The sequence below is a fragment of the Vanacampus margaritifer genome, chromosome 15 (assembly GCF_051991255.1).
Source record: "Vanacampus margaritifer isolate UIUO_Vmar chromosome 15, RoL_Vmar_1.0, whole genome shotgun sequence".
Lineage (NCBI taxonomy): Eukaryota > Metazoa > Chordata > Actinopteri > Syngnathiformes > Syngnathidae > Vanacampus > Vanacampus margaritifer.
Window position 1 is genome coordinate 13,495,669 of NC_135446.1, and position 72,089 is coordinate 13,567,757.

The window sequence follows — 72,089 nt, forward strand, 5'->3', positions numbered from 1 at the left end:
TGTCGGTTTCATCAGCAAGTGCTGGTGCACTTGCTCCTCCGGAGAAGGTACCTGCTGTTCTCATCTTGGAAATTCGCAGCAGCCCCCCCCCCGTGATCAATCACTCGCTGTCGAGAAGGCCGAGCCGTATTGATCGGGGCCGGTAGGGATCGGATGCTCTGTTCCAAGCTTTACAGTACTGAAGTTGTTTATTGTTCTCTTTGTTTAAACATCCATTTGTCTCTTTTGTCCGGTTAGGATCAAGCAGGGGCTGGAGTCCAATCGGACTGACCAAGTAGATCCTGGACTGGTAGCCAGTCAATCGCAATGCCCTTGTGGCAGTAGGACATGGTGGTAGGAAGTCAGGTATGTGAACGACTACACTTTTCATGGCCTGAGGAATAGATATTTCCCCAACATATTCAGCCCGGGTCCCATATTTGGCATTTGTGAAATTGCAGTGAATTTTCACAATGTCAGTTATGCGACTCACTATGCTAATGATGGTCTGAACAAAGATACCGGAAAAGGTTTTCCCAAACCTTTTTAGCTGAATGCCCAAATTTGCCATTGGTGAGTTAGGGAAAATGTTTGTAAAGCATTTGTAAAAAGTATAAGTCAGTAAAAAAATTTAAAACATTTAAACCACAGAACACACTGTGCTACTTTTGTGTACAATGTCAACATTAGAAATAAATACGTCCTGCCTGCCTGATAAGAGTGTCACTTTTTGGTCGATATACCGACGTCTTCATTTGGTTCAGTCACTTCATCCGTTCTGCTATTTGATCGTAAATTCCTTGGCCTCAATGGCGTTTTTGGCACACGTGTGTGCTCCTATTAATCTCTGTAATTTCAACACACATAAGTGGCGGGAGGGCCAGGGGGGCAATCTTTGTAACAATTTGAAGTGCTACTAAATATTTCAAATGTTCTCAGGAGAAGTGAGTGAATTTTTGCCAATTGTTTGTGGAACTTCAAGTCAATGATTTTTTTTTTCCCCCCACAGCATTTTTTTTAATTCAATGAAATAAGGTCAGTGAGTTTCTGCATTCTCAGTTTCAGTTTCTCATTTGTGATTCCCACCCCCCCCCCCCCCCAGGCCGTTCGTGAAATTTTAACTGAATGCTTTTTAAATTTTGAATTTCTTGGTCCCTCCAGCTACATTAAACAAACATTGATTGTCCCCGACGCTCACCCTAGTTCTAATGCGAAAAATAAATACCACCATCAATTCCCCCAGTAGATATTCCCTTCCGCCGCGCCGAATGTGTGCAATCAATATATGCTTTTGGGTGTAAAATAATCTTTTCATGACCGGTACGGAAATGCGTTGGCCATTCAGACCATTTCTCATATTGAATTCCCCATCTGTTTTTTTCCTGTTCCTGTGGCCGTTGTCTTTATTCGTCACGTTCAGTGGTAATCTTCTGTATTTACAGCGCACACCCAGCTTGCAGTTTTACTGGAGTGGAGGCGCACGTGTGTTCGCATTGATGGTTCGCTTCCCCTCTGAGAGGACCAACGTGAACAGAAAGTCCAGCAGATACAGGCCAAGGAAATTCTTCCTACTGAATTGGACACAGTAAGTGAATTTGGAACGCGTTTGTGTAATTTCGGGGGGTTTTTGGGTTTTTTTTCCCTGGAGAGCTCAGTATTGTTCATTTGGTAATTTTACTGATTTGACATGTCATCATCATTGCTCTCTTTTTTTTTTTTTTTTTTTTTATGTGGGTGAGTATGTGTATGTGTGTGTGTATTCATTAGTTCACCTAAAACCTATTAAAAAATCCCATACCGTTCACCTAAACCCAACACTTCCAGCCAGAGTCGTGAGGCCGTCAGGAGACCCGAGGAAGGACTAAAGAAAAGAAAGGAAAGTGAAATTTTAAATGAAAAAACATTTGAAATTTCATGCCGGGTTTGTGAACATTCTAGTGGATTTTAGCAAAGCATCTCTTTAAATTTCAAGTCAGTGATTTATTTATTTATTTATTTATTTATTTTGCCAGACCTGTGCAATTTCAAGTGGCTGAATCCTGCAACAGACATGATACCCGAGCCAGATGGAAACTTACATGTGACTAACCTACTAGGCATCTAGCAAGCTAACCAACAGAGACCATTTTTATTCAAAAATTTTATTCAAAATTATTCCCCCCATCACCTCAGATTAGTTTCAATCAGCACAAACATCGCCCACCAGAACTACAGAGCAAAAAGGCCCTTTTTCCACCATAATTTCTTCACAACCAAAAAGCCCATTAAGCTAATGCAGCTCAGGTGTCAGAAGGTTGGTGATATTTCAAGGGCAGTGGCAAAAAAAAAATGGGCGGGGAGTCTTGCATAAAACGTTTACTTCGTGGCCAGATTTATGACGCTTTTAGTTGTGTTATATGTGATACAATTAGCGCCGGGTGCCAATAAGCCTCGTGGCTCAAGGACGTGGTCATCGCCCGGCCATCTGTCATTATTCGCGGGCTGGTGCTATGCGGCAAGCAACGGGCAAGACCGGAGGGAAGGGGGGGGGGGGGGGTGTTGGTAGGTTCTCACAGGACCACAGGTGTGAATCGTACATTTTCGGTCACTCTGGATCTGCTGGTGAAAAATGAGGAGCAGAGTTTGGAAGAATTCTGAAGGATGTTAGATATTGTGTAGCAAGCTAAGAGCACCTGGACATACATAGCATTTGCCGCTACTAATATTGGTGTTCTGAGTGCTTTTTAACAGCTTGTTTCCGTGCCCCCGATGACGTGACTCTAACACCCTTTATGAAGAGTGTTAAGGTGGATTGCGAAAATTGGCAAAGCAGGTGTGAAAAGCTTCCTGCGGGTCAGATAAACCCCAGTTGTGGTCTATTCTTATACCGTCAGACGTGTGGTCATTTGAACCTCTATCTACCTCCAATCTTCAATTCAAATAGAAAAAATTCAGCCAGACAGCCTGTTCTTCTTCTACACTTTCGAAATATTTATGTTCTCTCAAAGTGTCTCTGGTGAGCGTTTATTCCATGATTGATTAAAAGGATTAAAACAAATTTTTTTTCCCCCTTTGATGCCGGGGCGCCGCCGAGCGTTCAGACATCAGCGTGCTGCATTTATTTGCATGTCGGCTGCCAGTTCAGTGAGCAAAACACGTCAATCACGCACACTTTATGCACCACAATGAGGACAAATGTACTTTTTGACTTCCAGAACCCCAACAAAGGCATGTTGTAATGTTACCACATTGTTCTTTGAATATTTGGACTCATTTCTCCTAATATTGCCACTTAATTCTTGTAAAATTGTAATTTAAGATTGCAAATTTTGACACCGTTAACCTGGTATGGTAACCTAATTCTCATAAAACAATTTACAACAGTATGAGCATGGCTAATATTATATTCTGTCTTAACCCTGGAGAACCCAAGAACCCTTTTCTTCTTTGGAAAATTATGAATTATACATTAAATGACTGCTATAAATTCACTGAACACCAAAATATATGTTTTTTCAATGTTTTTTTCAATTTATTCCCTCATTTAGGATTAGGGCGAAATTTGACCCTTTGGGATTTAGGGGTATCATTTCGACAAATCAGAATAAGAAAAACTGTCATTAAACTATTTAGAATTTAAGAAAATAATCAATCAAATACATAAATACATAATTTTTTTATTTTATTTGTTGCATTTTAGCCATCTTGTCACCACCACTCTGGCTCATGTAAGTGCAATATTCATCCACTAGATGGCCCCATGCAGGGGTCAGAAGTGGCACTCTGGACTTTTGAAGTTAAATTTGTAAAAAAAAAAAAAAGGTCTTTGTTATTTGAGTAGCAGAATTTATAGGAGCCAAATTTGACCCCGTGGGTTCTCCAGGGTTAATTCTTGTAAAATAGTTTTTTCTCTTAAAGCTTTATTCTCATAGAATTACTCGTCAGCATCCCCAGTTACGGTATCTACATTTACATTTTCTGTAACCTTTACTTGACTTTACAATGTTCATCATAATGTGCATCTGCGGCCAGTGTTCATGAACAAGCATAAAGGCAGAATTAGTGTAGCGTCACAACAAAGCTATTCCACACTTAAAGTTAACGTCTTTGAAGGAAGGCGAAGTGAGGGGAGGTCAAAGCCGTCATTAAAGTGCAAATGAGTGCTGTGAATGAATGCGCGGCGTCACAGGTCAGGCTGCGAGGGCTTCGACAACAAACAAACAAAAAAATCCGTTAATGAGATTGGATTCATTAGGAGTACAAAGTGATCCCCCGTTAATCACAGACTAAGGTGAAAATATACAGTAGAGAGGTAAATGTTTCTTTATATATGGCTTCAACTCATTCATTGCCATTGACGGCTATAGACGTCAAAATTTCATTTGAACTATTAGTTTCACATTTTTTCCCCACTTTTGTTAACAAGAGTATGAAAACCTAGAATTATTTTTTACTGTACATTTAAAACAGATATAAAATTTGTGATTAATCGTGAGTTAATTAGTGAAGTCATGTGATTAATTACAATTTAAAAATTTAGTCGTCTGATGCCCCTAATAAAAAAAGAAGAAAAAATTATTAAAAATTAGGGGTGTGAGACAATTATTTTTTTAAATTGTAATCAATCGCATGACTTTAATAGTTAACTCACGATTAATCACAAATTTTATATCTGTTCTAAATGTACAGTAAAAAATTCTAAGTTTTCATATTTTTGTTAACAAAAGTGGGGAAAAAAAAGAAACTAATGAAACTAATAGAAATAGTTCAAATGAATTTTTGACGTTGTTAATGGCAATGAATGAGTTAATAAGGAAAAATAAAAACACATACTAATAACATTTAAATAGAATGTAAAGCTTAAACAGTTTATGCAACGTTATTTACTGCTGCAATCCAATTTAGTGTGCTCCTCCTTCTGGTGTTCTCTCTGAGGCCACCAGGAGGCAGTGCTGTTTAATACACTCATGCAGATACAAACAAAGAATAGACTCCACTCCTTATTCTACTACTACTGAGTAAGTTGCTGTAATTTTTGTCATTGTTAGTAGAGGATAAAGAATGTACGCATGTGAGTATTGTTCTATTATCTGTCTGCTTCACTGCTTCTGTTTGAAATGTTTGTTGCTTAGAGGGTTGTAAAATTGCGAGTATCGATGTTAACGGTTAGCGATGGCATTTTCCATTATATATTAGCGTGCCACTCATATCGCAAGGCACCACCGCATTTTCATGCTAATTCAATACCACCAAAAGGTGTCCCTGCGGAGCGGCTTTCAAACGCTTTCCAAACTTACTCGGAAGCAGACACAAATCAATAGAAGCAGATGCCCTCTTTTCTTGGAAAAACAAAATCCTCAAAAGGTTAATGCGTGTTCTCTTGGCCCGTGCACTTGAGCCTGGGGGGGACACAAGGGAAGCGGGCATGTGCAGGAAGATCTTTGGCATTTCATCCTTCCTTGGATTTGACGCAACGCACCCTGACGTGACCGAATCTTCACAGAACAGGAAGCAGGTGCATTGGAGAGAAAAAAAAAAGAAGAAGAAAAACGTCGGTCAAAGTGGAGGGCTCGCCTTGGCAAAAATACTAATTCTACTTAGCCAAGTTATGATTTTGTCTTATTTGTGGATCCATAACACACGTTCAGAAGACAATTTTGGCATGACAACACAGTGTCATTACACTACCATTCAGTTTTTTTTACGATCACTCACAAATGTCCTTATTTTACTTATTTTGCTCTATTAAGAATCTCTAGACCAGTCTTTCTGAACCCTGGTCCTTGGGGAACACTATCCAGCCTGTTTTCCATATCTCCCTTCACCAACGCAGGCGAGGACCATTATCAGACTTCTCGTTGGAAACACCTGAGTTGTCTGGTCGGTGCTGGATTTCACTTTCCTTTCTTTTCTTTGGTCCTTCCTCGGGTCTCCTGACTGCCTCACGACTCTGGCTGGAAGTGTTCGGTTTAGGTTAACGGTATGGGATTTTTAAATAGGTTTTAGGTGAACTCATGATTACACACTCACACGCACGCACACACGCACATACTCACCCACATTCAAATTAAAAAATGTATTTAAAAAAAAATAAAAGAGAGAGCAATGATGATGACATGTCAAATCGGTAAAATTACCGAATGAACAATACTGAGCTCTATAATAAAAATAATTAAAAAAAAAAATTAAATTAAAAAAAAATAATAATAATAATAAAATTTTAAAAAAGGAAACACCTGAGTTGGAATAGAGAGAAATGGAAAACAGGCTGGATAGTGTTCCCCGAGGGTTTAGAAAACACTGCTTTACACTGAATTGCTAAAATAAAATAAAAATTGGCTTTTTTCTTCAAAACAAAATTATTAGCTTAAAAGAAATGCAGTTCATCAAAATAGCTAAAAACGTCATTTAAAAAAATGACAATATCAAACTGAAATGTCCCATGAAGAACTCATTTTGTGGCGATCGAGTGAATTCCGGGGCAGAGTTTGTTCACGGCTCCTCAAAAGCAAACACCGTGAAAAATGCTCATTTCCAAAAAAACATGTTTTGTGTCTGCCTCTTGTTGTGGGTGTAAAAGGTTTCTCAGCACTCCCGGACCAAAAAGTGTTAGCTTTTCATTTATTCAAGAAAATGGAAACAAATAATCTCGAAATTGATGGTAATCAATCAATTTCAGCAACTGTTTTTTGTATTTTAGCAACTTCAGCAAATTAGCTATTTTGCAACAGACACGGACGTGTGAAAATTGCTGAAAAACGTACCCCCACCACTCCCCACCCCGCCAATTTATTATTTTTTTTAACCCCCAAGTCTTTGCAAAACAGCAATTTCATACCAAAACGTCCAATTACCTGTTTTTTATACAACAAAGGTTCTCCAGTGAGTTCAGTGTGTAAGACGCTTGTTTTGAGTGGTTGCCATCCTGGCAGGTATTACCGCGCCTCTGACCTATGACCTCTCGCAGTTGATAGCTTTCAAAAGATATGTGTGAAAATGTAGTGCGCGTGGAGTGTTTTTCTTCACCTTGGTGAAAAGGAGCGGAGACACATCTTGAGTATCAGTGCAGGTAGGCATGAAATGCGCAACTCTCCCTCCTTGACCCTCCTTTTTGTCTGCTGACACGGGAACTGAAGTCTTTTCATCCATGACTGAGCAGTTTAATTAAGGTAGTCCTTATCGTTAGTTTGATGAGGTTCGTAGAAGGGTCATATTGATTAGGCTAATTTCACTGATAAAGTTTCTCATTTCCAAGAAGGTTTACACTCGAGGGGAGGGAAGGGTTTGACAAATGATACCAACCGTCGGGACACAATGTCCATATTGAAATCTATTGAATTGTTATCTGTTGAGTTGAAAAGCACATTTGGTCTCATTATCGCTCATAGTGCAGTTGTCTGTTTACAAATATGACAAATCCTTAACTATTTTCCACAATATCCATGTTCTCGCTGACTGCCGTGCGCATTTGGCCATGGAATCTCGATTTATCCCAAGGCAGATAGCGGAGAAGATGTTCTGATGCATTGCAGCAAAGCGAATCCAATCTGACACCTTCCGCTCCTGCCTTATGTCATGATGAGGCATGAGTGGATCATTTACACTCCGAGGAAAATCTTCCCGTCGAAGCTGAAAGGGAGGAGAGAGAAAAAAATGGGAGGGGGGGGGGGGGGTGTTCCTGGGGCGGGGCGCTTGCATTCTCACATTTTCCCAGTCTTCAGCATTATGGATTTCAGATTGAAGTCCTTTTACCTTCATCTTTATTCCACACAAGGTCAAACGTGACAGACAGCACAATAGGAAGAAATATGATGTGCCGTTAGACTCAAATTTGAAAAGTAGTCATCAAAATGTATTCTACTATTTATATAGATTTTTATATACGCAAAGACTCGGTCATATCTTTGTCATATTTGCTTGTTACTGCAATACTAGTGGAGCTCATACTTACAGAGACAAATTCCTTGTGTTTTTTTTTTTTTTTTTACATACTTAACCAATAAAGATGATTCTGTTCTAAAATATGCATGCAAAATATTACTTTTGTCCACTTGGGATTGCCATCCTCGCATTCTACACCTGTGACTTTGAATGTGTGTGGCTTTAAAAGGCCAGGCCTAGCCTGGTAAGCAACAAAGCCAGGCAAAATCACATTATTGCCTAGCACTCACTTTTTTCCTCCCTGCTGTGTTACACTTGTTGATCTTTGACTTTCCCTTTGGTTCATTTCCATTACAAATGCCTGAATGTGGCATCGCACCTGAGCACCCAGGTAGTTTCTAGTAGTTTAACATTTTTCCTATTTTTGTTAACAAGAGTATGAAAATCTAGAATTTTTTTTATTATTGTTCATTTCGAACAGATATAAAATTTGTGATCAGTCGTGAGTTAACTAGTGAAGTCATGCTGTTTGATTTAAAAAAAAATTATCACCTGATGCCCTTAATTTTTAATAATCTTTTCTTTTAAAAAAAATATTTAAAATAAAATAAAAATATTTTTTTTTAAGAAAGAAGAAAAGATTATTAAAAATTACTTCACTAGTTAGCTCACGATTAATAACAAATTTTATATATTTTCTAAACGCACAATAAAAAAAAATCTATTTTTTCATACTCTTGTTGACGTCTATAGCCGTCTATGGCAGTGAATGAGTTAAGATGGATTCACTCTTCCAGACAAACTATTCAATCTATTAGCGAGACTGCTCTTTTCATTGCCATCAGTCGCTATCGCCTCAATTTTCAGAAGCCACTTTTCCACACCTTTAAAGCAATACTTTATTTTGTAGTGAAAGTCCTAACATTGAGACAATTTCATATCTCTTGCGTGTGTTCTCGTGCATTTTAATATTCCAGCCTAGATGTAATTTGGGCTCATCCTGCCCGGATTAAAAGCGACCTCTTCATTATAGCTGGCGACGCGCACTTGGTCGTTGGCATGTGTAAGCCCGTGTCGCCTTTAAAGGCGCTGTCCCTGCAAGACACGCTTTTAATTCCGCAGCGGGAATAGCGGCAATATTTAACAGAAAATGTCACAGAATGTCAAGTTGGAAAATGTCATCGGGGAAGGACTGAAGGGTGACCTGAAAGCTCCCTTGAAGATTAAATAAATATGCCTTGTGGTATTGTAAAGGCAGAGGGTTTTTTTTTCTGCTGTTCATTTTGCAGTCAAAAGAGATTTAAATGATTAATTACTGCTATATTGATAACATTTCCACGTATCATATAACGTAAATTTGATACTTTTCCCCACTCTTATTGTTTAGGTAAATCCCAGATGATTCGTAATGGTATCCTGTATTTTGAATAGATTTTATGAAATGAGAGAGCAATCGTGAAATCATTATTTTGTCCCGCTTCCGTTCGCCTAAATACATTTCTGATAATGACGTATCAATACTGAGCTGGGCCTGACTATGAATAACGAAGGTCTGCTAATTATTGTTGATCACAATAACTTTGCGCCAGGCTGACCGAGGACAATTGAACCAGCTGGGGGAGAAAAAATCCAAAACGGGCTTTCCAAAAAGTCGCACATCGGACCGTACCAAAATCACCCTAAAATAATGGGAATATGTGTGGTCTGATGAGACAAAGTTTTGCAATTATTTATCTTGATCTCTTTTTTTAGATGACAAAACTCTGGAATTTTAAAAGGGTGTGTAGACTTTTTATATCCAGTTGAGGGTGCAAGATTTCATGCTTGACTTTGTGCCAGGCTGACCGAGGACAATTGAACCAGCTGGGGGAGAAAAAATCCAAAACGGGCTTTCCAAAAAGTCGCACATCGGGCCGTACCAAAATCACCCTAAAATAATGGGAATATGTGTGGTCTGATGAGACAAAGTTTTGCAATAATTTATCTTGATCTCTTTTTTTAGATGACAAAACTCTGGAATTTTAAAAGGATATGTAGACTTTTTATATCCATTTAAGGGTGCAATATTTTTTGGACCCGTTTGTATTGTTTTGGTAATTTCCTAACGCCACACCCTAAATGCCTCATTTTTGATTTTGGTTTTGTTGCCAACACCATTACTAACTTACTCAAAGCCCGCCTATCTGCCGCCCTCCGTGGAAATGTAAGCAAATGATGAATTTGTCAAAGCACCGCAGGGGAACTGTAATGAATTTGGTGCTATCTGGAAGACTAATCGTGCCGTCAACAAGAACAACTTGCTGCAGGTGTGCTTCAGTTAACAAAACATAAGCTACTTCACTTACTATCAGCTCTTTTTTTTTATTTATTTTAAGAACAATATTTAAATCCACAACAGTACTAGTCTCCAAAAGCGACATTGAACAATATTACAATAATGTAATAGGCCTACTACTACTGCTACTACAACTGATGATGATGATGATAAAAATAATAATAATTCCTAGATATGAGACTTGATTCAAAAAATACACTAATAATATCTATAGATTTTTATAACTTATAATAAATTACACAACTCAAATTACAAAAAATAAAAATTGCAAGGCTGGTATCAGGCTAATACCCGGCCTTATTTCAAGTTATCGGTAATTAGGAACATAAGGCAGACGCGTCTGACAGGAACCCATTTAGAAATTATTTATTTCTTTAAACTTATTTTATTGTGTGTTGTATACAAAATATGTATTTTATGAACAAATGGTGGGAAAATTGCCATTAATTTCATGTATTTCAAGGAAAAATTATTTATTGGGACTTGTAGGTCTTTCTTTGAAATTGCAAGTATCTGTCATTGGTTTTGGGGAAATTTTGTGTATCAAAAGTACTCTAGTGGTATTGGTAGATGTTATGTGTGACTACTCAAGAGTTGAGTACTTTTACCGGTATTGAATCAATCTGGGGGGCGGGGGGAATGGTATCGAACACCCCTAATAGTAATGATATACATTTTTTAATATTGTATATAGATATGAAACACAAATATTGACTAAAAACATACACATCAAACAAAGTCCAATAATAATATTGAGAAAAATTAGAACAAATTTGCCCAAATATAAGAAGAAGAAAAAAAATGAAGTCGCAGTATAACATGCGCCTGACAGATATCTTCTTGTCTAATCTTCGCCTTTGCCTTTGCCTTTCAGATGTTTGCCACATGATGTCTTAAAACAAAAGCAAAGTGTGCAGTCAACAAGAGGTGAGTAGAATGTGTGGCTGAAGGCACTCCAGTGTGATTCTACTGATCACAGGGTGGGGGGGGGGGGGGGGTGAAAGCAATTTCCTCCTTTTGTTCCCAGCACTGCAAGCCCTATATTGGACACAGCATCCTGACACGGAGGAGATTGGTGGCCAGGATGCTGAATTTTTCATGAGGCGGGAAAGGTTAGATAAGATCCTCCCACACGGTTGTGCACTCACAGATGTGTCTTGGGAGCCCGGCCGGCCGTCCAAGGAAAAATTGTGAATGTGACTCCGGCCGATGAAAAATTATTTTATCGAGGGCCTCATTGCAGCATGTTGGAGTCGCTCATTCTTAGCTTCCAACCGGTATTTAATATTATTACAGTTTCAGTTAGTTGCAATTTGCATTGATGCCACATCGATCCCGTGGCGTAAATCGGCGGCATTTCCCACTGATGGCCGCTCGTCGAAGCACTTTAAATACACAAATCAATTCTGCAGTCTAGCTGGGAGTGCATGCCATAAAATATTGATGCAATGCAGATTGCACTTAAAAAAGGCTTTAAAAAAAAAATTGCTCTTTGTTGGTTCTCATTGCATATTTGTACTTATTGCACTCAAAGCCCTCCCCCAGTTACAATGGATATTTGGCATCTATCGTCGTCTTTAGCATTAAATTAAAGGTTAACTCATTCACTGCCATAAATTCATTAAAATAATTTTTTTTTAAAAAGATTATTAAAAATTAGGGACGACAGGCGATAAATATTTTTTATTGTAATTAATCGCATGACTTCACTAGTTAACTCACGATTAATCACAAATTTTATATCTGTTCTAAATGAACGATAAAAAAAATTATACTTTTGTTAACAAAAGTGGAAACGAATGTTAAACTAATAGAAATAGTTTAAATGAATTTTTGACGTTTATAGCCGTCAATGGCAATGAATGAATTAAAAAAAAAAAAAAAACATTATAAAAAATTGGGGGCATCAGGCGATTAAAATTTGTAATCATAATTAATCACATTTTTAATTTTAAATTTTTAATTGTAATTAATCGCATGACTTCACATAACTCACAATTAATCACACATTTTATATCTGTTCTAAATGTACAATAAAAAAATTCTAGGTTTTCATACTCTTGTTAACAAAAGTAGAAAAAAATGTTACACTAATAGAAATAATTCAAATGAATTTTTGACGTCTATAGCCGTCAATGGCAGTGAATGAGTTAAAGGTTAAATTAAAGGTCAAACCCAACAAAATATCAAGGAAATTGCACCTTGTGTTAAAACAACCACATAAAGTTGCCGTTGGTCTGCTAGCTTAATGCTAGATTATAATGGAATACGCCATAGACAGGCTAACAAAATTACGTGACAGAACTAGATGTAACGATTTAGGGCTTCTGTGTTTGCGGACCGTCGTACTTGTGTCCTGTCCTGTCCTGTATAAACAAGCACCTTGATTGAGTTTCCCTAAAAGCGTATTCCGGGAAGTGCGGTTTGCGTGCGCTCACGTTGTCTCTTGGAGGTCAGAGTTGACATATTGAGAAGTGACGAAGAAAAATGTCACATCCAGGGATGTTTTGAAAATATTGCCGTTTGTCAGTCGCTTGCCCTGAATGACACAAAAGTTCAAGTCGCTGTCGTTGTGCTTACTGTGCCTTTTTTTAACAAAGACAAGGAGCAATTTGCTTATTAGCAAGGGTTATAGCTTAAATGGGTAACATTAAGGCAGCAAAAAATAGTGTTGGGGTCATTTGGCTCTAGTAAGTATTCACTCGCCGTGTGTGTGTGTGAGTGAAAGCGAATACCGGCGAGTCGTAAGCGTCCCGTCTGTGAAAGCGCCATTAAATTGTCAGTTATGATGGATGTTCCGCCTTCCCTGCATTAACTGGTACATTAGGAGTCATTAATTCTTCAGGATGTGCACTGGAGATCAGGGGGCCTCCCAGAGGAGCGGGGTGAGGGGGGGGGGGGTGGCTATGGATCGCCATGATGAAGAAGCGAGAGGGGGAGATGAAATAGGTGGGGTGCTCCGACTAATGCAAATCAGTTTTGTTGTCAATCAACACTGTGAGGAGTCGTTTTGAAAGTCATTCGCAGACGCACACACACTGCTTTGGATGCCCGTTCGCAATTGCAACACCGTTTTAAAATGAGAAACCCCCCCCCAGCTGACAAATAAGTCAGTGGCGGCGTGGTGGAAAAGGTTGTGTTGTGTGAAAACACCTTTTTAAAACAGCTGTGACTCACACGCTAAAATTAGCTCGCCAAAGCTTTGCCTTTAGCAAGGAACTCAACAAATAGTAGGCTCACGCGCGTGCCCAACTGACTGAGTCTATTCGCATGTGCCGTCTTTTTTTTTTTTTTTTTCTCGTCGCACATTGTGTAAACAGACGATGTATCGAAGCCAACCGCGGATCCAATTACGCTTCCGACAATCCCGCAACGTCTGAAAGGGAAAGCGAAGTCGTTCGTTCAAAAGGTCGCCGCGCGTGTTCTGCGAAACGGAAGATTTGCGATGTCAGAAGAGGAGGTATCATCACTACGACATAACACACACATACTTGTATATACACTGGGTGGGGTCACATTCAAGGTGTAGGGGTAGAGTTCGCCAGTCGGCGAGCTGGCGAACTCAGTAACAGGGTTAGCTTTCACTAAGAACGCTGGAGTGACGACCGGAGCCTTTCCCCGCTGGGCCTGGGGTTCGGGGGTGCCGCCCGTCCCCCGGTGCCCCTTGAGGTCTCCCTGATTTGTTGGAATTTAGATGTTTCTGGGGTTGGTGAAGGACTCTGGTTGGTGGCCCGGTGGGTGGTGTCTGGTCGGTGCTGGATTTCACTTTCCTTTCTTTGGTCCTTCCTCGGGTCTCCTGACGGCCTCACGACTCTGGCTGGAAGTGTTCGGTTTAGGTGAACGGTATGGGATTTTTTAATAGGTTTTAGGTGAACTAATGAATACACATGCACGCACACACACACACGTACATACACATACTCACCCACATACAAAATTTAAAAAAATTAAAAATAAAAATATTTAAAATATATATATATATATTTAAAAAATATTTAAAAAATAAAAATATTTAAAAAATAAAAATATTAATATATTAAAATAAATAAAAAAGAGAGAGCAATGATGATGACATGTCAAATCGGTAAAATTACCGAATGAACAATACTGAGCCCTCTAGAAAAATAAATAAATAAAATCAAAATACGACATAACGAGTCCCATTTGGTGGCTCTTTTGGTAGGCTTGGTGCTAGGGTGAGAATGTTTAGAGAATGTTAAGTGATGAATAGGAGATGTTATATTAGCTCTCTGCATTATTTCTCTCATGGGCCATATGCTTGTGAAATCTTTTCGGAAGCCATGTAAGGAGCAGGAAGAGTCAAATAAACCTTCGGGATTTTCCAAGGCACACACGCGCGGTGAATTTGTGTCAAACAGGTGAAAGAAGAGTGGATTGGGGGAATCAGTCAAGCTTGTCGCCTTGACCTACTTGACTGTCGCAGAACAGTGGAAAGCAGCTCTGGGCTCCATTTTTCATTTTCGGCAGAAAAACATGGCATTTCTGATCAAATTGAAATCATTGGCTACAGTCTGATCAAATATTACAGCACAAATCTTTGTAAAGGTCATAGAGGATAGGAAGAAGCTAACATTTTTTTGTTCAATATTTGTTCAAGTTCCTGTAAAGTGAAAATGGAAATGTAATTTTGACACGCGACAGTGAAGTCTTGTCAAGATTTTAATCTGGTTCGTTTTATAATCAGAAAATTGTGGAAGCACTTCTTGAGCTTCATGCGAATCACGACGAGGCCCGAACTCGTTGAACTCAATCAATGGAGCTAAGACAGCTCATCGGTTACAGGTCACGAAAGCGATATCGGCGAACGTTTGTCTCCGTGATTGAAGTGTTCCCCCCGGGTGTACGTTAATTGAGTCCTCCCTGTAATCGCATGCAGCGCCCCGTATGATTGGCCGCCAGGAAAAAAAAAAAAAAAGATGGTGGGGATTATCCTCGAGGCCTCTTGTTAAATTCTCAGGCGGAAAGTTAAAAAATTACTCTTGTTTTCTCGCACATTGTGACGGGCAACTGTCTGTCAAGCTGCGTGAGCTTTGAGAACAACTCCAGAAAGGTTTTTGTGGCAAGGGATCCCGAAATACCGGACCCGATCCGACCTTACTTTTCAGTTTGTTTTGATTCGCAGCCGCACAAATTTGGTTCCTTGGTATGAGGTGGAGCTAAACATGCTACTACACAATTTATCACGTTTCCATCGTAATGGCTTCCAAAATATCTGACACATAATGTCTTGCTTTTTGTTTTTGTAAATGGCCGAGAGCAAAATTCTGGAGATTTTTCAAGTGTAAAACTTTTATTTTTACGTAACAAGTTTTGCGTTGCAATGGTAGCTGTTTAACTCTATTTGCTCCCAAAAACGTATAAATATGTTCTATTTTAAATGTTTTATGTGTCCCAAAGCCGTATTTATACGTTTTTTTACACAGTTTTTTTTAATGCTAGAGCATACAGAAGGCTTTGATGCAGCCTGTCAACTGCATAAAAAATGGTAGTTATTACAAAAACGGCCAGCAGGTAGCAAAAAAAGATCAACCGGGGCCATGTTGAAAAAAAGCTCTTTTACTAACATTTCTAAATACATTTGTGAATAATGATGACTATTTTTTAAATTTTATATTCCAATGCTAATTGCTGCAAAATGGAAACAGATAGAAATACACTTTTTTTTCCTGATGAAATAAGAGACTCTAATCTTTCTTTTGGTAGGTTCCATGTTTTGTATAGCAATAGAACACAATATTCTGTGTGCTTCAAAATCCAGTCAACCAGCCAGGAGCGAAGGGGGTTGCTTCAGTGTAAATGGCTGCGAGTGAATGATTAAGAATGTTCATTCTTTTAGCGGGAAGCAAAGGACATACTTTCATCTAAATTGAACAAAGTGATCCTATTGTTGATCGACGTCAAGATGTCGAGACCTTTTACAAACTTGCATAAATTGGACAACAGCCAAATAAAACTCTGACGTGTTCAGCGCACAAAAACACATCAGACAGGTCAATCTAATTGTATATGCCGCGCCCCTCTTAAGTTAATTAAGTTGTGAATGTCATTTTCTCTGCAAACTGCCATCACTGAATAGTTAATGGTAGCATTACTTGTTTGTTTGACCTAAATGTAAAAAAAGTTATAATAATAAATACTTGGCTCAGTAGGAAATCTTTGCTTTGATGCAAGGGGGGGAAAAAACATCCGCTTGTTTGGTCCAAGCACGTCCCAGCCAACTCTTGATTGGGCTAATGCATAATAAATCACAATTATGTGTCTCTGACGTGCAAGGTCAGCAACACCTTGAGGTGTGTCAAGAGACGTTAATACAACTGCATGTTCTCTTGTCTATATCGCAAGCCCTTTTCTGATTTATAAATGTTCATTTAGGGTGCAGTTTGGCTGAATTACCTAAAAATGACCACTTAATCCTCTCCAAATTATGTATATCAGTTTACCTACCTGTCCACTAGGGGTGGGAATCTTTGAATGACTCACGATTCGATTTCGATTTTGGGGTGTGCAATTCGATTCAGAATCGATTTTCGATTAAGAGCGATTTTTGATTCAAAATGATTTGATTGACAATGATTTTTGCTTCAATCTATAGATTTGAAAGGAATCGTAATAATCTACTCCTGTCTGACTCGCTAATGCTAATTAGTGCTCTACTTGCTACACTTTTATCACTCAAAAGAACGGCGCCACGCTGCAAAAAAAACAACCTTTTATTGGAATAACTTGATTGTAACTTTTTCCTTCTACTCTCTAATGTGGCTACAACTTAACAGTGTATCAAACCGTGTGGAACCACACTGCTCCTAACTGGACAAATCGGGTACAACATGAAGAGCGCTCCCAATAAAGGCACACACAAACAAAGGGAAGACAGTATAAAATAATTTAAATAAAATCGATTTTGGGGCATTTAAAATTGGTTTCTGAATCATACTAAATGAGAATCGTGATTCTTATGAGAACTGTCCACGTATGTCAAATCAAAAGAAGCATTTCATATACACATTTGATACACCAAATTTTGTATATTTTTTTAATATACTGATTTTACATTTTCAGTGTCAAATACAAATGTTAGCAATCTTTCCCTCTTGTTTTTTTATGTTTGTGTGTTTTACCAGAGCTGTAAATGATAAGACCTCACCGTTCAGGCCACGCCCACTCCAGGAAGCATTCGACATACTGGACAGGTAAATGCAAAGGGGGGGAAACTGAGATGAAAAATGATGTGACCGTGCAGACGCTTTCATGCTGTTGCTACATTTAATCCAACGGAGGAAGCACAGCCATGCAAGGCGAGGAGGCCATTGTGACATGCGTTTGCTTTGTTTCTTCAGCGCAATCGAGACGGCGGTCGTAAGGAACATGGTGGACCAAGGTAAGAGTAAGCATGGGTGATATCAATATAAATTTCAGCCCCCCCCCCCACACACACCTTCCCAAAAAAATAATAATCAAATTTCTAGTTCTTATGTTGTTGTTTTTTCTAGGACAATGACATTATTCAAAACACGTGTTGCTCTTTATTGTTCTCACAGTCTTAAAAATCTTAAAATGAAAAGTCTTAAAATTAGAAGTATCCAATGAACTAATTCCCAACTAAATTTGGCCTAGCGTCAACTCTATTGTAGCACATTTTTTTTCCAATCTGTCTGATCTTTGAAATATCATTTTTGATATTTTGCCAAGTCACCGTGGAAAATATGCCCAAAGGTTTTCCTGTAGATTCACCCAAAGAATTGTGTGTATGCTATCTAAATGCTAATGATCTAATTGATATTTGTGAGCAAGGATTAACTCCCAGGGTAGTGGGACTTAAACTTGGGCTGTCATTAAGATGGAAATTCTGCAAATTATCTTTTTGGATTTATTCCAGTCCAACACGCCCCCCCGCCCCCACCCCTTTTGCCTCTCTCGCTCTCTTTTTTTTTCCTTAAATTATTTTAAATCATTTTTATTTGCTTTAGCTGCAAACGACATGCATTTTATTGCTGTTCTCAATATTAAATTTGGCTTAATAGGGTTTTATTTTGGTATTTGTCATCTACATTTTAAAATACTCATCATTAACAAGTTATTAGATTTTTTTCCATAAGCCATAGAAAAAACGTTAAAAAAAATGTCAACAAGAAATGTGTGACTGAACCATTGAACCATGGTCTCGTAAAATATGATGATGTCATTCATAGCCAACCATTGATCTTTTGTAATCTGTCTTTTAAAAAAACACTTCTCTCTCTCTCTCTCTCTCTCTCTTTATATATATATATATATATATATATATATATATATATATATATATATATATATAATGATAGTCAGTTTTACTAGAGTATGCTTAATTGAAATCAAAATTGACACATTGAGTCAATTCAAATGAATATTATGAAGCAAGTTCAATTAAATAAGCAAATTAAGCAAATTCAAATAAAGTAAACATTAAGTTGGACAAATTCAAATTAAATATTATAAAATGATGAAATGTGAAATACAATAAAGATTAAAGGTGAGATTTTTGGGGGGGATTTTGCTGCTTAATTTACATTCCACAAATGTAATATATTCAGAATGTATTTAGACTAGTGGGGTCGCATAAACTATAGAACACTATTACAAAGAAAATGTTTGATTTGACTTTCCCTCAAGTTCACATCATGAGAATGTATATAATATGCTCGCTGAACTGATGTCACGTTAAACAAGCGCATGAACAATGACTGTGCGCTCCCAATTTTTTTTTTTACTTTGCAATGTGGTTGGATGGGCGGATGGATGGATATTTGTACGTTGACTTCAGGAGTCACTTTTTTATAGTTTGAAACTTGACTTGGGGACGGCGAGGGGCGGGGGTATGGGTTGAATGACAACAGCGCCGACCAATGGCACCTTGTGGTGGCTCACAGCAAATAGCTGGCGTGCGTGCGTGCGTCTGATTGGAAGGACGGAGGATATACTTCCGCGTCAAGTGCATGTGTATGTTGAATGGGTGGGGGCGAGAGAGAAAGAGACGGGGGGTGAGAGAGAGAGAGAGCGTGAGAGAGAAAGAGAGCTGTGATACGGCTCTATATATATTCACTGGCAGGACTATGTTCCTTTTAAAGACGAGCTGCTCCGTACGCCGCTCGGCACTCAATGATGCCGCTTGTTTGTGTGGCCCACCTGTAAAAGCGCGAGACAGGCACGAGACAGGGGTTCTTCCTTTTTTTTTTTTTTTTTTTTTTTTTTACTTATTTGATTCCTTTTTATTTCTTCTGTACACTCTCACCCTTCCTTCCCTCCCTCCTTCCTTTCTGACCCCCTTCTCCTTTTGTTCCAGCAAAGAGGTCATTTGTGTGTTTTGATTTAATAAATATTTTATTTCCCATCCTCATTTTATGTCGTTTGTGTTTATTTTATGTTTGAACTTTAAAAATATATATATATAGAACACCATTGGCTACTTATTTGGACTTCCGTAACTTTCATTTATAAAAACGGTAAGATGATGTTGTTATTTGCACGCTGTCTTGTGGCTGTCTCACGGCGGGCCGTCTCTGGTTGCATGTGAACGCCGCGTGATGCGTTCATGGTCCCTCGATCCGACGGGACCAAACAGTGAGAAAGGATGGGATTTGTATTGTGTAAGAGTGCATGAATGGGCTCTGAAACTTTGCTTTACAGCTGCGAGGACGTTTTTCTTTTTTTAAAAAATTTATTCCCCCCCAATACGGGACGTAGAGTAGTCAGTGCAATTTGGTGTTTTAGTATCATAAATGTCTCCCTGGATGCATTTTAGTCACGTGTCAATGCCAAACGGTCTCCTGTATGAATCCAGCTATAATTTGACACATCCTTAATACCAGCGAGTTGTTGATTACCTAATTTATATTACACGTCAATTAACTTGCTTTATAATTTATTTTTTATTATGTTTTGTTGCCAATTTGTCAATTGGGTTTAAATCGTGTGTACGTACACCTGCGGCCAATCAAGTAATTATGCCATTTCCGGGTCGACGCTACGCCCTCTCCGATTGGCTGAGGGCCTAATTAGTTTACTTAGGCCAGCCGTGACCACGCCACCGCCCCCCTATTCGCCCACACGAAGACCGCAAAGTTCTTTGAGAGTAGACATTAACACGCCACGTTGCTTCAACACTTAACGGTAAGACGCCATTGCGTGCTAGTGTCAAATTGTTGCGAAAAAGTAAAAAAAAGAATCATCATTGCTTCATGCAAACTGTCTTCAGCAGCGCCATGTTGCTAGCGTGTGGTTAGCCTCCTCCTTATTAGCCTAAAACATGCAGAAAGCTACCTGGTTGCATGTGTAGTATATTTGTGGCTTAAAGCACACCCGTTTCATGCTGCGTTGTGTACTGCATACATTTAGATATTAAATTTTATATATATTGTTGTCGCTTTTGTTGTCAGAACCGCACCCTTCCATAGAAGTTTCTATGTGGGGTCTGTTCGCTCCCTAACGTGGGGGGGGGCCTCAATGTCTGAAAATGGTCGTTTGCTGTCGTTTTCACATGTATAATGCATTTCTTTTATTAAGTAGTGCCTGTTGCAAGTTTGGCAAACACAAAATGCAAGAAAATGCCAGCCAGGCGAGTCGCCTTTATTTGTTTTTAAAGTTGAACCGAGTTCTTGTCCGTGCATGTTTGCAGCGCACAGGTGTTGCGCCGTCTTCAATTAAGTTTGGCGTTTGAAGCTTCTAGACCTTCTTGAGCTTTAACCAGTCATCCTTTGAGCATTATATATATATAAAAGTATCTAAATGGCTTGTGTGTGTGTTTTAGCTCTTCCTGGCGTTCCTCCTGCATTTATCTGCACATGCGGCGGTGGGAGGTGTCAAAATGTTTTTTTTAATGTAAAAATCAGTGTGTGTTTTTTGTCTGTCGGCCTCTTAAACGTTGCCATGTAACTGGAAGGTGACCACGTGACGTCCTTGAATGCTGGTGTACAGTAGGGAGTTTTTTTTTTTTGGGGGGGGGGGGGCGAAAGGGCGTTTGTGACTACAATTGTGATGGAAATGATTTGTGTACTTAAGGATGTGCTGGAAATCAAAGTAGTAAAATATAAATGTTAATGTAATTGTACAAAATGTATGCATTATGCCTTTAATTGAATGTGCATACAGTACAACATTGCAGCGTTCAGGAAGTATGAATGTATGAAGATCATGTTAGTGACATAAGTATGCATCATAAGTAAGATCATGTAAAATGACTGACCATTTAAAGACGAGCCCTTTTCATACTGGCTGTTTTGCTAACAACCACATGCTACCGGATTTTCCTCACAGCATAGTTTAAAACTAGTCCAAAACGTCCAAATTGTCAAACATTGCTCATAAAAATAAATGGCATGCAGATTGATTTCCAAATGTGTCCTCAGTGCACGTGGCAGTCAAGACACTGTAACAACCCAGGCTTAAAGCTGCTGTGTATAGGAAGTTACCCAAACCTTTTATTTGACCATTTATGACTCGGGTTTGAATTTCCCACCTTCTGTCTGTGGATGTGACGTCATGCATGCCGTGTGTACGCGAGGAAAGGAGTATGCGGTTTGATTTTTTTTGGGCCACAAGTGGCAGTAGCGATTCAGCATTCAATTTCCTGCATTGAGCAGATTTACAAAATGTTACAAGAAAAGTAAAGTAGTCGAGCCAAGTTGTAATATTACACGATTACGGTCATATTGTTGCCGCAGGTGTCACATGTGCCTTCAACCGTGGGGGATATTTTCAACCATCGCTTGTAGGTCCCCTCCCCCCCCCCTCCTCCCTCTTTTTCAAGGACGGACATGCCGTGCGGCAGCTCGTCACGCACACTGGGTCAATCGCGTCCTCGGCGGCGGGTTCGTGCCTCCCTTGCTTCAAGTGCTGGGTCGCATCAGCACACGCTGAGCTCACAGTTTGCCTTGAGGTCGCGCTTTAACGAGTTTGCCGCTTAGTCACAAAAGGCGCCGTTATGGAGCTCGAATGTTTACAAACATGAGCAGGACTATTAGTGGTGCAGTTGAATAAAAAAAAAACATAATGTATACACTAGGGGATGGATGGGCAAACGGAAGCCTTTTTTCCTATGGTAAAATGACATGCTATTTTGTAATGTTAGCAGTATTTCATCCAGCTAATTGCTTGCACTTGACAGTGTAACGCTCCATCCAACGTTTGCGTCTGTCAGTCTGGTCACACGCAAGTCGGTGCCTGCCGGCGTTGCATCTTGCCAACGTTTCCCCATCCAAGTGTTTATCTAATGAAATATTTGTGCCTGCAAGCGGGGACCGTGGCCAATGTTTGTGCTTTTGCGCGGAAAATGAAAGGTGGAATATGCACCAGACGCTGTTTGAATCTTTTTAGGACAATATGTTCTCTTGTTGCCTGCTGCTTTTGTTTGCAATATAATGCCAAATTCACCCTTAATAACAAGGGTATGCGACAATCAGGATAAATTGTAAAGCCACACTAAATAGATGGTCGATTAACCCTTTTTAAAATAATCATAATTGTGCTGGAGTTGTGCCAAGAGTCACTCGGAACGTTATCTTTGTGCCGTTTGTCCACTAGATGGCACTGTGACGCCATTCAATGACATCAATTGACGTGCTTTGCCAGTCATCACGTGACTACACAAACACCAAGCACATTTACTACAGCAATGGCGGATTAGCTAAGCGTGAGATTTTTTTATTTTATTTTTATTTATGAATTCATCCATTAATGCTTTTCTGCACGTGTTAAGTTAAACAAATAAAAGGTTCTGTCTGTAATTTGTGTATTTATTGTTGTAAGCCTTGAGGCAAGTTCTCTATTTTTTTTAATGTAAATCTAAAAAATGACTATTGGATTTAAAAATAAATAAATAAATAAATTATGGCAAATTTTGGAATCGGCCTCCCCAAAAAAATCTGTATCGATCGGTCTCTAAAGAAATTGTTGGTACGGAGTTGGATTTTTTTCTCCTCACAAATTTCAAAGTATAACTTCTTTTTGATGATATCCTACTTTGTTTCCACAAAATTTTGTTGCCATACTAGTGCAAAAAATATTTTAACATATTACAAGTATATTTTCCCGTAACTTCCGTAAGGTTCCAATTTTTATTCTAATTTTTCTGTGTTAAATCTTTTTTCTAACTTAATTGTTGGGGGGGACTAATTTAGTGTGTCCTTTTACTCCATTCTTGCAACACAAACATATTTTCTCTGCAAATGACAGCTTTTGTTTTTACTTGAAACTTTGCAATTTTATTCTTAAAAATATGACAGGTGTTTTTTTTCTACTAGCAATTACCCTTTTCTTTTAACTTAACATTTTGCTGCTAACATAATGCATTCTCAATTTAAAAAGAAAAAAAATACATCTATAATATTGCAAAATATAAAGTGTCATAACATTAGATATGACAACTTTATTTTATTCATTTTGTTTTTATTTTTATTTTAATGCAAAAAAATATGACAGAAGTTCCATATAGCAGGGATGTGATTTTTCCGCTAATTCGCGGAATTCCGCTTTTTTTATCCCCCCCCCCCCCCAAAAAAAAAACGATTTATTTATTTATTTTTTTAGTAGTTCATTGTGTATGCACATGACTCCGACAGATAACATCTTCTGCTATAACAAAGACATTTGTGGTATGCTCTAATATGAGTTACTTTTCATTTGGTCATGATATAATTATTTGGTCATGCCCCCCCCCCCCCCCCCCCCGGCTAAATTTTCCGATAATTTCACTTTGGTCAAATCACATCCCTGATATAGGTATGGCCACTTTTTGAACATGTAGCTTGTCCTTTAAAATGTTTTTAAAGATAGATTTTTATCTCCAGAGTTGTTGTGCATGTCAAACCTCTATTTTTATTTATTTTAAATTTTTTGGTCTACTGTGTCGAGTGGAATTTTGAGCAGATGCAGCGTCAACGCTGAGATGCCGCTTATTGTCCAGGCGACAAAATGGCCGCGTAATGTTGCCTGTGCTGTGCTTTGATCTAACGTGATTCTGTGTCCACATTTCAGACGGTATCTCCGCACTAACAACATGGCAGTCAGACTGTGCGATGTGGCATCTCTGCTGAGAAGTGGCTCATGGGCGTCCGAGCCTTGGACCGGGGTGTGTGACACTTCCTTGTTCTTTTGGCCTTGCCTCCCATCACGATGGCGCTTCTCTCACTCTTTCCCACTCAGCGGTGACTTTTATATTGGTGTGATGAAAAAAAAAAAAAAAGTGACAGACGATACGGGAAGGGGAAAGATGGAATTTAGATGTTTCTGGGGTTGGTGAAAGACTCTGGTTGGTCACCTGGTGGGTAGTAGGTAATGTCTGGTCGGTGCTGGATTTCACTTTCCTTTCTTTTCTTTGATCCTTCCTCGGGTCTCCTGACAACCTCACGATTCTAGCTGGATTCTGAAGTATTCGGTTTGGGTGAACGGTATGGGATTTTTAATGGGTTTTAGGTGAATTAATTAGTACGCACATACAAAATAAAAATAAAATAAATTAAAAAAGAGAGAGAGCGCAATAATGATGACACGTTGAATCGGTAAAATTACCGAATGAAGAATACTGAGCTCTCTCAGAAAAAGAAAAAAAAAGGAAGGGAAGAAAGTCATCTTAGCTTCACGTTGTCCACGTCTTTTTTTCCCTGACTCTTCTTCTCGGCCATATTTAGCAGGTAATTGCCGCCATGGGGACGCAGCTGTCCAACGGGTCCATGTGCAACAACAACAACAACAGCAACGGGCCGTCCAGCATCTCCAACAACTGCTCCTCGCCCGTGGAGTCGGGCAGCTTGGAGGACAGCAAGACCAACCTGATCGTCAACTACCTGCCTCAGAGCATGGCTCAGGACGAGCTCAAGAGCTTGTTCGGCAGCATCGGGGAGATAGAGTCCTGCAAGCTGGTCCGAGACAAAATAACCGGTAACTTTATTTAACCGTTAAGATCTGGGAGTTTCCTCAATGCTCTCTAACTCTTACATGTCAACTTGAGCTGTGTCAACGTTTGGATGTTGAAGGACCAAATTCCAAAACGGGTGCTTGACTTCCCAGGATGGCCATTTCCATGCCTTTCTGTGACTCTTCCAGTGTCTCAGTTGCAACCTGCCGACATACTCGACAAGCTCACCCTTGCGAGGCTTCAAATGGAGCGTCCTCAGAGGGAAGTGGCTGCTGTGATTTGCATCTGCGGGTTGCAACGGAGCTAGAGACTGGGAGAGTCACAGAAAGGTGTACAATTAAAACAAAATATATATAATAATATATATATTGAACAGTATGTGCAAAAACTACTAAAGTTGGGCATGAAAAAGTTTAAAGTAGGGTAGAGTAGTAGTGGTGGGAATCTTTGAATGTCTCTCGATTCGATTCCGATTTCTGGGTGTGCGATTCGATTCAGAATCAATTTTTGATTAAGGGCGATAAAAAAAAAAAATCAAAATGATTTGATTGACAATGATTTTTGCTTCAATCTATAGATGTTCAAGGAATCGGAATGATCTACTCCCGTCTGACTCGCTAATGCTAATTAGTGCTCTACTCGCGGCACTTTTATCACTCAAAAGAACGACCCCACGCTGCAAAAAAAACAAACTTTTTATTGGAATAACTTGATCGTAACTTTTTCCTTCTACTCTCTTAATGTGGCTACAACTTAACAGCGTATCAGACCGCGTGAAACCGCACTGCCCCTAAGTGGCCAAATCAGGTACAACATTAACAGCACTCCCAATAAAGGCACACACAAACAAAGGTATAGTAGGTAAAGTATAAAATAATTTAAATAAAATTGATTTTGGGACATTTAAAATCGATTCTGAATCACACTAAATGAGAATCGATTTTTTTTATAATTTTTTGGGCTCACCCCTATAGAGTAGTTCACCTATTAAAGCGCTAGTGTTTTTTAGCATTTTAGGTTCATCCTGAAATTTCATCCCAAAGCCAAATATCATGAACTGTAAGAGTGATTTCCAAACCTGAATTTCGCAGCACTCCCAGTTAAAAAAAAAAAAAAGGTGTTTATTATTACATCAGTAGCATTAAAGGGTTGGACAAGAATGAGTCGAGCGCATTTTTGAATGAATGCCTACAGAATAATGTATCGAATGTTGAACAAAGGGAAATGACTTGCATTGTGACAAATGACTGCTTGTACAGTACAAATGTGCGGTAATCAAGCAAGTGTGATTTGGCGCTTGCAGGGCAAAGCCTCGGCTATGGATTTGTGAACTATGTGGAACCCAAGGATGCGGAAAAAGCCATCAACACCTTGAATGGCCTGAGACTTCAGACCAAGACCATCAAGGTAAAAATGTCGCCAAAAAGCTTGTTAGCGGCGTAACGAGGCTGGAGGAATAACCCGAGTCGCTAGGAAAAGGCAGCTTATTGTTAATCCGGGCACACAAACGGAGCAGAACTGTTTCTATGGTTTCATGTGCTGTACAAGCGCCAGTATGCATTTACAGGGAGGTGTCGGCTATTAGCATTCATCAGGCGGCAGTGGCGGAGTTGTCGCACTTGCCATGTGCTGCCTGTGGAGGAAGAATAAGGGAGAAGTGGGCTTGAGCAAAAGCAGCTATGACAAAGCTGCAGTGGATGAATGAGAAGGTGGGGGCTCTCACTGCAGACCACCTTGACCGCCTACATTTCTTCCTTCAAACCACACGCAAGCAGCTTTGAACGCATTCATAGGTCAAAGCAAGCAAATGTATTTCAAGAAATGGCTGTATTGTATTGCCATTGGAAATATATGTAGAGGGTACAACAAAAATTGTATCTATACTGCAAAGCACTTTTGTTTTAAGATCATTTGACCCTTTTGAGTGGAAGAAAGTCAGATATTTTCTTTGCAATGTTCTATATGCTCCCCACTATTCTAAACATTGTATTCTGGTTAATATTGTTTTCCATTTTTAGCCATCTCGCTGCCATTTTGCCCTGTACTGCCACCTAGTGGCGACTGAAATTGATGTTGCAGTGCCCACGGGCTTAGCCTGCAATGAGCCGTGACGTTTGCCATTTCAAAGTCGCAAACTTTCCAATTTGTGCTCTTTCCAAGCGTGTTCATTTTACCTCCGCATGGATACTTTCTCGATATGTTCCACCCTTTTTTTTTTTTTTTTTGCCAGCCCTCAGTACAAATGTCTGAACCCGTGTTCATTTTGTCTGCCATTTTTACATTTTGTCTGAATCATTCATTTGAACTATTTCAATCAGTTTAACATTTTTTCCACTTTTGTTAACAAGAGTATGAAAACATCGATTTTTATTTGTTGTACATTTAGAACAGATATAAAAATTTATGATTAATCGTGAGTTAACTATTGAAGTCATGCGATCAAATACAATTCAAAATTTTAATCGCCTGACGTGATTATAGAAAAGAAAAGATTATTAAATATAACTCTTTGACTGCCAAAAACGTTAAATAACATGTAGTAAAATCCTATGGAGGAGTGCCAAAGACGTTAAAAGACGTTTGTTTCAAAACAGAGGGGAAACTAACCATTTTCTATTGTTGATTACTCAAAAACGGAATAAGGTAGAAACAAACTTTTTTTTCTGATGAAAGATGAGAGTCCAATCTTTCATTTGGTAGTATGTGTGTTTCCATAGTCCAAACACAACATTTTCTGTGGACCTTGAAAGATCAGTCAAAAGATCAGTCAAAATGCTTAAATCGGCTGGCACCCACGGCATCCCTTTTCTGAAAACGTCTGGCAGTCAAAGAGATAAGGAGCGTCAGGCGATGAACATTTTTTATCGTAATTAATTGCATGACTTCACGAGTTAACTCACGATTAATCACAAACTTGATATATCTTCTAAATGTACAATAAAAAATTATAGGTTTGCATACTCTTGTTAACAAAACTAATAGAAATAGTTCAAATGAATATTTGACGTCTATAACCGTCAATGGCAGTGAATGAGTTAATGAGGGTTTTAGTACGGTGAAAAATACGAAACTATGTTTGTTTCGTTTTTATTGACAAAATTAACACTAGTCTGAATGTCCATTCATTTCCTCAGCTGCACTTATTTGGCCTTTGGTGATTTATGATGATCCCTTTAGGGGTCTTACAAAAAAAGAGAAATGAATCCATCAGACATTTGTGGAAATGCCAGCGCTCATGCGAAAGGCCGTTTGCCCCGTAGGTGTCCTACGCGCGTCCGAGCTCCGCCTCCATCCGGGATGCCAATCTGTACGTCAGTGGCTTGCCAAAGACCATGACTCAGACGGAACTGGAGCAGCTTTTCTCGCAGTATGGCCGCATCATCACCTCGCGCATTCTGGTGGACCAAGTCACCGGTGAGTCCGATGCTTTTTATTAGATGCACAATTTTATTTTTTTTTTTTTTCACGAGTAAGTTTGTTCACTGCATCCGCGCATCAGCTTTTAATGAGGTTTTCTTCAAACCTTTTCCTCAGAACAAAATGACACAGCAGGGGCCCGCAAAAACGCATCACGGGTGTATCGGTGCGACATACCAAAATGCAATTTTCCACCTGAGATGTTCATAAATATGCATGCAGTGGGTAGAATATGAAATGGATGTAAAAAGTAGCAGGACTCTGGTGCGCCTGTGCCGCTGGTGCGAGGCCTGTTCTTGTGGAGAGAAATGAAATGCATTTGGGCTGTCAATTTCTCCGCCGTCGTGTGAAATGCTCGGCACTCGAATAAACTGAATCTTTCATCAAGACCTTTGTCAAACCCGGGATTCCTGTCGCTGCGCGTTATGTTGCAAATTTGCTTACTGTTGCACCAACACGAATAATCAAGCCCATCTGAATAAACATGCATTTTCCAAAACTTTATATTCAACGTATAAGAGCAGTTTTTAGCAAAACAGGCCTTCTCAAATGTATTTAACTCGTTCACTGCCATTGACGACTTAAGACATTTTTTCATTAAATTTTTTTATGAAAATCTAGAATTTTTTTATTGCACATTTATAACAGATATAAAATTATCGTGCGATTAATTACGATTAAATGCCCCTTATTTTTATTTTATTTTTTTAAGTAGGCCCGTCAGGCGATTTAAAATTTTTATTTTAATTAATCACATGACTTAACTAACGATTAATCACAAATTTTATATCTGTTCTAAATTTGCAATACATTTTTTTCTAGGTTTTCATACTCTTGTTAGCAAAAGTGGATTAGAAATAGTTTAAATGAATTTTTGACGTCTGTAGCTGTCAATGGTAGTGAATGAGTTAACCTGTTTCCACCTGCTTGGCCCCAAAAAAGAAAAAAAAGACCAATCTTGAGGCAATGTAATGCTGCAAGGCTCCCGCAGAGTCGAGCACAGACAACTTGGAGACTGACTAAGAGTATCGATTTGTGGGAAAATATGAATTTGACTAAATTTAGACATTATAGGGTTTTTGCTACATTTCAAACCTATGGATAGTTAAGCGCCTTCCGTTAAATTTGATCGTAAATCGCTTGTATGCACTTTTTCTTGGAAAATAAATGTACAACTGTTCCACATTAACAATGTTAATTAGCATTTGTGTGCTTTTGTTTTGCCCAGTGTAAGTGTTATCAGTGACCTATTTAGAGAACTTTACTCTAAAATATGAAATTGTACTTATCTTTTTTTTTTTTAAATTATGCATTTTTATTTATTTATTCATTTTGCTAGTGCTCAGGGTTGGGAGGGTTACTTTTAAAATGTATTCCGTTACAGTTACAAGTTACCTGCTGCTAAATGTAGTTAGTAACGTAATCCAAGTACCATAATATTAAAGTAATCTAGGATTACTTTGCATTACTTTTGGATTACTGCAATACAGAGTATGCTCATCATCTCTCGCTCTCTCTCTTTGTAGAAATTCTAATCCCCATTTTTAATAGATGTACCTGTAATCTGATTACATGTTTTTTTTCCTGTAACTGTAAGGGAATGCAGTAAAAGAAAAAAAGTAATCTGATTACGTAACGGTGGTACATGTATTCCGTTACTCCCCAAGCCTGCTGGTGCTAGCACCGATTTTGTTGTTGCTGCTCAGGTCTTTCCAGAGGTGTGGGCTTCATCCGATTTGACCGGCGGGTCGAGGCCGAGGAGGCCATCAAGGGACTCCACTGTCAGAAGCCACCCGGCGCCGCCGAGCCCATCACGGTGAAGTTTGCCAACAACCCCAGCCAGAAGAGCAACCAGGCGCTGCTGTCCCAGCTTTACCACTCGCCCAATCGAAGGTACCCGGGACCGCTCTCACAGCAGGCACAACGCTTCAGGTAAAAGGGGCGCAGACAAACACATAGGCATGATCATTCATATTTTCATATATTTACAAGGCTTGAAATGAGTGTTTTGGAACCCAGTGGGCGAATTGGCTCGTTTTTCATTTTAAGTGTTTAAGTGAAAGCACTGCGCGTTCTGTCACTCAAGCAGCTACGTGAATTGAAGAAATACAAACTCTATAAACATATGGTCTTATTTTTAATAAAACCCTTGCTTTAAAAAAAAAAAAAAAAACAGCTCAGCAAAATTATAATGTTGCTCCTCAAATGAAGTCATTGTTTCGGAAAACTGTCCACAAAGCAAATGAAACCATTTCGAGCCTTGTTTCTAATCTTTCCTCAAATAGTCACCGGGTGTCATCTCATCTCATCTCATCTCATTTTCATTCACAAACGCGTCCCATTTGAGTTTTGCTGCTTGACCCTAAACAAGTGCTATGGAGTCAAACTGAATTGTTTTTTTGTAGTTTGCATTAACTTGACATTTCCAGTGCAAATATGCAAATGAATGCAATTTAACATTCACCGTTTTCGGCTGGTGCTAAAATAGCTCAACCCAGTCGCCATGTGAAAAGGAGACATTCCAAATCATGAATACATTTAGGAATATGTCAAATACCGTTTGTGCATTTTAGCACTAACTGCATAAAACCAAAAGGTTTTTGTTCAGTAGCGTTTATCTGCACTGTCAAACCATTAATGTGAATTTGCTGTTGATGGTTTATCGTTATATTTAAAAATGCACATAAATGCTACTTATCAGTCATATTTTTAATTTATTGCTCACATGCACAAATTGACATTTATGATTTTTGATGGGTATTTTAATAATGGATTACGCTGTCAATTATTATTTTTTAGTTAATTAGATTTTGTTTTTTTAACTTTCTATCCAAATTTCCCTCCGCATGACATGTGATGGGGTCAAAAATATTTGCAATGGCTAAAGAAGTCAAGTATCCCTTTAAGTGTGTTCAACCTGCTAGCATGAAAAACGTTTTTGGCGGCTGCTTACATGCGTTAATATCATTTCAAATGTATTTAATGTAGGGTTGGAATATGTGAATGTTTCGATTCACAGTTGTTACTTCCTGTTTACTTCTGCAAAAGTGTGCCGCCCTCGTCTGCAATTGAATAAATAAAGGCACCCCCCCCCCCCCATTTGCAGAATTAGACAAAAAAGGATACTGCTTTTGATATGATTTGAAGTCCGCATGTTGACACGCTGACCTCCGCCTTGTGTTTTTAGACTGGACAACCTGCTCAACATGGCCTATGGTGTCAAAAGGTTTGTGCTTTTTTTTTTTTTTTTTTTTTTTTTTTATTGTATTGATGTAGTCGGGCAACGGATTGTTGAAGCGCCGCGAGGAAATGAGCCAAATGTTTTTCTCCATGTATCGTCACAACATGGGCAGCTTTTCACTTTTCCGGTCCTGGATTGCAGCGCGTTGCACAGGCCGCGTACGCTCGCTCACCTTGATCTTTTATGGACGGCCCCTTTTCAAGTCGCTTGCATCAGACGCCTTACAGGACGCGCTGACAGTAGACGTGCCTGTCACACGCGACCCCCCCCCCCCCCCCCCGTTTCTGCCATGTCTCTGTCGGACAAGCGCTCGCCTTGATGGCGGGGGTGCTCACCCGTCACGGTGGATGTTCCGCGCGAGGCTAACTGGAGCAAGTCATCCGGCGCGACACCGCCGGGAATTTCCGCTACCTTTCCTCAGCGCTTTTGAACGTCGTCCGCTTTGATCAGAGGTAGAAAAATGTTGACTGGTTTTATTGTTTGTAATGAAGATGACAGAAAACGTTGGTCATAGATGAATTTTGACGCGAAAATGTCCGTTTGAAGCTGCCGTCATCTAGCAAGGAACCGAATGTCAAAATTCCCAACTTGTATGTCTTTCTGTGACGCCTCCAGTCATGTCTGTTGCGAGCTGCAGTCCTGGACTGGCCATCTGGCATTCTGGGCAGATGCCCGGTGGGCCGATGCAGTGCCCACAATTGAGAAGGGCCAGTCCATTAATCTGTTTTGAATTTAGATAGCAAACTGAAACCTCATCAATAAACATCAGTGGCAGAACTACATGTTAGGCAAGACTGGCTGGGCCAAAGTCAAAATGCCCGCCGCCACAATTCCTACATTAGATTCATCGTATTTTCTTGATAGCGCTCCGCTTGACTGACTGCATTTCCGCGGACACTCGTGATGTGACGTTCACGGACGAATCGAGTCTTGTGAACGGCTCTTCAATGTGACGATGGGAACCGAGTTTTTATAGACCCGTTAAAAAATTGACTTCATGTTCGAGCAGTTACTTTTCAGGGAATACTTTTTTACGTGTACTTGAGCGATTTCTTTTTTTTTTTTTTTTTTGGACTACTTTTTTACTTTTACTTGAGTAATATTATTTTGAAGTAATGACCACTCAACTCTTGAGTCGTCATACCACTAGTACTTTTGAAACATAAAATTAATAATATAATTTTAAAGTAAGACCTAAATATCCCAATATAGCGCTTTGCCTTAAAATTGTGTGAAATGCACGGCAACTGTCTATTCTAATTTCAAATTTGACCACAAGAGGGCGACTGTGGCAAGAATCGATACATTGAAAAAAGGCCAAATGTCGGTACAAAAAACAATTTAAATTGAATGAACCATTAGAATTTGATTGTGAATTTTGACTTTCAGTTCCTTGTGCGAAAAAGTTCACCAGTTTTGGGGGAAAAAAAATTGTTGCGTAAAGATTCATCCTAAAAGGTTTTTCAATTTTCCCAAATGTATTTAATTTTGTCTCCGCTGCCCTGACCGTGTTGCGTTTGTGGCGCACCCGCAGCAGGTTCTCGGCCATAGCCATCGACGGGGTGAGCAGCCTGGCGGGCATCAACATCCCGGGCCACAGCGGCGGCTGGTGCATCTTCGTGTACAACCTGGCGCCCGACGCCGACGAGAGCATCCTGTGGCAGATGTTCGGCCCCTTCGGCGCCGTCACCAACGTCAAGGTCATCCGCGACTTCAACACCAACAAGTGCAAAGGCTTCGGCTTCGTCACCATGACCAACTACGACGAGGCGGCCGTGGCCATCGGGAGCCTGAACGGCTACCGGCTGGGCGAGCGCGTGCTGCAGGTGTCGTTCAAGACCAACAAAACGCACAAAGCTTAAAAGCGGCCGCCGGGCGCGCTTGACGACCTTTTTTTCCCGTTGGCGCGTTTTGTTTTTGTGCTTCATTCCGTTTTCCTCTCATTTGGTTCGCCGCCAGCGACTTTGCGTGCGCTCGTTGTCAAACATTTATTTGCGTTGTTTCTCGGTTTTGTCTGCGCTTAACGGATGAAAAGACAAAAAGAATTCTTAAAGCAAGTGACTTGCCAAAGAGCACCGAACCTCTTTGATGTGGGTTGAAAAGTGTCTATTTTTATAAAAAGAGAAATTTGGAGAAACTTTTTACAGGACCTGGATGATAAATGATTGGGGGAAAAAAAATTGTCTGAGAGAAATCTTCTTATGACACCTTGTGAACTTGACGAGAAAGTTTTCAGCGGTAGACATTAACGGCCTCAACGTCTTTCTCTTTCAATCAGCCGGCGGCGTCTGAATGCCAAACGCACTCGGACCAGCCGGCCTAGTGGCGGCCTAGTGGCGGCCTAGTGGCGGCCTAGTGGCGGCCTAGTGGCGGCCTAGTGGCGGCCTAGTGGCGGCCTAGTGGCGGCCTAGTGGCGGCCTAGTGGCGGCCTAGTGGCGGCCTAGTGGCGGCCTAGTGGCGGCCTAGTGGCGGCCTAGTGGCGGTGCAGCCCCGCCCCCGCACCCAAAACGCCGCTTTTTTATTGACTAAGAAAAAAACATCACCTAAAAGTGTGTGTTTCTAAACCATTTGGCCAAATTGTACTTCATGAGTTTTGATACCTTAAAATTTTCGTGGGGTGACCGAAGTGGAACTCCTTCTTTAGTTTGCCAGAAGAGGCGTTTACCGTGCGTTCCTTTGTTCTCGTTTTTTTCTGTTAAATAGTGTCGTAGGAAAAAAAAAAGTATTGATCTTGTAAACTTTTTTTTCTTTTCCTTTCTGTATAGCCATTCTAAATATGTGGTGACGTTGTCTTACAAGCCACACGTTTGAACTCGGGTTAGCTTTTTTGTTGGTTAATGGTCACACATCTATAAATATGTACATTACGTGATGCATAAATGAAATTGTCTTCAATGGACACATATGTATAATGACTGACATAGTTGTCAATAATTGGATATTAGGGTTGACGACAAACTAATTATAGAACAGTGCTATATATATATATTTATATATATATATGCATTATGAATACCTTTGCAAGTCTTGTTTAACGTTTCCTCCCAATTGTGTTTTTGTGTCGACTTTGTTTTGACCATGAGGATAATTCATTGGATTTGTGAAGTCTGACTTGATTTGAGTTTTGTTTTGTTGGTTGGAAGCCAAAAACTTGGTTCGGTCTTTACAAGGATGTACGTGTTTTCTTTGAATATTTTGGACTTGAGTTCCCCCTCCCTGCAATTGAGTACATCAATAAAATAATTTTGAAGGGCAAATATTGCTTCTGTCATTCTATTTTAAAAATTGTTTTTATTAAAAAAAAAAATCACGAGGGTCGATGGCATGCTGGAGCCCATCCCAAAAAGACGAACAATCATTTTTAATGTAAAATTTAAAAAAAATGCACCAATGAGTTTTTCCAAAGAATAAATGCAAAAAATAAACCAGACTGCTATTTAAAATAACTCTGTGTGTGTGTGAGAATTTCCCTTGATTTCATGCAAGTCACATTTTGTGTGCCTGCTGGATGCTGCACACGTTTCACCTCGCCATCTTCTGCCATCCAAACATTTGACGCGCACTTTGGTGGTCTTCATACGCTCCACATCCACCACACCAGCATCTCCCAAAACACCGTAAGAGTTTGTTTCTCCCTCTGGTGGTGGAGGTTGGTGTCTGTGGATCTCACTTTGCTTCATCTTTCCTTCCTCTGGTCCCTCCTCTGGTCTCCTCACAACTTCACAATTCTGGCGGGACTCTGATGTATCTGGTGAGGGGTCTTGGGTTTGTAACAGGTAAATCAAAGAGCACACACGCATCAAAAAAAAAAATGATGGCATGGTGACTGGAACGCTGCCAAATGAATAATACTGAGCATAAAAAAATAATCTGACGCGCACGTGAAAGCTGACTGATGAGGCTGCATGGAAATATGAGACTGTCATTAAAATCTGTGAAACCATATATAGCATGGCATTGCTGCCCATAGGAATGCTTTTTTTTTAAGCGTTAAAGCTTATAATGAGGCTTTCTAATATTTGTTTTAATGAACCATTGTAACAGCTTAAAATATAATAATAGAAAGTGAGCTCTTTTTTTTTTTTTAATGGAATTTAAAAAATAGGCCATTTATAGTAAGCCTTTAAACGGCCAGTAAAGGGTTATTAAAAAAAAAAAGGGGGGGGGGAATGTAAATGTGTTGAAAACGGCACCTGCTCTCGTAAGGGCCCCCAAAAATCGGTCATGGTAAAGTTTAAGTACCACTGATTGTCAAAAATGAGGTGTTCTCAGAAAGGTACCCGCAACGACAGAATCTACTAGGGCTTGGTATTAAAAATTGAATAAGGATCGGTATTAAATCGATTTTCCTTTTCAAGCCCGATATCGATTCATAAAACCATAAATTTTTCCCATTAATTCATAATAGAATTTACAAGTTTTTTTTTTATCTTACTGTTTTCTTGAAATTTACTATTCACATGAATTTAAAAGTATTTGCTTACATTTATAAAATTAAAATATATATATCAAAATATATTTCCGGACCACTTCATCCGCCGGCCACAATCCAAACATATAAATTCGTAATTTCGCAAGCATTCCTTAGATGAGCAATGCAACTTGTATACGAAATTGCCCTGGATATAATTATTTTACGTAAACACAGCCTAAAGTTGCGGTTTGTTAGGAAAAAAACAAAAAACATAGACCAACATAAATCAAACATAAACGTGATATATACTCACTGAAGAGAAGCACAATTTTGAAAGTGATTCCCTTTCATTTTTGTGTTGCGAAAACAACCATTTCTAACGGTAAGGCAAAGCGGTCGTCATGACAGGCCACCGGGTGGCGCTAGAATGCAAAGCGCCGGTCAACAAGCAGAAGAAGAAGAAGGTTGCCTTGAATTTGACTGCGTCAGGCCTGCGGCTCGTTTGGAGCCAGGTGTGCGGTGCTTCATCAGCTGCGGCAAGGTGGAGACCGTGTGACGTTTTCTAGGTGAGCACACGAAGCCAATGTTTGTCATGGAAGAATGTTTAGTTTGTTGCAGGATTTTCACACGAGGGACTTGGAACGTTTGAGCACAGTCAATTCACTTTTGTTTGTGTGTAGGACGTTGTGTAATCGTAATCCCTTTGAGTCAAACAGCATGAAATTGCAGTCATCGAATTATTTTGCAGCTCACATATCGAATAGTCTTTTGTAGAGTGATGTAAAATGAACAAGTGTGTGTAATAAAAATGCTGATTTGTTTTGGGCTAATGGCCATACTATATATGGCTGTACCGTTTAAAATAACGATAAAAAAATATATAAGATCTTGTCAATAGTTTTTTTTTTTCCATTGTCGAGTGACGTCAGATTGAAGCTGGGCTCTTTTTGTCCCCCCTTGTGACTTTGAACTGGGAAAGGTCGGACATTCCTCGAATGCGCCATACGATCAGGGGACGTTGCTCAACTTTTGTTGATTGTAGGTTTGAAAAGTGCGTTGGGGTTATACAAATGTACTTGTTGCAGGCTGGAGCAATTTGGGACAGCGCTCAAGTCGGACCTCAGAAGATGGAAGAAAGAAAAAAAAACAGCATCGCACGCTCACCAGACATTTGTCAAAATACCTTTAATGTAATGTAACATTTCAGCTGTGATGGTTTACAACATGAAGATGAACATGAAGAAAGATGAATATGATGAAGACCATCCAGCTCTTGAGCCCTGTAAAAAAAAAAATATATATATATATATATATATACAGTATATAAATCTTGCCTTGTGTTGTCACCTTTGTCACTTGGATTTATTTTCCCTCAACACACATCTGACTTATTGACTCTGACTAACCCAACTAGCAGCTACACAGAGACAGACACCGAGTCGGACGGACAGGTAGACAGTGAACACCTGGACAGACAGACGGACGGGCAGACACCGAGACAGAGAAAAACCTAAATGGGCTTTTTGCACAACTCCCCAAAATTAATACCACTTTTTTGTTTCCTGTCTTTCATGAAGACCCCCTAAGACAACCTTACGTGAGAGTAGCTTGCTTCAGTTTGAATATGTCCACTATTTCTCACGGTGACTCACTCAATCTGCCGCCCCACAACCCTGAAACACAGAGCGGAGAAAGAAAAGGAAGAAAAATCAAGTAATTCGTGTCAATGTCAACTTTTTAGCGCGTAACTTGAACATGGCGTTGCATGCTGGATATTATGTTAATGTTTGGACGAGGTAAAGAGGGACGACGATGCGCTCGCCTGCGCTTGCGGCCCTCCCAGAAAATCACCTTGATAGCGCTTAATGATGTATACGCATTAAGTGTAATTAATTAGACATGTCTCACTTGAAGTCAATGGCAGCGGCCGTGTCAACCTGAACACATTTCAAACGGCATTTTCATCCCATAGCCTGACATTCGCATTTTATGGAGCGGCGCTGGAGTGCGTCTCGAACCCGTTGGATGTGAGGTCATCATTTCCCGGCCTGCTTGCCGCGCATTCATAATCAGGCTGCTCAATGGTGATTGCGGCGCCATAAAATGGACACCTTTCCAGATAATTAGACATGTTTGCTTTTGTCCTGATAATCGTCGCGCTGGCACCGCGGAAGCTGCGCGAGATGTTACGCATTTGCATCCAATTTAGATTCCGTTTATGGCCAAAAGAGAGTAAGAGCGTCCTTCAGAATCGTGAACTCGCTGTACTCAAAAATAGCCTTAATTGATTCATTCTGCCTCAGAAGCCAATTTCACTCAAAACGGGAAAACACAGTAGGCAAGTCTATTGTGATTAAAATTGACAAATTTGTCCCAAACGAGATTTGGTCAACCATTTTGGTTTGTAGCGTAATAAAACTCATATTTGCAATTTTGCCACCGAATGTGCACCATTAGTGATTGCCAGGGAACACAAATGATCGACACCGCTATTTTGGACTGTAGGATACCTTTATCTCCAAACTTGTGTTTGCTAGGTGACCTAACAACAACTGACTTATCACATAAACAATTTCAATCTACACTTGTAGCCCTTACTATTGCAAAAAAAAAAAAACAATTCTTGTTAACTGGAAAAATAAACAAACTCTGAATATCGACCAATGGTCTAACCTCCTCATAAATCACATTTTAATGGAAAAAATATCTGCCTCAAATAAAAACCAAATATCAAAATTTATAGAAACATGGTCTACGTATATAGAATTTTTTAACCTAATTCTGGTTACTTAATTCTGCCTGTTAGCGAGAGCCACCACATAGTGATAGCTTACATTGAAGTTTCTGCATTTGGCAATTTATTATATTATTAGTATGGGATTTTTTTTAATAGGTTTTAGGTGAACTAATGAATACACACACACCCAAAAAAAAAATATATATATATAAAAATAAAAAAAGGAGAGCAATGATGACATGTCAAATCGAATGAACAATACTGAGCTCTCCAGAGAAAAAAAAAATAATAAAAAAATAAAAAAGATCGACACATATAGACAGTAATGGCCATTAAATATCCTACGAATCTACATTGAGGCTCATTTTGGTTTGAGGCAGGCACCAAAATGTCTACTTTTGCTGCCTCTCTGTACCAAATAAGGCGCCTAGAGTGCGGCGCCAGTCACCGGGTTGTTCCATCTCCTGGAACCGCCGCTTTGCATTCTGCCGCGATATGAACGTGACGCACCGCAAAAGGTCAAACAGGCAGCTTTGGGGTGGAAAGACTGACAGCCGAGGAGATTCTAAGTAACAACCGGAGAACAAAGACGGCGACCGCGGAGAGGGAACGCCGTATAATTGAGTGCGGGAGAGTGGGAGGGTCGGGTCGGCCGTGGCGCCGTGAATCACCGCAAATATGACAGACGCGTGACGTTCAGCCAAAAGGACAATAAGGGGGGGGGGGGGGGGAGGCATGGCGACAGTTGCCGCGCTGGGATGTGCGTCGGATGGAACGTGACAGCTCGCCGTATTACAGTTGAAATGTATTATTTGGAAATGACTGAATGCGCTTTGTAAGTACATACCGTAGTGGAACTGCTAAATAGTCACTCTCATAAGGTAAAATTTTTTTTTACCAAACATAATTAAAATGAGCCAAAATTTGGCTCACTATTAGAAGTGTGATATCTAAAGTCATTTCTGAATATTTTTTTACTTGCGACCACTCAAAATATTCTGTGGCATCAGACCTATCCATGCATATAGCTTTTATTATTTATTTGTTAGTTTTTTTATGCCTTTGATGGACAATAAAAGCAATGGGGTAGATGCCACGGACTTCCGACTTCCGGGTTTTACACATTAGTGCCATTTCCGCCACCCCCCGGACTCCCGCTCATCAGCAGGAGGGTGTCTCGGCTATCTGAAATGCAAACCGGAAACGGAAACAAAGTTGATGGCTGAAAACCAGGAAGTCGGTATATGTATATTTAAAACGCATGCCCGTATGCATTATTAGCTCTCTATCGCCATCTGGTGTATTATAGCTTTTATGACTTAAGTAAAAAAAAAAAAAAAAAGTTAGTTGATGCCCCAGTGAAGGGATAAATTGGGTAATCGAGAGAAATGCATAAATTAAGTGTACAGTGCATCAAAAAACATGAAAAATTATGATTTATAATGGGAGTCAATGGGCCAAAATTTGGACATTTTTACTCACGTGCTATAAAAATGTGTTTCCCCACATATAATAATGACAATACTAATTTAGAAATTTTGGACGGTGCCATTTTGAACTACAATTTTGGACAATTAGATGCAATTTCAGCTCACTCAGTGATTTTTTTCATATGCTTTATATTTGATATTGATTCGAATAAAACGCAAAAAGCCCCAATATTGGCCATTTCCTTATGAGGGTCGTATCGCAGTATCATGCCAGGCAAGCACACTAAAACTGCAAATAACTAAAACTGCAAATAAGCCAAGCGACGACGCCGTGTTGCAGCATCGTGACAAAATCATCATAAATCCTGCCTTGCATGTTGTATTTTTACATTTACACTGCACTCTCAAAATGGCTTTTTCTTGGGACTTTTTGTGTCTTTTCGGGCCACTTCCCTTCCATAAATAATGCACGCGGTGAAGATAGCAGGCTCTGCCAACTTGGGCTTCGGGGGGGCTTTTCTTCAATATTGCCTGATGCTCCACAAGAAGAACCGTCAAGCAGCGTCCGATTCCTGCTACTTTATTATTGGCAAAGATCCATTAGTTGCAGGGCAGATCGAGGGCCGCTGGTTTGTGTGTCTGTCAATGTCATATCTTTTCAAGATCGTGCTTCAAGGGTGATGAAAGCGAGGGAGGCGGATGGGGGGCGGGGGGGGGGGTGGTACCTTGCTGGGAGGGTGCTGGTAGGTTCAATGACTTTCAGTTGACTTGATGCTACCGGATAGTCATCTTTTTCTATGGAGCCGCGAAGCAAGAAGAATAACATGAAGAGCAGAGCAAATTCACATGGAAAAATGAACTTGCCTCTCAAACTGGGATCTGGGGAGCCCTGGCGATCCGCAAGGCGCCATCCCGTGAGCCAAATGTTTCTTTTCAAGAATTCTCCCAAAAAAAAAAAAAAAAAAATGTCAAATCGGTAAAATTACCGAATGAACAATACTGAAAAAAAAAAAAGAATTCCACCCTGTTAAGAAAAAACAAAACAATTTTTCACGAGTTGGACAATACAGATGTCAATCATGAAAGTCGCTCAGTTAACAACTGGCATCTTTTTTGGTTCTACCGCTAGATACTAATTGGCTGGCAGCTTTTATTTTTATTTTATTTATTTTTTTTGGGGGGGGGGGGGGGTCGAGTTCTTTGCAGACAGCCAGAGGAGCTCCCGCCCACTAAATAGCCCGGTAACGGGAACCCACTAACCCCCGCTGGCTGCCTCGGCAACCACCTTGGCTTTGTACCTAATTGGCAGCGTGCATGAAAATGATTCCCCCCCTTTGAAGTAAAAATATCGCAATTTATAATTCATCCTGTAATGGGTTGATTAAGGGGAACAGAAGCGAGTGTCTGTGTGGAGTGAGTTCACTCCGTAACAACTGGGCGATGTTGATGAATATGCATGATGATGATGATGATGATGAAGATGATGATGTAACAAACGCCTCAGAGCTGACCTACTTCTGTGTCTCCCCCCCCCGCTCACGACTTCTTCCGGGGCGACTGTCAACAAGGCATGTGGCGCTCCGGACTTTTGGACTCGGGGCCCGATATTGATTCATATAACCATAAATCTATTATTTGAATATATACTTACTTTGCCCATCATTTTCGTGAGAAAATATCGTTTGAAATGTTTTTTGCATGTATTGTTTTTATCTTGCCGTTTTATGAAAATGTACTTTAAAATAAATTTCTTATCTTTACGAAAGACCTGACTTGTTGCACTTCACTCATTCACTGCCATTGACGGCTATAGACGTCAAAAATTCATTTGAACTATTTCTATTAGTTTAGCATTTTTTCTCACTTATGTTAACAAGAGTATTAAAAACCTAGATTTTTTTTATTGTACATTTAGAACAGATATAAAAAAATTGTGATTAATTGTGCGCTAACTAGTAAAGTCATGCGATTAATTACAATTTTAAATAAAATTATCGCCTGACGCTCTAATTTGTAATAATCTTTTCTTTTTTGAAAAAAAGATTATTTAAAAAAAGAAAAAAATTAGTTTGTCAGGCGATTAAATTTTTCGTCTGTCGCCCATAATTTTCAATAATCTTTTTTATTAATAAATTTATGGCAGTGAATGAGTTAAACACAATTTTGAATATTTACAATGTATATTTTTAATTATTGAATTACGATTATGTAAACAGTATTTTACTCTGAACAAAAACAAACATTTGAGCTGTTACTGCCTCTGCATAATTTAATTTGGAATTCAATGTTTGTGGAGTTTTTAATTATACCCTCGATATTTAAGAATTGACGTTCCATTAAGTTAAGTATTGCATTGAATTGAATCCCAAAAAATCCAAATCAAATCTAAATTAACGCTTGTGAATCGAAAATGGCAAATCTGTTATGACAAAAAAAAAAAAGGCCGGGAGCAAAACGTTTAATTGAATTCACCTTACATTTAATAAGCTGCTGAAGCACTCAAAGCTTCACCTGCCGTGCCGCAAATGTGAAGAGAAGTGAGTCTACACACGGGAGAATGCTCGTCTGCACATTCTCATAGAATATCGTTATCCTCCATCTTGGTCGGCTGCCAACCACGAGTTTGCCTCCAGGAAGAAAAAAAAAATCTATTTCCGCCAACATAAGAGAGAAAGATAAGTGGCAAACGCCCCCGCATTGAACTTTTCATTTGACATGTGCTAATTTGGTGTATACCTCCAATGGTTCCGATTCAGTAGATTCCTCCCCCTGGCGACCGAAACATGCGAGTGAGGGTCGGCGAAGGAACACGCCTTCAAATTAGGTATGGCAAGAAGTTTAGGCCGTGGTATCATTCGTCATGAGAATTATTATTACCACTTTTGCAAATAATTCATTGTGTGTTATGTTATATTGTAATTGCTAATCCTCGATCAATAACAAATGCTCAAACAATAACAACTGCAGTAAATAATGAGCCGTACCACTATTTTAAGAAAATACATTAATTATAGCATTCAACAATGAAAGTGCTTAAATGGGACATAAATAAATACGTAGTAAATAATCGGTTTGTGCCGTTTTTAGAACAGTGGAACCGCTCAAATTGAAGACCCACAAATAAAGGCGTCCCTGATAGACGCCTCCGAGTAAATAAACAGCCCAGCCACTATTTGAGGAAGGCCATCATCGTTACAGGGGAACTGCTTTAACTCATTCACTGCCATTGACGGCTATAGACGTCAAAAATTAGTTTGAACTATTTCTATTAGTTAAACATTTTTTTCTACTTTTGTTAACAATTTTTTTATTGTACATTTAGAACAGATATAAAATGTGTGATTAATTGTGAGTTAACTAGTGAAGTCATGTGATTAATTACTATGAAAATTGTAATCATTTTAATAAAACATTTTTTTCTAGGTTTTTTCAAGAGTATTAAAAACCTAAAAAAAAAAAATTATTGTGCATTTACAACAGATCTAAAATTTGTGATTAATCGTGAGTTAACTAGTGAAGTCATGCGATTAATTACAATTAAAAAAATTAATCGCCCGACGACCTAATTTTTTTCTTCTTTTAAATAATCTTTTTTTCAAAAAAGAAAAGATTATTAAAAATTAGAGCATCAGGCGATTCATTTTTTTTATTATTGTAATTAATCGCATGACTTCAATAGTTAACTCATGATTAATCACAAATTTTAGATCTGGTCTAAATGTACAATATTTTTTTCCTCTAGGTTTTCATACTCTTGTTAACAAAAGTGGAAAAAAATGTTAAACTAATAGAAATAGTTCAAATTAATTTTTGACGTCTACAGCCGTCAATGGCAGTGAATGAGTTCATCAAGCCCCCCCCCCGCCCCACCTCCCGGAATAAACCCAACCCACCTGTAAAAATAAGCCCAATATTTGAGGAAATGCGTGAAGTTGCAGCAATTTGCTGCAGCTGGGTAAATATTTCCAAAAACTCAATGTCAAGTATATTTTATACGGCGGGAAAAAACTAATAATTGGGAGAACTGCTCTCCCTAGCTTGTTCGTCTGAAAAACTACAGAGCGCAGTTCAGGGATTTCACCGCACTCAATTCCCAAAACCTCCGTCAGGCTGCGCGTGGGGAGAATGCGCGCAGGTAGTGTGATTTCTCCATAGACGCCGCAACCCAGGGAAAAGTTCCGCTCTATCGTCACGACCATCTGGCGCCCGCGGTGATGTGCAACTTTTAATTGGAAGTGCCGATTTGTAGTCCTCAGCCTGGTCTACTCAACTACTTCATAGGAGAAGTGGACAAAAGTCCAGTTAAATGCATACTTGAACACATTTATGGTTCACCTTGGAGTTAAAAAAGTGAAAGAATGTTTCCTTATCACACAATGAGTTAACATTTGAAGGATTCCTTACTCTGACTCCTGCAGTGTGTGGAAGAACAAAGACCACATTGGCGCCGGAATGTTTTGCGTGTAGACATAGTACATTTTTATTATCATATCTTTTTATTCCGCCATATTTGTCCTTCAACTACTACCACATTTCTCGACATATTCAAACCATGCCAACTTCGACGTGTTCGGAAAATTCACGCTCTGCGGGCTATTATTTTTCTCATTCCTAATTTTCGCCGTTTTCCCACAATTCAATACTTTTCACCTCAAAAATGACCATTCGTTTCGGATGAAACATTCAAAAATTCACTTCTAATTGAAATTCAAACTGTTCACTTTGGGATCTTTTTTTTTAGCACTTTCCCAATTTTCACATAGCAAAAATTCCTAATTGTTCCTCTAAAATATTGTATATTTTTCCACCAACAAGGTTAGGGTTACGACATTGTTTTCTTACCAAACTTCCCCCATAACATAATTACCATTTACAGTATTTTCAATAGCACATTCAGAATAACAGATTCGAATAGTTGCCATTTGAAATTTAAATCATCCTGCTCGTTCGTTTCACCTTGTCAACATTTAAAAATACCAAAAATTCCAAATTTTTCACTCACATATTGCACATTTTCACCAATATCATTTCACCTAATTCCATATAATGAAATGTCGTTCAAGATCAAAACATTTAATATCATCATTCCACATTTCTATATTTTTTCATTCAGCATTCACATGGAATTTTTTCAGAAATGGCTTCAGTGGAACCGCCTATATTGATATTGAACACCTCAAATACCATAGATGTGGAACGGCACAGGTAATCGGCCATTTTGTTTTGTTTGTGTGACCCTGGAGATGGATTTAAAAAATTGGATCTTGGCAGATTTTGCTGTCCCGATACTTTTGGGCGGAAACGTGCTCGCAGATTAACACGCATTACAACCTTAATTGGTTCCGCCCCGCGTCGTTTTGTAAAGCGATTCGGCACGGCGTTGGATCGCTTGTGAAGCCGCTCGTTGCCGTGTTTTCAAATACAACGTTGGATTGTAGACTATTTGGGCTGCGATTAAACGGCTGTTTTCATCCCACGTCACTCGCCGCGACACGCGAATGTACGTCGAGCTCACTTTGTTTAGCTGCATGCGAGGGCTGCGACATTAGGCAAATTGATTCCCCGCGCCGCCGCCGATGACTCCAGTAATCCCGTTTTAATTAGGGAAGATGTAGCGCGCCAAGATCGCGCATGCTCTCTTCCCCGCAGCTACGCCGCGATGGCAACGAATCAATCACCAAGGCACCGGTTGCCGGGGTGATGGACAAAGGGGCGCTTCTGCGCCTAAAGAGGTAAATGAGTGGAAGTCGCTGGAGGATTTGAGAAGTTTTTATCCGGTACGCTTATCCTACGGAAAAACGGCTAGTATAGTATTTTATGGTATTATTTTTTAAATGATAATATTTAAAAAATGACATTTTTTGTACAAAAGGCCTGTTAGTCACATACACACTATTCAATGCATTGTATTGCCAGAAAATGCTATTTCACACCATTTTTATTTTAAACATTTGTTCCTGAAACTCTTCTACCTTTAGTAACACAATGAATTTGATCCTTCTTATGTTGAGTAGCAACAAACCTCCTCTCTCCTTTGAATTCCTTGTTTCAACTTTGCTCGGATGAAAACTGTGGAAGCTAATATCGCTCCCTCATATTAAATTAACTCATTCACTGCCATTGACGGCTATAGACGTCCAAAATTCATTTGAACTATTTCTATTAGTTTAACATTTTTTCCCACTTTTGTTAACAAGAGTATAAAAACCTAGGGGAAAAAATATTGTACATTTAGACCAGATATAAAATTTGTGACTATTGAAGTCATGCGATTAATTACAATTAAACATTTTAATCGCCTGACGCTCTAATTTTTAACAATCTTTTCTTTTTTGAAAAAAGATTATTAAAAAAAAAAAATAAATTAGGTCGTCAGGCGATTACATTTTTTTATTGTAATTAATCACGACTTCAATAGTTAACTCATGATTAATCACAAATTTTCTATCTGTTCTAAATGTACAATAAAAACGTTTTCTAGGTTTTCATACACTTGTTAACAAAAGAGGAAAAAATGTTAAACTAATAGAAAAAGTTCAAAATAATTTTTGACGTCTGAAGTTGTCAATGGCAGTGAATGAGTTAAGCGCTTACATTTTTCTGTGTGTTCATTTCCGGGTTGTTCCATATATCAAAAAAATTTTGAACATTTGGACCAAGCAGATTTAGATTTTAATGAAACTTGGTGTACTTGTTAATAGTGATGGCACAAGACTTAATCTCAAATTTGAAGTCAATCAGAGCAGGTGTTTGGGAGCCTGCCATATTTTGACATTTTCAGCAAAAAGGAGGCGCGCCCGCCAGGAACTACTGGGTCAATCTTCACAACTTATTGCTGGAAAGGGAATTCAACAAGGATTCAAAATCTGCAACATTCTAGCAACCTTTTTGATCGTTTGTTTTAGTTTACCCTTAAATCGACCTTGAGGATCACGTGAGCTTAAAATTTTCCATGAAATGTAATCTCTCAAATTTTCTTAAAGATAATAACGTTTCAGAGAGCTACATTTGTTTGTATCCGCACCCTATATTTAATCAATTTTCAATTAACTCATTCACTGCCATTGACGGCTATAAACGTCAAAAATTCATTTTTAAACTATTTCTATCACATTTTTTTTCCACTTTTGTTAACAAGAGTATGAAAACCTAGAATTTTTTTATTGTACATTTAGAACAGATATGAAATTTGTGATTAATCGCGAGTTAACTAGTGAAGTCATACGATTAATTACAATTAAAAAAAAATAATCGCCGCTTGCCCCTAATTTTTAATAATCTTTTTTTTTAATGAATTTATGGCAGTGAATGAGTTAATGAGATAAAAGGCTTCAAAGGCAGACAGCCACACCCCTTTTCATCAAAATTTTGGCAAAGTTCTGCTCTGATTAACCTCCAATTTGAGATTTCGTGTTGTGTCATCACTATCGACAAGTACACCAAGTTTCATTCAACTCAAAATCCGCTTAAACCCCAGCGGGTGGTTTAGCTTGGAACGACCGTTCCCCGCTGTTGTGAGCGGAGCAGGAAGTTAAACAGCAACTAATTGGCCAATCACTGGTTGCCGCTACTGATAGACAACTCCCTGATGGGAGTAAATAAACGCCCCTGGCGAGTATTTACAGGAATACAGCAATTTTAGTGGAAGCGCTCAAACTGAAAGGCCTCCCCCTGTAGTACGAAACGGGCTCAGTAAAACTTGAGAGGCATCAACAGGGTTAACAAATGGCATCTTTTTCTACTGCGCTACAAGTCAATGAAGCGTTTAATGTTAATGAGAGTTGGCTTTTCCGGAAACTTTTTCTCCGATTACTTTCAGGCCATCTGTCGGCATGAAAGCGCCGCTTGGAACAGACTGTGTTCCTCCACTCTCTGAACATTATTTGGACAATATTTCAGCGCATGCCGCGTCGTAACGGCCAGAACGAGGCCATTAACCGATGAAAACAGACGGAGCCCCCGCACAATTCTGCACTGAAAATTACCGTCCAAGAGGGTGGCGTTCGATGCCGCTCTTATACGGACGGGCAGCTTGGAAGAGCTCATCAACAAAAGATTGGCACACTGGAAAGCATTAAAAAAAACGAACTAACAAAATTGCCTCTTTCGGGGAGGACTTTTTTTTTTTTCTCCCAGTTTTAGGGACGATACCTAATCTTTAACCCATTAAGGCCTAAAGCCCCTGGCAAAACATGCCTTTAAAACCTATGGGTGACTTTAGAATCACCCCCGAAAACCGAAAAACCGAAAAAGTTTTTCTGGATATTCAACAATATTGTCATAGCCTACTAAATAATTGATATCTTGATAACATAATTCCAAACATATTTGAGAGCATTCACACAAACCTTATTATTGTAAACCTTCAATTTACTTATTTTTTAAATCAACAAACAACTGTGTCGCATCGGCGGGTTTATTTACCTTCAACACTGGAGCGCAGTCGGGGGATTGAGTGGTAATTATTCGTCATCCATTCCGTTACAAAGCCGTCAAAATTTTCGTTGGGTTTCCATCCACCCATTTTTATTAACTCTTTGACTGCCAGACGTTTTCAGAAAAGGGATGCCGTGGGTGCCAGCCAATTTAAGCATTTTTGACTGATCTTTCAAGGTCCACAGAAAATTATGTGTTTGGACTATGGAAACACACATACTGTACATACTACTACTATAATGAAAGATTGGACTCTCATCTTTCATCAGAAAAAAAAGTTTGTTTCTACCTTATTCCGTTTTTCAGTAATCAACAATAGAAAATGGTTAGTTTCACCTCTGTTTTGAAAAAAAACATCTTTTAACGTCTTTGGCACTCCTCCATAGGATTTTACTAAACGTTACTTAACGTTTTTGGCAGTCAAAGAGTTAAAATGTTCCAAAAATGAGAAAATAAAACTGAATGGAAACGCTAGAAATTTGAAAAAGGGAAAATGCTCATTTTGGCGATGGAAACGGGTTTTGCGAATAACCGCTGGGAAGACCGGATACACGTCACACGTTTTGACCCGATATTGGGTCACACGTCCGTTTGTAGTCCCAAAGCAATGTCGGATGATAAAGTAAGGTATGTTTGGGGGGATGACGAAACAGAAATATTTTTCGATTTAATGAAAGAAGCAAATATTAAGGCTATTTTAGATGGAAAACGGCAAATAAATGATACGGTTTTATCAAGAATTACAAAAGCAAACTCGTACGTTGTCATCGCACGGCGCAGTAACTTCCTGGTCTTCTTCTTCTTATTTTAAATTACTGGTGGATCACATCTCTATGGAGTATACCGCCACCTTCAGCGGCGGAGTCCCCTGTCAATATTCGCAAAAGGAGAACAGATGGAAACGGGCATAAGTCACATGTCCGTTTTTGCACATTTTCAGTAAATTTGCTTAAAAAAATCTAAACAATTGGATGGAAACCTGACTATTGTCTACAAACATATTTCTTAACGATATGTCCCTGTCAACTCATTACACTGATTCCCGCGCCATCATCAATCACCGTCAATTATTCCATAACTCCACCTAGTCAGCCATGAATGCTGGAATAAAATGCTACGAGGCCCACGTCACCCTCTTGTGTATATTTGGATGCATTTCATCGGCTAGGAGACCAAGAATTGGTCAAAACAAAACGACATATCCGCTCTCCCGGCTTTAAAAGGTCGAAGAGTGCTAGGGCGCTCCTGACTTTTTTTTTGGTTTTGTTTTTTGTTGTTTTGTTTGTTTGTTTTTGTGTTTTTTAAATGGATTATGTTATGACTGTGTTTTAGGTTGGGTTATTTTATTATGATGATGATGATGTGGTCAGTGCTATGCAGTTGCTATGTCCCTTTGTAATGACATTTTTTGTTACTATTCAGTTGCTATGTCCCTTATGATGATGTATTTGTCACTCTTATTTTGTGTTTTGTAGCTGCTATGGTCTTGTAATTGTCACTCTGGCATTATTTTGTATTGATGACCCTTTTGTCATATAGGTCTTTATTCTGTCGTATAGAATTAGCAAATTTTTTTGTTTGTTTGTTTTTGTGTTTTTTAAATGGATTATGTTATGACTGTGTTTTAGGTTGGGTTATTTTATTATGACAATGATGATGTGGTCAGTGCTATGCAGTTGCTATGTCCCTTTGTAATGATATTTTTTGTTACTATTCAGTTGCTATGTCCCTTATGATGATGTATTTGTCACTCTTATTTTGTATTTTGTAGCTGCTATGGTCTTGTAATTGTCACTCTGGCATTATTTTGTATTGATGACCCTTTTGTCATATAGGTCTTTATTCTGTCGTATAGAATTAGCAACAGTTACTAAATGACGAGCAAGGAACCAATTTTGGTTGCAGTCATTTGTTTCGATGATCTGATTTAAGAATAAATACATGCATAAATTGCCAGTGAAAATGTGAACCTGATGGTTGAAAAAAAAAAAAGACCCTTTAAAAATACAAGCTATAGGAACCATTTGCCGCATCTTGATTACAAACAGAGACTTTGGTTAGAAGCAACTGGCTGGCCGAGCTATCTTTATCTTCATCAGAGTCGAGACAACCACACGCAGAAGCTCACAGGCACTTGAAATTGTTTCGGGCACCTGTCATCCTTTATTATAATTAGCAAGCGGACGTCGAGATAATTGCCATCAGGTTGAGGCTGCTTTGTCGGGGTTAGCCAATGCCCAACGTCTCTCACTTTTCATTGCCGTTTTATTTAAAGGGCCGGCGCAACTCGGCAAAGCAACGCCCGTGGCGACTTTGTCAGCTCCGTGACAGAAAAAGAAAAAAAAGGGAAGCGGGCTGGACGTCGCCTTCGGTTTTGTGCATACACAATCGGAAACAAACATTTTTGATTAGAAATGCTCGTAAATTTCAGAGGCTATAGCAAGCTTGAAAGAGATGTATTTTAATTGAATTTAAACAAATAGAAATCGATCACTAGCAATCTTACTAATTATTTTAAACGTTTTACGATTTGAAAGAACCTGTTCGTTTGCATAGTACTGCACTTTGCAGGTACGAAGTGTGTGCGTGTGTTGCGGCTTGCTGCAGGGGCCAGCGCGAGCTATCCCAGAGTGTATCGCCTGCCACAGCGTGTCGGCTTGACTCACTCTTGCCAGTCTCCTCGCTTGCTCTTTCCGCTCGCATTAGGCTGAAGCTGCAGGAGACGTGGCAGTCGCTTCACCTGTTTTATCCGGTAAACAGATAAAAGAATAGTTTCTTGAAAACAGACACAAATGTTTTTACAATGTGTTTACAAAAAAAGGTGTTTTAATAAATTGTATGTGATTAGAGTGTGTAGGTGGGGGGGGGGGGGTAGTTTAAGTTAAAATTAAGTTCATGGAGTCCCTCAGATTTAGTGCGTGTGTGTGTGACTTTAAAAGGTGGGGCCTGGCCTGGTGAGTGACGTGGGAGTCATTTAGGTTAGCGTCTGGCTAACCGTTAGCCGGTCCACGTGTCGTGCCAGTTTTGCTTTGCAGAAGACGCAGGGCACACTTTTTTTTTTTTTTTTAAGTTTGAAATGATCCAAAACTTTTTTTCATTGACGATAGTGATTTTGCTCCAAACTTTTTTCCTAATCGAGCTATCCGATTGTTTTCGACATCTACTCATTGACAGCGCGTCAATTATTTGGATACGACGGCTATCAAAGATACGCAGTACTTTTCCTCTCCCCGCTCTTGCTTAAAAGAAATGCGCTGTGGCGGAATTTTGGCGTCGGGAGCTAAAAACGTTGGGCGCGGGGGCATGAATATTCCAAATGACTAATGTTGCACATGCTTACTCCTGACATATCTGGCTTCCGCGGGGAAATAAAACACTTCTAATGCGGGGGGACCATCTGTTATCTGTTGCTGGTGTTTCAGCACAGGCGGGTTTCTGTGTGTGCGCGCGCACACACACACACACACACTGCAAAATCCATTGGGGAGCAAACAAAACAGACAGGCTGCCTATACAAATTGAGGATTCCTTTTTTTGCTGCTGCTGTTGTAAATCTGGCACTGTTGTGGGGTGGTGACAGGGAATGCACACACTTTTTTATGCTCGCCATAAATACCTGGACCCGTCTCCTTGCAGCATCTGGAGCAGGATAATATGCTGCCGCTATAAACAAGCTGCCCAAAAACAAAAAAAAACAAAAAAAAGGAAGAAAAGACACAAACGCCACGTTCACACTAAATGCACTCTCTCGGAGAATTGTTAGCATTTACGGCCCGAGGAACAGATGCGACAGTTGACAAAAAAAGTCACCACTGTTTCTTAGTTCTTTTTTCAATGACTCCGGGAACTAAACTGCCTTTTTTTAAATAAACGAATGACTGAAATACTGTACATAAATACAGACATATACTTTCTACATTGAGCTTGATATGTGTCTGTTCTCGGGACTTGCCGTGATCGCACATCACCGGGAGTCCAACTGGCGTGACCTAAACGTGTGACAGCAACAGGCGAGCTGACATATTTCCCACCCGTGACAGCTTTCCACTATGAATGCACACACACAAATCTAGTCAATTTTATTCTCATTCCGGTATTATTGTTGATTGATTTGATTTTTTTATATATATATAGATTTTTTTTTTATATATAGATTTTTTTTTTAGTTTTTTTTTATAGTTTTTTTTTTTTTTTTAAGTAATTAGTAACATACTGTAAAATCCCATGTATAACCCTCACCTGTGTATAACCCGCCCGCAGAATAATCACCATTAAATTGATCTATCAGAAATGCTCATTGTTTATTCTCTAGTAAAAGAGAAACAATTTTGTCATTTACCGGTGTTATAGATTTTATTTACGTTTATAAAATGTTTAAAAAAATTATTTTCATAAGCCCATGTATAATGTAGTGGGGATGATTTTGGATCATTTTATAGGAGAAAAAAACATCTTGTACGGTATGATACATTTTGTTATTTAGACTTGCCAGAAGCTTAGCTGCACTGTATTTGTTCACGGTACAGTAAATGCCTGCTATTTGCAGAAAGTCATCAAAGGGTTACAGTGTTTTTTATATTTTTCATGAAAGGATGAGAGACAGCGGTTTCCCGATTAATTCCCATTCTATGATGAAGCAACAGCAAGATAAGAATGGCGGACGGCACTATCTAATCTGAACGCAGTGTTTTTTTGTCTATGAAAATGACTGCTCGCTTATCGCCGCCACCGCGGCTTTATTCGAGCAGGTCCTCGCGAGGGCTGAGCAAAGGGACCCAATCGGGGGCGGAGGCCAGCGATAGACTTTCGTCTTGGCCGAATCCCATCTTTTCTTTTCTTTTTAATCGGGCTAGCGGAAATGAAAGGATGCTATCTCACGCTCGCCGCCACCGCTGCCGCCGCCATCTCCACGTCTTAAGGCGGAGGCAGAGGAGGGGCCTGGGACGTTTTTATTTTCAGGCAGGAGGAGGAAAACAAGCTTTCAAAAGATGTGCCAGTGGATCGAACCAAGATAGCGTGAAAGTCGCTTCCATTACGTGACGATGGCAAGCAAATGAACAAATGAATGAGTGAGATAAACTCACTCCTCAAGCAGGTCGCGTTTCTTGAAGGTAAAAATGTAGACTTACCTCAACATTACATAAGGATGTTGAAAAGTGACCTATTTGAATAATTATGTTTAACAACTTGCGCGACATTAAGTTATTTTCTGTTTTCTCCCTCCAGATTAGCAACCAGTTATTCATTACATTCTCTTGCTACATTAATATAGCCAATGCTAATGTGGATAAACCAATAACAAATATAACTGCATGTAAATCTATATCGTAAAGGAGTGAGTGTTAAATAATGTGCAATAGCCACCTGGTAAGAAGATATCAAATGTATCACCTTGCAAATGTGTGCAAAGAAGACATTTATTACCACAAACCCACACAATAAAGGAAAAGTAAGTGGACAATACCACCACCACCCCCACAAACATGCATGAGCACAAACACTTTGATTAAACATCTCGCTGAGTCAATTTGTCAAGTTTTGATTCTAAAGCCAAGCTTTCACCAAGCAGTACAATTTGGCATAGATTTACTTTTTAGTTTAGATGGTGTGAGTTGCACTACTTTGTGTTAATTAGTCCACAGATATTTGATCGTTTGAGAATTTACAGATTTTTTTTTTCCTTTTCTTTTCTTTGGTCCTTCCTCGGGTCTCCTGAGGGCCTCACGACTCTAGCTGGAAGTGTTCGGTTTAGGTGAACGCTATGGGATTTTTTTAATAGGTTTTAGGTGAACTAATGAATACACACACACACTCGCACGCAAAAACAAAAAAAAGAGAGCACTGATGATGACATGTCAAATCTGTAAAATTACCGAATGAACAATACTGAGCTCTCCAGGAAAAAAAAAAAATAATTTACTGATTTTAACGTCGCCGCACATTGGAAACGTTGCAAATGAAACATTGGAATGAGCTTTTGATTGGATTAGTTAAACTCAGGTTAAACATTTAACACAGGTTTTGTGTTAACTAATTCCCTGATGCCAAATCGGCTGTTTTAATTAGCCAACAGCCACGTAATTAACTCAACCACTTACGCTGCAGTTTGATTGGAGCCGCGGTCTTAACATATCCATGATCTAATTACAGAGAAAAAAATCAGGAGTTTTAAATACATTTGATGTTTTTTACCGTTCTAGTTAAGTCATCTTGTTCAGTTAAAAAGCTCAATCTTAGCCATTAATGACGATTTTTAATTTTTTTTTATTCTACGTTTCCTCTGTATTTCTTCGGATAATAGCAAAAAAAAAAAAGGCAAGCCGGTTGGATCGATACGTGGCGTACTGTTGGGGTATATATTTTCCTCCCTTGCCTTGGGAACATTTCATAAAGGCCAAAGGGGTCGGCTTATCGTGGAGCTAAATGCCAATGTAATTATTTGTGTCTGGAAATAGTGGAAAGGGAAGCACATCCATAGGCAGTACACCCCATTTAATTAATAAAAGTCACTCTGTAAAAGAAGACAGGGGGGGGGGGGGGGCATCGTTTCGGAAGATCCAGGCTCACACAGTGGAAAATAGCAGAGAAACACAAGCTGAGAACCTTTTGAAGTTAGCACGTTAGCAACGGCTTGTTTTCATCGGCATCGTTAATATGAGAATCTTACCAGCTGATAATAAAAATAAGCTACATGCTTGTTACGTGTTGTACATGCCACTGGTAGGGTCTCCCTTATGTGAATACAGTGTAAGTGTCCTTTTTTTTTTCTCTCTCTCTTTTTTTCTCTTCCTTTTTTCCTTTTTTTCCTGGACAACGTAAGTGTCCTAATGAGAGGCAACTATAGAGGTGCAACAATTGATCGACGACTATCCCATTATCATTAATTGATAACTATTTTTGATAATTGATTCATCGTCAAGCTACCTTTGTCATGAAAAAAAATATCTAAATCCTGAGAATTTCAGCTACAGTAAATATTCCCCGTTTATTATCAGATTTTTCAACATCTTATGTTGATTTGAAATAGTGTAGAAATAAAGGTAGAAATAAAAACATTTGTATCCAATTCATTGATTGGAATAATCGTTAGTTGCAGCCCTAAAGCCAACGTATTGTGAAGATAAATCTATGCAAAAATAAACACTTGAAAGAGTTGGAGTATGAAAAACAGCCCTTCCTTGCATGCCGCCTTTCACACGTGATTGGCAGCTTGATTAATTAGCTAGTTGGACTTGAAAGAACAGTGACTTGACGAACCCTGTGTGGGCTTGAGCTGTGACTGAAATATTACAGGAGCTGGCGAGCTGGTTGCACTTTCCTTCAAAACTAATTTCACAAAAACACACACACACATTTGCATGCAAAGCCCAAACGACTGGCTGTTGATTTGTTCCACCACAGCCAGGAACCCAAAAAGCTCCCTCATCATTGTCCATAGAGAATTGGTATTAATTAACCCTGGAGAACCCACGGGGTCAAATTTGGCCCCTATAAATTCTGCTACTCAAATAACAAAGACCTTTTTTTTTTTTTACTAATTTAACTTTTAACTTTAAGTCCAGAGTGCCACTTCTGACCCCTGCATGGGGCCATCTAGTGGATGAATATTGCACTTACATGAGCCAGAGTGGTGGTGACAAGATGCTGTTTTATTGAGGTGGAAATCAATCCAAACAAAACCATCTTCTCAGCAAACCATCAGATGGTAAAATTGTTTTTTTTTTTTTGTTAATCTATTTCATTTCATATCATGTTGCAGAATTCCAAGGAGTTTGTTTTATATATATATATATTGATAAATTAGCAACTCTGAGCCAGTTAAAAAAAAAAAGGGTTAAAATTGAAAAAACGTATATTTTGGTGTTCAGTGAACTTATAGCAGTCATTTAATGTATAATTCATAATTTTCCAAAAAAAGAAAAGGGTTCTTGGGTTCTCTAGGGTTAAGTTTTATAGACTACTGAAGTTCCTTTGACAAAATGATCATTTTGCCATCAACTTCAATTGTTTGATTCTAGATTGGCAGCTCTCCGTCAAGGCCAGACAAAACTGGACCTGCACTCAAACTGATTGTGTTTCTAGGAATCGGTTCCTTGCTGTTTGCTTTTCTATCAGGAGATTTGCCCTCCTTTGTGGCTATTTCATTACATAAAATGGCAGCCAAAGCAAAATGGTGGAGCATATTGGACATGAGTACAACACTGTGGGCGTCGCTATGACCCATCACCCCAAGATGGGACCGCCTGCTGTAAGAGAAATAAGTCATTTAATTATAAATACATTAAATTAAGATTTTGGGGGAAAAAACGGTTGTTCTGAATTTAAACCCCCGCGATTCAAGCCACCCCTTACGCCGTCTGTTGACGCGATTAGCCGTCTCTCAGTGCCACTTGAGTCATGACTACACCTGCAACCCCCCCCCCACCCCCTCCTCAATTCAGTCATTAGATAAGCTGTCTCCAGCCTTACACACCCGCCCGCACCACTAGCCCTATGTTCCCTGCCCACGTGTTAACGCGAAACTGCCTGCAGAAAAGAAATGAAAAAACGAGGCAGCTTTGAAGAAAAACAAAAAAACAAATCAAGGTCCTTCAAGGCAGGACGAAAAGACAATGGCAGGGGAAGAAAAGAAAAAAAACACGACAAATGTTTCTTATGCAACCGTTTCTTCGCTTCTCATACAAGTATTCTTGTTTGGGAACAATAGAGGCGACCAAGCAGATGCTTTTCCCTCGCGCCAATCAATGTAACACCTACACCTCCCCCCTCCCTCCTTCAGCTCGTCACTTTTAAATGGCACCACCGCTGCATTCTGCTGTTCTTTTAGCTTACTCACGAGGACAGCCTGAGAAGCTTTTCTATCGCCTGTCACTGGGTTAAGATAAAAAAAAGAAAAAGAAAAAGAAAAAAGTAAGACACTCGTCACGAGTCAACCAACGCCTGACTGCGACCAACTTTCTGTCATTAGGTGGGTTTGTGAGAGATCTCTTATTGAGGGGTTTCATTATGATCTTGTCTGCTGTGCAGGAGGGTCGCCATGGTAACACTTAACACATCAAGCAGCTCCCCACAAAGGAAATGAGCTTCTTCAGCGGGATGCTCATCCAGGAACCTGTGGTCAGCGTGCGGTCACAGGATATTAGATGTGAGCAATATTGAAAAGAAAAACACCACTCAGCTCGGTTTTTTTTTTTCCATTATTGTTAGCACGATTAACGCTAACATTGGTTAAGCCAGTTTGTGCTCGCATGTCGCGGAGAAGCCAAATTTGTGCACCAGTTTTGGATTACCAAGATTCTAGAAAATGATCTAAAGGTAGCACTGAATTAAGTGAAGAACTTAACTTTCTAGTCTTTTGGAGTGCCACAAGGATCCGTGTCGCACCCACCCGTGTTATGATGTTCATATCGTATGACAGCATGAAATCACGAAGCTCCTTAAACTAATGGACTGTCTGAACCTTTGTTGAGTGTTCTTCAGTCTTGACCGAATGTATCAAAATGCCTTTCTTGTCTCTGACCCGGCCCACTTCTCCCATTACTTGTGCCCCCTGCCAGTGTCTGTTACACAACAGAAGACGATCAGATTCATTGGCATTCCGCTCCGTCTCCTAACCTTGAAGTGGAGTGACACGCTACAGCATCTTGTAGCAGGTTGGTGGTTTCGAAAACACAGCGGATGCATCCGAGCGTCGCCGCGGCCTGCCAAATCGCATTATGTAACTCCCAAGTGCTCCAGTTGGGACACGTGATTGGAGGATGGGGCGGGGGAAGGGTAGAAGGGCACTCGTGACAACACCTTTTTTTTTTTTGTCACCCTCGGTGCCATTTGCCATGTGAAATCCTTATTTCATCTTCCTGAGACAGTCCTATGATGCTTAAGGGCAATCCATGAGAAAACGAGGGGTAAACACGATCCACAGGATTGTCTATCTATGACTCTGCAAAAAAAAAAAATCAACATCACGATGATGTCAATCCATAACTGTGCTTCCCAATGGTTAAAAAAAAAAAGGGGAATCTCTCTTCGGGAGAGCAAAGAACAGTGCCAGGGGTTTGATCCCGTGCGGCCAAACAAAGAGATGCAATGACCTGTGAATGTCACACACCACTCCTGCGTTTTTTGCAGGCCCAATTTAGAGGAGATGCTGCCCCCGTCTGGAGATCTGGGGAAGTACCGTCCCCGGTCCATCAAGGGTAATCTTTCCTCTTTCATAAGCTAATGACATTACCCACAGCAATTGTCAACTTGAAGATGGCCTTTCCTAGACATGTTCATGTGTGGGCAGAGGCTGTCGGTCTCGTCTTGGAATGGATTGTATTTTAACAGTGACATAATTGACGTTGGGTCTTGCCATGCTCAGTGACTTAAAATGTTGGTCTTGAGTTTGTCTCAACATTTCCAAGTCTTAAACTTGACTTGGTTTAGAATTCTCAAATCTTGATCTTAATGTTCTAAGGCAGGGGTGGCCAAGTTCGGTCCTCGAGAGCCACTATCCAGCCTGTTTTCCATGTTTCTCCCCACTAACACACCTGATTCATGATCAGGATCGTTATCAGGCTTCTGCAAAGCTTGCTGATGAGCTGATCATTAGATTCAGCTGCGCTGAAGGAGGGAGACATGGAAAACAGGCTGGATAGTGGCTCTCGAGGACCGAACTTGGCCACCCCTGTTCTAAGGTGTGGGCTCCTAAAGACTTGGTCTCAGCTCCTTAATTTTTTTTTCTTGACAGTCTGAGCTACTACCGAGTTGCTCTTGTTCCATGGCTCCCAAACTTAAAGGGAAATAAGATGGTCATGAACAGTCCTATTGCTTTGTCTTCTCAAAGTGTTGGTCTTGACTTGGTCGGGACTCCCTAAAGTCTTGGTCTTGAAACAGGATATTTCTTTCAATTTAACTCTTTGACTGCCAGACGTTTTCAGAAAAGGGATGCCGTGGGTGCCAGCCGATTTAAGCATTTTTGACTGATCTTTCAAGGTCCACAGAAAATTATGTTTTTGGACTATGGAAACACACATACTACCAAAGGAAAGATTGGACTCTCATCTTTCATCAGAAAAAAAAGTTTGTTTCTACCTTATTCCGTTTTTCAGTAATCAACAATAGAAAATGGTTAGTTTCACCTCTGTTTTGAAAAAAAAACGTCTTTTAACGTCTTTGGCACTCCTCCATAGGATTTTACTAAACGTTATTTAACGTTTTTGGCAGTCAAAGAGTTAATTATAACTGTTTTGATTTGTTATAACTATTTAGAATTGGACAAAATTGCTTTGATTTACTCAGTATAGTTTTGTATGACAATTCTCTGTCACTTTAAATTCCTTACTAGCAAATGTATTGAGACAGTGTGACGAATGGGGGCGTAGTCATGTGACTTTGGGAGGTAACATTTTGGAGGACAAGGGATATTGCCAGCAAGCGGGGGGGAGGAACTTTACAGTTGAGAGATACAAGATGGCGCGGTGGTGACTATTTTTCTCCTGTCGGGCAATGTCGTAAATAAATGTAAAGAAAATGCCTGAATTCACTGATCTCATGTATGTTTATTAATCAACGGCATGAACACGCAAATGGTAAGAATCCGCCATTTCTAACAGTCTTGGCTCAGTTTTATTGCAACTCTTAAATACTTGCGTCTTCAGTTTGGTCTCAAGTCCTCAAAGTGTTGGTCTTCACTTGACCTCAGGAGCCTCGGTCTTGGTCTCGGCTTGTTAAAGTTTGGTCATTGTGATAGTTCTGACTCATTAATACCTTGATCTCGACTTGGTCTAGACTCCTCAAAGTGTTTGCCTTCACTAGGTCGCAAACCCAAATTCCTTATTCTTGAGTTGAAAGGGAGGAAAAAAAACATCAAATTAGTGCTGGCGTTCTCTGAGCCAAGCAGCCGCCTTGTAACCTTCTAAGTGAACAACCAAACGACATATATCTGACAATCTGTTTTTCTTCTTCTTCTTCGCTGAAACATCCGTCATAAATAGAAGGGAACGCAGGCGGAAAGAATCCTACCAGAGTGGAAGTGGATAAAAGGCAAAAACCTGTTCAAGGGCCTTTGGGAGGCTCCAGCACGGTTCATTTCCTGAAGCAGTTGGTCGACTATTTATAGGCTGGCATACTGGTACCAGTTAATCCTCCACCGGGCTTCCAACTGCCTGCCAGCTGGCACCGCACGTGCCGCTTGCGCAGGATGCTTTTGAAGGTTTGCGACGCAATAGTGGCGAAACGGCCGTGACCAATGGCAATAAAGTTCTATTCGATTCTAAAAGTAAAACTAACACTTGATTCAAATGGCCTTTAACGAAGCCGCGAGTTCACGAATCCTACTGAATGACAGGTTGAAACTTCATCTTCATAATGTGTTTGTGGACAGACGGAGTTGAAGAGAAAAATATAAAAGCTTTTCACTTAAGCACTTTGTCCTGGTTGCAGCTAGTTCGCCTGTTTAGTCTCTTCCCAAGATCCAAAAAGTGTATCCACGTACAAACTCCCTCCAGGAAGATGATATAGCCCTGGCGTAGCTCGGCAGTCTCCATTTTCCCGGCTTTTCTCGTTTTTTTTACGATCGCCGGGGCAACACGGGCGAATGAGCGATGGTGTCCATTAGTAAACATAGCGCCCCTATATATATGCGCCAGCGGCCTAAACAGCCTGCGCCTTGGCCGCCTCCCCCCTTTTTCATTCCCTGCCTCTCTCTCCCGCCTTGGCCATCTATCCTCCTTAAGATTGTTTCTCATGGCTGCGGTGGAGTCGCGAATAAGACCATTTCTCTTCCCTCTACGCGTGTTCCTTTTTAAAAGAAAAAAAAAATCAACGAGGAACCAAACCGGCTCATATGACACACTGTATATATTGCAGTGGATTGTCAATCTGCTACTTTCACTCAATTGGTGTGAAAATTATTTATTTAGTACAAATAACGTATCTTTGTTCATCTATCAATGCCAGTGACGCACAGGCCATTACATGACTGATGGTACAAGGAAACATTGTATTTTAAATATCTACATTAACAACAACATGAGAAAAAATATCGAGAGTAATACCATCACTTTAGCAAGATCCAACTTTTACTGCAACTCTGTTATGACAGAATTTTAGTGACAACTTTGCAAAAATCATGGATGGAGGAAGGTATTTTTCCCGTGACCTTCTAATTTCCCCGCCCCAGAATCCAAATGGTACGGTCCCATTTACGGCATCTAGAGGAATACTGATTTCCATTTTAGCGTTTCTGTAATTGGCAGCGGATGTGCAATTAGCATCATGTAAAGCGATTCAGGTCCAATCAGTAAAGCCGCTTTACATCCAGCAGACGATGAACATGAGTAACACCCCCGGTCCCACAACGCCTCCCCCGAAGTGAATCGCTCACTGCCCCCTTTTCATCTGCCATATGAATGGCGAAGGGGAAATGGCTGTCACAGCAGCCATAGCAGCACAAAGCACCCTGATTGCATTCTGGACTCCCGATTTTTTTTGAGAAATTGATAAATGTTCTGGCACAGCATGATTGACTCATTGCTTGATTGCCGTCTTTCTGCTTCCTTTATGGAGAAAACGGCGCCTTCCTCTCACTTTGGGTCCATATTCATTCCTACTTTGAGCACAAAATAGCTGCTCAACCATGAAATTTAGAGAAAAAAAATCGAAAATGTTCATGTTCAAGCAAAGTTGTTACACGATTCACTCCCATTCCAATACGCTACGATTGCCATTCCAATTTGGTGTTATTCAAAGAATACTATTAGGACATCGCATTGTTTACAAATATGACGATGCGTGGATATTAATTGTTGGTGGATACAGGTTGTTTGTGCGATGCGATATGCTCCTCTGCTTCCTTGGTCTACCGTTGAAAGTAGCGGCGAAGCGGTTAGCAAGAAATCAGGTCAACGGCGGGATTAGCGACAAACTTGAACAAATCCTCTCAAACTGTGGGTGAACCCGGAGACGGCGTCGCTTTGCATATTGGAGACCTACGGAATAAAGCGGCGGGCGGGCGGGCGTAACGTAAGCGCGATGCCCTCTGCATGAGCTAGGATCATGAAAAGTAAACATCATTAGGCGGGAGGAGACCTCGATGCGAACCCGCGTTAAGGCGTAACGTGATGGGAAACAAACATGCAGATTCATTTGTGGCGTAATTTGGATACATTTTACAAGGAATTCGGCTAAAGCGGGTCAAAATGTGGACCATAATCGTCAAATCTCATCTCAGAATGTTCCAAACGCTGAGTGGAAAAGTCGACTGTAACAAATGTTTTAAAACATTGGTAATTTCTTCCTCGCCTTTGGGGGGGAAAAGAACGTATTTGGAAATGCATTATTACATCGTATATTGGTTTCTTAATTGGGCAATAATTTTAAATAGTGATCGCTTTGGTATTGTGCATCCGCAGATCCTCGTTGCTTCCAGCAGTTTCACCTTCTGTCATTTGTCATCTGGACCAACCGACCCAGCGGCGCCAACGACCGTTTACTTTGGCTCAATATGGGTTGGGGCCCTAATGAAATGGAAGTCGCCCTCTGGTCGCTATAACAACGAACACCACGCAAGTTGCCACACAATTGCAGTGAAACAAAAACAGGCCTTAAAGCTCATAGAAGATTTATCAGCCATTTGGGTGGCCGACTAAATACATAATACAACCTCAAAGGAAGCAATGTTACTTTCAGCAACAGCATCAAATATTAATATTAATATAAGCTCTTGAAATAATATTTTGATTTATTTATTTTTTTTACAGTATTGTTATACCAGCGTCTAATGTTGATATTGTGATTTCTAGTCTAATCTTGAATTGTACAGTACCAATTTACAAATATATTATTAGGGCTGCACAATTATGGCAAAAATAATAACCAGGATGATTTTTGATCAATTTTGTAATCATGATCACAAATATCTTTTGCCGTCCCATCAGCTCAGTTGCGCATGCGCTAGTGTTACCTGCGTTTGTCACTGCTTGACTACTTGCAAGAACTCCCCCAAGGGCCCCTCCACACACGCTCTCTCACTTGCTTTGCCCCAGATTTCTGCAGGGGGAGGGTACACAAAAAACAGTGGACACGGTCACTTTTCAATCATGGTGGCAGCACGCCCCCTGGTGGTCGAGTACATCAATCACTACTACAAACTACATTTTGAGCATCCAAAAGGGTATTTTGCTACTTCCTTGGCTTTTCAACGATTTGCTTAAAAAGAAAACACAAGAAACACGCACACACACCTTTTTGCCTCAATCCACATCTGTCTGTGACCACCAGGGAACAGGACGCTCCCTCAGAAAAGGTGATTCGGCAGTGGGTGAGGTACAGCAGATCCTAACTTAGGATAAAGTGATTTTCTATTTAATAATCAAATACCAATAATTTCATGTGTGATGCATGTTACACAACGAATATCAAAGTGCTACAGAAAGTTTAAAATTTGTAAACTTTTTATTCATTGTGTGAGTAAAATGCTGTTTTGTGATCACAGTGGGTGACTGTACAGTATAGGTGCGGTTTGAATTTAGGATAGGCAAAAAAAAAAGTGGGGGATGCTTACTTTTAGCAGGTTTGCAGCAGATTTTCTTGGTCCCACCACCATCCCCACCCCCGTGAAATCCGAGGGTTTGCTGTATTTTGCTTTTTCGTTGTCTAAAGTTATCCAACTATGATATTTCCTAATATTTTCACTGGCTATTTCCCTGTTAAACACATAGAGCAATCTGTTGGCATAAATGACTTTAATAAACTTGAATGTGTAGTGTAAATGTTTGATTCATGCGCCAGGTGTGGGGAGGCACCTGAGGTGAAGCAGCTGACCTAACGCGTGTATTCATTTCGCTTAAAGCTAACGTTAAAACGTGTTCAATTTGCTCGTCTGCTGTGCGTAAACGTACTAATTTACACAACGACGACATTCCTCATTTATTTCCATCGCAAAGCCGTGGTGACGACGTTTAATGGTCGTTCAAACAATCTTAAATGAAATGTTAGCTCTCCTGTTGCCACTTCCGCAAAATTGAGAACCACATGAAAACAGCGTAGCTTCCGATTGGTTGTAAAAAAGAAACCGCACCTACAAAAAACAAATATCCGATCAGAATTCTAGAATGGAAAAAAAGTATTTCTTCCTTTTTTTGTTGGTAGTTTAAACAATACTATACCACTAAAATGTTACTACTACTACTACTAATATGTAAATGAATAAATATATAAATAAATACATGTTTGTTGCATCATACTTTTTTTTTTAATAGCGCTACAAAATCTGCCTCACGATGGTTGTTCTTACTTAATATGCTGTTCCTTTAATGACTTTTTAAATTATTGAATACTGTAATGTTTTAAATACATTATTTCATACCACAAATCAAAGACAAAAAGAACAAGAAATAATAAACTATATATTTATTTTACAACATTTAAGCATAAAATAACAGTAGACATGTGAAGAAAATGGAGTCACTTGTCAGTGGTGAGGCGCTTGTACATGCCGGCACTGCACAGAAGCTCCTTCCCGTGTAGGTACGAAAGGTCTCGGATCACACCTGGGAACGAGTATGCGTCCAGAGGAGGACGCAGCGGGAACATCGGCATCAACCCTGAGGTGACATATGGTGTCATCAAGCCGGCCATGTTGGTGGTGTTGGCCGATGAGTAGGCCAGGCATAAGGGATTGATGCCCAGGCGAGGGTTCAGCCCGTAAACGCCGTCCCCTATGGCAGCTGGCGGCGGAATGTAGAGTGGCCCAAAAGCCGACTTGGTTCCCACCAAATCCTGCATTGGCCCAAAAGAAGGCCTGAGTGGGTGAGGCGAAGTCGGACCATCGGCGGGTTTGACGTCGTCGCTTTTCCGCGATCTGGCGCTTGACTCCGGGGCGTCATGTCGGAAGTCCTTGGGTTTGTCTGACTCGCTGCCCGATTCTGGGTCAGAGGACGACCGACGTGGACTCCCGTAGCTCAGGCCATCATCTGAAACAGGAAGGAGCATCTTAAAATCATATTATAGATAGTACATATTTTTACGTCAAATTTCTCCAAGGGATAAAATATGACAAAACGCAAACATCCCGCTGGCACTACAACACATCTGTAAGTAAACCATAAAACCCAAAATATTTTTGGCCATTGTTTCTCAATCTTTCTCCACCAGTAATGACCATAAAATAAAGTAATAATAAAAAAATTGACAGTTTTACTTAGGCAGCTTGAAAATTAACACTGTGCTAAATCCAGGAAGAAGAAAAAAATACACAAGTTACTGTACTCAACAAGTTTAAGCCACTGTGTACACCGTTTGAATATTTCTTCATGTACCACGCCAATTTTCTTAAATCCTTAAAATAAATCCTTTTAAAGCATGTTTACTTCTTTCTTTCTTTCTTTTTTAACCCGATTTACTGTAAGTCGTGCTCCTGTTTTGTGTTAAAACATGAACTAACCGTCTTTCCGAGCGTCAGTTGGAAAAACATCCAAATCTGCCGGGTGGCGAGTGGCGGCACGCATGTCGGCGGCAAAGGGTGGCCCCCCGCCGGGGTACATCATCCGGATGTCGCGCGCCTCGCTCTCCTCCTGCGCCTGCTGCCTCCTGAGCGCCACCTGTGCGGCCATGACCCGCTGCCTCTCGGCGATGAGGGTGCACTTGGCGCACACGCAGTCCCGCCAGCGGCAAAAGCGTTTGTGGCCCTTCAGCGCCGACACCACGCCGTGGTTGCGGCAACGGGCGCACTTGGGGGTGCGTGGGTAGCCCCGCTCCAGGGAGGCCCGCAGGAAGAGGGGCGGCGGAGGGCGTAGCAGGTCGTGGGCGCTCAGGCCTAGAGGTCTGGCGCTGCTGTCCATCTTGCGAGGAGGGGACGAGTGGCGCAGGCAGGCTGGAGCGCGGCCCTTTAAGGTGCCTCTGCAGGTGGTGCCGAACGTAACCTAACACCCGGACGAGTAAGCCTCGCCCCTCGGGCCCTCCGTCCCATCCTCTTCACTGTTACGAAAATAAAAACACCTCAAGTTTTTGTTGCAGAACAGAAAAATCACAGTTTTTTCAATAAATCAATATTTTTGTTGTTGTTGGGTTAGGATAGTGGATCTTTTATGCATGCACGCATTGAGAAATGTAAAAAATGAAATATTAAGAGTGCTTTTTTGGGGGGGGGGGGGGGTAATTGTGGCCCTCTCCAGCATTTAAGTTGCCCATCCCTAATCTACTATTAAGAACTGTATTTTTTGTTGTTGTTTTTTTTAAGTTTGCTTTATATTTCTGTTTATATTTGTGATAATGCTTACATACTGTGCAGTTCATGACACTTGAGTATGTTTTTATGTTTGAATTTTTTGGGTTATTATTATGGAAGCGTATTGCATTCACTTGGGGGGGCTCCTGTTTTTCTGACATTTTTTTGGGAGGGGGGCTTTTTTTCAGTTTTTCGGAATATTGTTTTTTCTGTCATAAAAAAAATATAGATATAATCAGAAAACAAGGAAAAATTACTCAGAAAACCAAAAAATATATTCAGAAAAACAAGGGGGGGGATATTTTTTTAAAAACAGGGAAAAAAATTACTCCACAAAACAAAAGCTGGTGCTCTGTTTTTAGAGGTAAAAAAAAAGTTCTGTTTTTCTGAGTAATTTTTTCGAATATTTTTTTTACGACAGAGAAAAATATGCATACAAAACAAAGCTCCCCCCAAAAATAATCAGAAAACAACAATGGTGATAAAGCAACCACTCGTTAGCTACCTGGTTATTTTGCCCAACCAATGAGCTTGGGGAGAAGAAGAAGGGGGGAAACACACACACACATCTGTTAAGAACGACACAGTGTGGTCGGCGGAGGGCTAATCACGCCTTGTCACATGTTTCATTGAGTGCACCGCATTCAAACGGGTTTCACACTTCCTCCGGTTACAAGTGACAGATTGCCTTGTGAGCACTGCATTGTGGTTACCTGTTGCTAGGTAGAGTTCACGGGGGCCCCATCAATTCGGCCAATTAGAAAAGTCAGCCACGCCCACTAGACGTCCCTGCTCTGTATTAAATGTAAAATTGGGGAAATACACAATAGTTGGCCAATAAAGTTCTGCATTAACTATAAAGTGGAACTTTTTTTTTTTTTGCACAAGCGGGTGATAGCGACGACCGCTCACCTGTTCCTCGCTTGGACGCCCGTTCCATCCGTCCCGTAGGAGCGGATCTTATCAGGAACAGGCCAGCAGCACCTGCACCACAAACAGTACCTCTGCATGCACTGCTTTTTCCCAAGCATAATAATCCGCTGGCACAAAAGACGCTTTGAGATGAAACCATGCGATTGGCAGGCTGGGGAGATCATACGAGACGCATCTCGAGCGGGCATCACTAACATCATTTTCAGGCAACCAAATGTGGGGGCCTCGCCTTTATCGTGCCATCCGCCATCAAATGCATTTGGAGCGTTGAGCATTTTATCTTATATCTAATTTTGCCTGTATACACTCCCTAACTTTTCAATTTCACAAGGAGATTTTTAAAACTTTTTTTTTTAATCCGCCTCTGACATTTTCCTGTAGGCATTCCCAAATTTATAAATTTAAAATTGTCGTTAATTCATACGATTCTGTTCATACTGTTTACATGCCTCTGCATGTCTGTATGCACTCCCTTGATGTCATTTTTAAAAGTGTCATTTTTTATGACTGACAAATTATCGTCTTACCCCAATTATCTGATTTTTGATTTGAATGGCCTTTACTATCCTGTATGCACTCCGTAATTTTTTTTCTTTTGTTTGTCATACCATTTAATGGCCCACTTTTTTAAAATTATTTTTTTATTCAAAAATTACACTTTCATACAATTCATTGCAGGCAGCTGATTTTTTTTTAATGGCCTTCATGTTCCTGTATGCACTCCCTCCATTTTATTTCTACAGTTGTCATTTCATTTCATATGACAATTTTACTTTATCAGATACATTTGGATGGCCTCCGTGTGGCTGAATGTCCTCCCTACAAAGCTAAAGACTTCATTCACACTTCCTCCGTACTATAAGAGGCTTTTCGCTTCATCCCCAAATTTGAGTGATGCCTCCCTGCCCAAAAAACATTCTTTGATCCCCTCTAGCAGGGAGGGGGTACGAGGGTCCCACAAAAAGGGTGGGCGAGTGTATGCTAACCCTTACTGGGAGAATTGGTTTTACTCCAGCTGTGACCATCTAATCCGCAGTAACACGCCATCAATTCACCACCCAAACTTTTTTGTGCAATTAAGGCCGGCCACGTTGCCGAAAGAGTTTGTTGGCGTTTTAGACACTTTTTTAGTTGATACAGAGTTTGGCACGCAAAGATTAACCAAACGGGTTTTAGGCCTACCATGTTTTCCAGCTGCAGAATAAACAAACAAGTAGTTGTCCAGGCCTCATTTTTTTCCTAGCGTATCAGATTTAAACATCCCCAGTTGACAAATGCACTTTTGTTCTTCCTGTTGCAACTCGATCGTGACCAATCTCGTGTTAATAACGTGTGAAATCTTTCAGTCGCAACGACTTTGACACGATGGTCTCAATTTGCTTGTTTGTTTTTTCATTCAGTGTAATGACAAGGAGTGTAAAATGGAGAAAGAAAGGCTATTATTGTGTAAAAAAATTACCCCCCCCCCCCCAAAAAAAAAGTAAAAGACACGTAACCTAGTTGAAGCACACAAGCATTTTTAAAACGACTTTCTATTATGTGAAACTTCAAATACAAAATAAAACTCGACGGTGAAAAGCCCGACCCGAATGTGAGCATCCCGATCAGATAAAGGCCTGTGAACTTGACGTTTTCAGTTCAGCCCACAATGACACAACATCTAACCTGATAAAGACGTTCCATTTATCTTGTCCAAGGAAAGGAAGTCCTGCTTTGTTGCCACCTGGATCCCACTCTACCACTTGTATTCTTCTATTGCGCTCCTTTTATCTGGCAGCCAGCATTTGCACTTCATATACTCGACATTGCAAATACACTGCAGTGGTGGCGGCCGTGTTATCTGTTATCTGTTCTTGTGTCTTCAAAGCTTGGGAGAAGAAAATAACAGGGAAACATTTCATTAAAATTGTCATTTTATTCAAATGTAAATATATATATAATAGTTACATGTGTTTTTTTCAGAATTGTGAGGAGCTTTAGCATAAAACAGTCAATATTTCAACAGATATCAATTTTGTACAAAACAGTAGGCTATTAAAAATAGCAAATAAAGTTGATTACGGTCTAAGAATGAAAATTGCCCCCCCCCCCTCCAAAAAAGCACAAAACACAATGATAATTTCATTTCTGTTTATTGTATTTTTTCATTCAAATTTTGTATAAAAATTATCAAAAACAACTAAACTAAACTAGAACTGTTTTGCTTTGACAACATTAACGGTAATCAGTGACTGTAAAAATTTCAAATTGAAATAATTTCATTTAAAAAATAAAATAAAAATAAAATTAATTACAAAAAAAATCTGGAATTTAAAAAAATACTAAATAAATGTTAAAATACAAATAATGATAATATTTATATTTAAAAAAAAAAAAAAACGGCACAAAGTTTAATTTATTAAAAGGCAAAAACAACTCCATAAGTCCATTAGAATCAAAACATTCAGTGCCAACGTCGATTTATGTAGTTTTATACGTTCTTCATTGGAGCGGGGTTGCTATGGATCTGACGTGGGTTCTAATGCACTGGCCCTTTTAATTACAAGTGGTTTGAGGAAGTTGGGAAAAACAGTAACATTTCTTAAAACTTACTAGAGAACAGAAAAAAATACAACTATTTTTATCTGGTGAAATAAGATCATTTATTCTTTCAATTGGTAAAGTTGATTTAAAAAAAACAATCAACAAACAAAATATTCTCTAGGTTTTCGGCTGTGCATTGTTTGAGTTGCAAATCTCTCATTCCAAGTGTCCGAAGTGCTTCTGCGCATTCATTGGGGGCTTCACATCGGAGTTAGCCAACAAACGCACTTAGCATTAGCACTTCAGTGCGTCAAACCGCCGTGTATTTGTTGCCCGAGGACGTCTTTGGCGTCCCCATTGTTCGCTGGCACTGAGGCGTCGTGGAGTTAAGTGAGGGGCCCCGGCGGATACCCGCCAGACCTCGGACCACCAGCCAAGGCGGGAGGGGAAGACAAGGGAATGGCGAATAGGGGATCTGAAGATGGGAAATGATTACAGTGGGGAGCTGCTATTGTCCCTGTGATCCACGTGTATGTAAAATGTGATGTCAATTCAGGAGGAAGTATCACAAATTCATTCACTCAAATCTTAAATTTGTCAACTTTTCACTTTTAATTAAATTCAAGCACACAAATGTTTGCATTACTTGTTCATTATTATTTTATTTACTTTAACTTTTGCATGACCCTTTTCTTCCAACATGCCCTTTCTTGAAAGTACTTGATTTCTCAATGTTATTTTTGAGAAAATTCACCATTCCAAATGGTTTTTATCTTGTGTTGCGTAATTTCTCATACCTGAAGAGAAGATCGTTTGCATGGTTACATTACAGGCAGCCCGTGTTTTGAAAGCGTTTCAAGCCGAGGGATAAGTGCAGTTGGGTAGATAACGCCAGACAGTGTCTTAATTGTGTTCTTAACTGATCTCGGTCGCGTCCTGGAACAGGCGCGCCTCCTTATCTGTGGCAAGGTGTTGCTAATCTGACTGTCAATCTCACAAAATCTGACTGCGCCAAGGACCGAGTACGTAAATGGAGAGATTCACTGCTGTCAAATAACTCATCGCATGGATAGAATAAAAAAATGTGGTTTTCGTTTTTTAGGATGCTATTTACGCATCACGGCTGGCGTGAAGATCCTCTAAACATTCCCCAAAACATAAACAAAGTCAATACAGTTCAAGTTTTGTATGAAAGCCTACTAAATTTTGAATTTAACTTTTGGTGTTTTAGCTTCTGGCTATCTACATTTTCCTATAATTTCACGTGGTATGGAAGCAATATTTTTATAATAGTCACAACATTCCGCAAAATATGTAAGCTTCCAACCAAATGCAAGTGAAAGCCCGACACAGTTTGATTGTTTTGCGTACATTTTCACCTCAAGCTACATGTAGCGTTAAAATAGTTTGTAGGCTAATGGAGCGTCAAAGCACTCGTTACTGGGAGGGAGTGCCGAGCTGTACGGGAAGGGGGACAAAAAGCAACACAGCGGAGGGGCGTTTTGTTTCAATGGGCCACCGCGGGGTGACATCACAGGTCCTCTAAGCTGCCCTTTGTATGCCCCGCCCCCCTTCTGCTCCTCTCATTAGGCTCTGACCCCAAAATTAGCAGCTCCAATGAATACCACATCGGGCCAGTACGCTGTGGAAGACAATTCCCGTAAAGCT

General features: G+C 39.9%; 2 protein-coding genes and 1 long non-coding RNA gene across 8 annotated transcripts; 2 read left to right on the forward strand and 1 right to left on the reverse strand.

Annotated features, from left to right (window-relative positions):
- Positions 1–19,289: 19,289 nt before the first annotated feature.
- elavl2 (ELAV like neuron-specific RNA binding protein 2) lies at positions 19,290–34,994 on the forward strand. Of its 5 annotated transcripts, none has more exons than XM_077544187.1 (8): positions 19,290–19,671; positions 24,200–24,293; positions 24,853–25,102; positions 26,383–26,486; positions 28,340–28,493; positions 30,203–30,389; positions 31,684–31,722; positions 33,272–34,994. In XM_077544187.1, exons 2-8 carry the CDS (start codon positions 24,222–24,224, stop codon positions 33,597–33,599), a joined length of 1,134 nt encoding a protein of 377 aa, XP_077400313.1. In that variant the 5' UTR covers positions 19,290–19,671; positions 24,200–24,221; the 3' UTR covers positions 33,600–34,994. The 5 variants fall into 5 exon arrangements, with proteins under 5 accessions (XP_077400313.1, XP_077400311.1, XP_077400308.1 ...); XM_077544185.1 differs by having other exon boundaries at positions 24,856–25,102; positions 30,203–30,428; XM_077544182.1 differs by having other exon boundaries at positions 19,291–19,671; positions 30,203–30,428.
- A 1,593-nt stretch (positions 34,995–36,587) lies between these two features.
- On the forward strand, positions 36,588–37,497 carry LOC144034691 (uncharacterized). Its single transcript, XR_013288266.1, has 2 exons — positions 36,588–36,717; positions 37,237–37,497. It is a non-coding gene; the product is annotated as an uncharacterized LOC144034691 (long non-coding RNA).
- Positions 37,498–65,134: 27,637 nt separating this feature from the next.
- LOC144034687 (doublesex- and mab-3-related transcription factor A1-like) lies at positions 65,135–69,930 on the reverse strand. Of its 2 annotated transcripts, XM_077543634.1 has the most exons (5): positions 69,564–69,930; positions 67,878–67,949; positions 67,679–67,759; positions 66,183–66,715; positions 65,135–65,712 (listed from the first exon to the last, which is right to left on the reverse strand). In XM_077543634.1, the coding sequence occupies exons 4-5, from the start codon at positions 66,577–66,579 to the stop codon at positions 65,204–65,206; spliced, it is 906 nt and encodes a 301-aa protein (XP_077399760.1). In that variant the 5' UTR covers positions 66,580–66,715; positions 67,679–67,759; positions 67,878–67,949; positions 69,564–69,930; the 3' UTR covers positions 65,135–65,203. The 2 variants fall into 2 exon arrangements, with proteins under 2 accessions (XP_077399760.1, XP_077399761.1); XM_077543635.1 differs by lacking the exon at positions 69,564–69,930 and having other exon boundaries at positions 67,679–68,293.
- Between the last annotated feature and the right edge of the window lie 2,159 nt (positions 69,931–72,089).

Excerpts from the sequence above, each read along its gene's own strand:
- elavl2 (XM_077544182.1), top strand. The coding sequence starts at position 24,222 with ATGGCAGTCAGACTGTGCGATGTGGCATCTCTGCTGAGAAGTGGCTCA. Across the intron at positions 24,294-24,852 it reads CGTCCGAGCCTTGGACCGGG|CAGGTAATTGCCGCCATGGG; the intron begins GTGTGTGACACT and ends GGCCATATTTAG. Across the intron at positions 30,429-31,683 it reads CAGCAGGCACAACGCTTCAG|ACTGGACAACCTGCTCAACA; the intron begins GTAAAAGGGGCG and ends TTGTGTTTTTAG.
- LOC144034687 (XM_077543634.1), bottom strand. The coding sequence starts at position 66,579 with ATGGACAGCAGCGCCAGACCTCTAGGCCTGAGCGCCCACGACCTGCTA. Across the intron at positions 65,713-66,182 it reads AACTGACGCTCGGAAAGACG|ATGATGGCCTGAGCTACGGG; the intron begins GTTAGTTCATGT and ends TTCCTGTTTCAG.